Consider the following 72,089-nt stretch of genomic DNA (forward strand, 5'->3'; position numbering starts at 1 on the left):
ACGACATACAGCCTGATTTCCTCGAATTTGCCATCAAAAATTTTGTCAAAAGAAAACGAATGTGCCATCAAATTCATATTCTTGAAGGGACCCAAAATTCTCATATTCATCAAACGATTTAACTTCTTTCCTATGGAAGTGGACTTACTTGATATGATCTCTGACATCATTCAGAACTTCGTTGGATACCGTGTCGACTTTGTTGATAATGATCAAATCCGCCAGGGCTATTTGTCTGAAAGCAAAAAAGCCGGATTGAATTTGATTAGCAAGCAATTACATATATTAATTTGAACCCAGACAAGCAATAAAACCCAAAACTCTGGACAACAAAATTAAATACTAAATATAGGACCAGAGATGTGCGAACCGCAAAATGCAAAATGTAAAATGTACATTTACATTTTACATTTCAAATTGGTTTTGAAAAAGCATTTTGCAAGCCGGATTGAATTTGATTAGCAAGCAATTATATTAATTTGAACCCAGACAAGCAATAAAACCCAAAACTCTGGACAACAAAATCAAATCCTAAATATAGGACCATGGACCACTTTTCCCAATACCAAATGTTGGACACAGACCACTTTTCCTAAGGACCAAACGTTGGACACCCAATGCCTGATACCGAAACACGTGCTCATACTTATTGTCACTCTTGACATTAACATCTTTCACAGGTTGGTTGACATCACTGTCACTGACATTGTCAAGGTTAGTGTATTTGGTGGATCCATCTCCACATCCAAAGTTAACCGTGCTAACCACTAAACCATTGAGGAAAGCGTTACACACCTTACTGCAGAATTTATAAGTCCATCACCTTCATCCCTATCGCTGTCAGTATGGGATTCTTCTTTGGCTGAAATTTGCTGGAAACAGACAAGCAAAAGAAAATATGGATAAGTGGTATGTTAAACGGAAGAAACTATAAACCTGTAAAACGAGTCAATGAGCTAAATACGTAACACTTTGAATTTGAATGTTCAGCCAACCCCACTGGAGGTAGGTAGCTGCTTTCTTGGATTGGAGGAGGAAGATTGAAATGTCGATGTAAACAGTAACAATAGCAACAACAACACTATAGAACATTGGTATCAAACAAAAATATGTTACTTTGTATAAACCCAGATTTTGCAAAACATCCACTTCAAAATGATGCTCTTCAGCTCAATGACGTTCTTAGGACTCGAACCCCAGTACATCGGAATATAATTCCAAGTTTCCAACCAATCACCTCTGAGGTAGTGGGGCACTGGGTTGCTATGTAAATGAGGCATCCACTAAAACCAAAGATAAAGAAGGAAAGAAAATCCATACCTATACAGAAAGGTACTCATAAGCTCGAATATTACCATATACAATTACATACTAGGTAGTTATGTAAGTAGAGGCAAATTATGCAAAGTTGCTTCAGAATACCAATTGCTTCTGTTGAAGAATCTCAAGATGTCTTCTTTACTTGGCTGTCAATTTTCTCAAGTTGCTGACAAACATCTCCCCCTTTACCTATCATCCTTTATTCTGTTTCTAAAGTCGTCCTCCTTCCGTCTTTGTCCTTAATAAAACACCTCTCGTTGCTTCTGTTCTCAGAACACCCCTTCTTAATATACCCCCTCCCTCTTTGAATCTTGTCTCGTTTAATCTTCATTTGCATCAATTAAAATATTATGAAATTAGCATACAGGGTAACTCTCGAGGACATTAGTCTATTACAGGGTGGCATAAGAGACACATGTACATCCCCAATGAAGCGGAATAGATGTAGCTGTGATAGTGTTATTGGGGATGATTGTGGGGTAGCCCAAACGGTCACCATTTGAAAGATGCTTGCGCTCGTTGTTGCTCAACTTCATAGATACGGCGGGAACATCATAAGAAAGAAGCGAACATTGCGAAGAAAAGAGACTTGACACGGGACTTCGCTTATGATGGTCCAAACAAGTTCTTTACAAAGAGGAATCCATTCTGAATCTGTCTACCTTGCGGGACATTAGTTTGAAATCAGGGACAAAATTTTAAAGATACAAAGTACGAAACTCGGGCTGGGTTTGTGCGGCCGGCGAGAAGGTCGTCGCCGAACGGAGGATAAAAACCACCGTCACGAATGGCCGAATTGGCCGATCTTACCACTCGGAGTTAACACAGTGTCAAGGGTTTTCTTTGATGTCAAGCATTTGATTTACACAGGCCAGTATTTCTTGATTTCTGGATTAACTGAAAGCTCTCTGTCGTAAGATCGGGCATAAAGAATTTAGAGAGTTATACAGTGACGTTCAACCTCTATCAAATAAAACCCAGAACACCCTGTATGTATTGCTGACGATGAGGTTCCCTTTCCTGTAAACTTCCAGAAATACAGGGAGCAGCAGTTTTTATCCCTCCCTATCCTCTTACTTTTTATACATTCTGACACCCACTTGAACTTTCAAGTCTCTATTGTTCCGTGATGAGAATGAAAACGCGGCTCTCAATATGCTCAGTTGATTGAATACATGAAAGTTTATTACTGCCGGGTCTACAGGTTCATGGCGTAACTTTGGTCCGAAATAACGGCCGAACCGTACCTTCTGGAAACAGGGCCCACGGATACTTTCGATCTACATAATTTATTGAATCTCTGTGCCAAGTTCGCGCGAGTTTGGCTGAAATCTACAGGCGGTAGAAATTATTATTGTTAACTTCTAAACTTATAGTGATAGCGAGTAGAGATTGCCCCAGGCAATAATTTCGCTCCTTGTTTGTATTGCTTTTGTGTACACTGTACATTGAAGTACAACCAATCGTGCAAGCCTAGTTAGCTAGGAGGGTAGCGCGTCTGCCTTGCAAGCGTTAGGTTGGGGGTTCAATTCCGGCCCGAGGTGGATCTCATGGTTCTCATGGATCTTATTCTAAACAGATTAGGTTCGTTCTCTAAACTGCTGGCTTTCACCTATCCTATCTTCCTTCGACTTCGGGACGATAAGACCTCAGCAGTTAGGTACAGTTCCTTAATAAAGAGTCTAAATAAAAACCGTGTAAACATAATGGACTTCTTGGAGGTCAACGAAAGCGACACGGAAGTAAATGACACCATGAAGCAATCTGGCTATTCTTTGGCTGTCATTAGTCACAAACCATAAACTAATAAATAGTTTTGAAATATCATTATACCTAATTGGCGAGTGTTGCAATATCGGTGATTGTCATTTCTAATTGCATTCCCAATGACTTGCAAGATGCATCTTGCATAATGTGCTTAATGCATAATGCACGGTTATATTCAGCACTGCATAGAGTTCTAGAGCAGAAATCTTTGGCATAGTCCATTTCGGAACAATAACCTTGATAATAGATGCATAGAACATACAAAGACTTAAATACAAAGAAACTAGCTCGTTGAGGCGGTGCGGTACAATTTTATGGTGAAGTTCGCTGGATAAATTGTTGTTTTTATGGTACACTAGCTGAATTCCGTCGCTTCGCTCCGGAATCCCGCTAGTTCATCCCGAGGCATGGCCAAACTTGTGGAAAAGGCATGGCCGAACTTGTAGTTATCAAACTAAAAACATAAACGAAACTCAAATATTAGGCGAGCGAGGAAAAGTTTTCTATCCCGCAGTCTCTGCACTCTGTGTATTTCTTATGGAGATTTCAGCGATCAAAAATTGATCATATCTCAGGATCGGTGTAGATTTTCGCAAAATCCTTTCTTATTGCACACCTAGACCATAAAAAGAATATTCCTACCAAATTTCAGCTTTCTAGGTGGTGTGGTTCTCGAGATAGAGCGATCAGTGTGTGAAATGTGAAATGTGAACTGTGAATGAGTGAATGGATCTTGTTCTTATAATATAAGACTAGCTGAATTCCGTCGCTTCGCTCCGGAAGCCCGCTAGTTCATCCCGAGGCATGGCCAAACTTCTGGAAAAGGCATGGCCGAACTTGTATTTATCAAACTAAAAACATAAACGAAACTCAAAAAGTTGGTCGAGAGCGGAACATTTCTCTCCCGCAGTCTCTGCACTCTGTGTATTTCTTATGGAGATTTCAGCGATCAAAAATTGATCATATTTCATAAGCCTTTTTATTGTTTTTTAAATATTTTTTATAACCCCAGGAATTGATTTCTGCCACAAGCCTCGGAACAAATTGTGCCCCATTGGCTTGTCTTTGAAGCACTTTTATGTGTAACTTATAGGTAACAATGAAAATATGCAATTATCTGTGTATTTAGAAACTGATACAACGAAGGACTTGATCCTTAACACAACTCATCAACTTACAGCAAAGATCAACACCATTTTTGGGACCTGTGTCATGTGTACTGTGACCCACACTTTATTATCATTGGATGAAATATTTAACAGACAGACAAGACTAGACAAACACAGAAAATGACTGGTAAAAGAAGTACACATTGTGCTGATCTAATAGCTTTCACGGATCTAGCCCAGTTAGAAGCAATTAAGTCCAAACTTAATACAAAACAGCGAACTTAATAGACCGATGACTCACTATGACAATAAATGAGACCGAACAAAACCATTAATCAAGTTTAGACTACTTATGAATTTATAGTTCAAGATATCCATATGGACCGACCAAACCTTCAACATGATTGAACTTTCAAACAGATTGCATAACACAAAACAACACAATACTCTATTAAACAGTCTAATCACAAACCCAGTGATGATACTAACACCAATAGATATAAAATCAATGGAGTACTTACTACTAAAGTTTACGTTATGTGTCATAGAACTGATCTTATTATAGGCATATAAACAAGGACTGGGCTAATGGCTGGATTACAAGAAACTTGGAAGGTGTATCCACATATAGTCAACCGGCCGTCGATTGATGTCCACTGAACCGTCCACACTGCCTTGACAACATAAATTTATCTCGTCGATCGACTATGTGTGGACATAGCTGAAGAGACCAGTCGACAGCCCAGCTACTGGGCCTCATTCCACGAAAGTATTTAACGATCAAAGTTACAATAGACTCTTTCTTGGGTTTTCCAAAGTCTGGTCTCCATCCGGAGTTGAACCCACAGTCACTGACTCCCAAAAATCTACAAGTCGAACCTGGATAATAAGAGAATAGAATCGATGTGACCACTATTTTTTTCTCTTGTATCCAGATTTCCACTATATCCAGTTTCTCTTATAGCGTTCCCAGCCTTATACTTATAAACCTCGATAAATTTTATGACTTGACACATATCAGTAAAACTTCGGTTATCAAACTTATGAAGCATAATTTAGGCATGAACTACAACTGTTCTACGGTCCAAGTACATCAAGTATCAATATTCTAAATCTTCGAGAAGAGCTTCAAGGTAATCAACCCGAATTTTGAAGAGAGATTGTTTCTCCTTCGTCTACTGGTCTTCTCGAGGCCCAGACTTTAACCCGTGTGTGTCTCGAGGCCCTGATTGTAACGGCTAAGTACATGCTTGGAGTTTTCTTTTCTTCTCCTTTCTTTCTTCTTTGTTCTAAGCTAGCCAGAGCCAACGATTATAGTACTTGAATACACCAATTCCCAACAGAAAACTGAAGACAGGCAAAGTTGTTCGTGGTTGGTAGAGTTAGATATTTAGGCAGCTGGTTATTTCGGAGTACGCTTAGCCTCGGGAGGACAAGTGAGCTGGTTGGAATTCCAGCGAAACGGCAAAAGTGTACCTGTACAGAATCTAAAATATTTCAACATGACAAGAGAGCTCAAAGTGTAAGTCCAAAATAAATAATTATGAAGTTAATGAACGTCTAACAAAACCAACAATGCTGGTGTGAAACAACATAATTATTTAATTACACAAACACTTACCTATCCTAAATCAGCAAATCACCTAATAGCTCAAAACTCGTTCACAAGTCTCACACAGCGGGAGACTACGAAAGGTTAAAACCGAAATACAACACAGATTCTGTGTCCAAGTTATACTATCTAGCCTGACCTACACAGTCAGTTGAGATCGTGAGTTATTTGATAGTGGAAGGACCGAAATATTCGGAGATTCCAACAGCCCAAAACCGGACCGCGTGATATCGTAACTAGGTTGCATCATAAGGTTGAGTAACTTGCTGAAAATTCGGACTAGACTGTAGACTCTGTACAGATTTTTATTTGGACCGTGTTGGATAGGACCGAAATTTTGTGAAAGCTTTTTTTTTGGACAAGTGAGTTTTTTAATAATTAAAATAAATAAAAAAATCTGGTGTGAACATCACACGACTTTCCTTATCCTATTGAATGATGCTTATTTGGGTGTTCTGTTGTAACATTTACAATATTGTGTCTTGAGGTCCTAATTGTAACGGCTAAGTACATGCTTAGAGTTTTCTTTTCTTCTCCTTACTTTGTTCTAAGCTAGCCAGAGCCAACGATTATAGTACTTGAATAAACCAATTCCCAACAGAAAACGGAAGACATGCAAAGTTGTTCGTGGTTGGTAGAGTTAGATATTTACGCAGCTGGTTATTTCGGAGTACGCTTAGCATCGGGAGGACAAGAGAGCTGGTTGGAATTCCAGCGAAACGGCAAAATTGTACCTGTACAGAATCTAAAATATTTCAACATGACCAGAGAGCTCAAAGTGTAAGTCCAAAATAAATACGAAGTTAATGAACGTCTAACAAAAACAACAATGCTGGTGTGAAACAACATAATTATTTAATTACACAAACACTTACCTGTCCTAAATCAGCAAATCACCTAACAGCTCAAAACTCATTCACAAGTCTCACACAGCGGGAGACTACGAAAGGTTAAAACCGAAATACTGCAACAAAGATTCTGTGTCCAAGTTATACTATCTAGCCTGACCTACACAGTCAGTTGAGATCGTGAGTTAGTTGATAGTGGAAGGACCGAAATATTCGGAGATTCCAATTGCCCAAAACCGGACCGTGTGATATTGTAACCAGATTGCATCATTAAGGTTGAGTAACTTGCTGAAAATTCGGACTAGACTGTAGACTCTGTAGAGATCTTCATTTGGACCGTGTTGGATAGGACCGGAATTTTGTGATAGCTTTTTTTGGACAAGTGAGTTTTTTAAATATTAAAATAAATAAAAAATAAGGACCGTGAAAAATATTACACCTAATCGTAATTATTGGTGGTACTTAAATTTATTTGACTTCCAAGTCATACTTGAACGTAGGTGTCTTGTCACTTTTGACAAAGTCCCAAAATCGTTCCAATAATGAATAATAAACAAGCTGGGCCCGTCCCTCCGGGAATTTTTTAGCCCGTAGTTTATTCGATCGTGGTTAAAGAAAATCAGTACCTATGTACCTACCTAATTTGTTTAATATTCAGTTTATTTTTATTATTGATTTGATTTCTGATTTTACTTTCATGTAATGATTTAAAATCAAGACTAGAGCCCGTTCTCCCTTTATTCTTTGAAGTCACCCATTCATTTATTGGCCTTGCTCGGCGTAGCCTAACATAGGTGACGCTAAAATCGGTCTTAAATGATCGACTGAAGCGTTATCTAAAACTTTCTCGCTTTGAGTTCATAGGTCGTCGCGACAAATTTCAAGATCAGAGCTCATTTGTGTGAGAAAATGTGAAAAAAAAAATCCCACAATTACTCAATTAACTTTAAGTCACCCATCCATTTATTGGCCTTGCTCGGCGTAGCTTAACATAGGTGACGCTAAAACCGGTCTTAAATGGTTCTCTGGACAAAATTTGCTCCACAACTTTCGTGTTCCTGGTAAAAAGACCTTTAATTTGATATATAGGTCGACCAGGTTTGGATAAGATTCCATTTCATTAAATTCATTTCCTCCCTAGGGATCAAGCATGTTATCCAGACTAGTCAAATCGCATGAGGAGCATTTGCCCGCAGTGCTCGAAGAAATCGGTACCAATCCAGAGCAGCTGAAGAAAGATGTGGCATCACTACGTGAATGGTACAGCTACCAGACTCATCTGCCCCAGGATACTAGTGAGTATTTAGCAGCCGCTAGAGAAAATACTTATTTTTCCATACTTTTTCTTTAAAGGAATGTAGATGCGTTGACAAGTATCTAAGTACCTTTATTCCAAAAAAGAAGAATTTCCTTATCAGAAGCATTCCCAATCTGTTCAACACAGATTGCCCATCAGTGTCAAATGGGAACCTATAAATTTTCATACACCTACTTAAATCAATTCTGACTTGATCTTTTAGAGAAAGGTTATAGAGGAGAAGAATTCCATTGATATTCTAGATCTTTTAACCAAATTGTACAAGTACATCAACAATCTAAACATGGATTTCATGATTTTATCTGATTTTGAAAATTTTCAGAGGACTGTGTACTTGCTTCATTCTTAGTGGGTTGCAAGAACAGCATGGAGATTGCCAAGAGAAAGCTCGATATGTTTTACAGCGAGAGAAGACACTACCCTGATATCTATGGTAGCTGCGACCCTGCTAGTCATGAGCTGACCAAATCATACAAGACAATGTGAGTACTTTAACCACAGGGTTACTTCAGTTTGCGTGACGTCAATCTTGGGATATGGTCCTCTCCAAATCCTGTCTTGTCCCAATCCTATTCAAAGGTATCCAGTTCAAACGACAAATAATAATTTATTAGAGACGCCAGCCTTATTAGCTTTGAGGGTAGAGCGTCTGCCTTGTAAACACTAGGTCGCGGATTCGATTTACTTAAACCCGAGGCGGATTTTATCCTAAATAGATAAGAGTAGGGTTCGTTCTCGGAACGGCTAGCTTTCTCCTAGCCTGTCTTTCTTCTATCTTCACTTTTGGGACGATAAGACCTTAGCAAGTGAAGATTTTTACTTTCTATTACTACAGTTATTGCAAAGCTATACTAGTAATGAGGAAGTATTGCAATTCCTTTTACAATCCATTTTCTCAGTACTTGAGGACTGGATGCCAAGTTGATGTATGGGATCAAAATTTCTTTACCTTTGGAGCCTGTTCCATGAAGCAAATCCACATTTCGATTTTAACTGTTCGAAACTTTCTACTTTCAGATACACGATAACCATTCCCACCCTCACACCTGACGGCTCTACCGTGTCCATGTTAAAGCTGAAAAATCCCGACCCTGATCAGTACTCCCCTCTGGACCCTATCAAACGTCTCAACATGATGTACGACCTGATGCTAGATCAGACCACAATATCTTCGAAGAACTATCTCATCTATGATTATATCGACAGCACACCTGCTCATGTGGCCAAAGTCAATCCTCTTATTGTCAAAACCCACCTTGCGGGCAGGAATCAAACCCGCGGCCTAGCGCTTATGAGGCAGATGCACTACCAACTAAGCTAACTAGGCTAGCTCCCAATCAGACCTTTTTAGGGAACTTAGCAGCTCTTTTTCTGTGAGAATTCTTTAGTTCTCTGAAACACTGATTATTAGAGTGGTTATGGTTAGCATTAGACCAATACTCAGGGCCATATTTTAGGTTAAACTTGGATTACAAAGAGTAAGTCTCCAATCTCCATGTTAGTAGAGAGATACATTCGAAGATGGCAAGAGTATGCACAGAGTACAGATATTAGACGAGTATTCTATTCTTCAATTTCAACTTCTTCACTTCTCTGCTTTCAGTCATTTCTCCCAGTGCGCGTGAAAGGTCTCATCATCATCAACTGCCCGAAGTTTGCCGTCACTACGTACAATATAATGAGAAACTTCATGAGTGAAAAGCTGAGCAGTCGAGTACACGTCTATGCCGAAGGCGCTTCCGTCCTATCCAAACACATACCGCAGGAAATTCTACCCAAAGACTACGGTGGAAATGCGGATTATACGTTGGAGTCATTGAATGACTATTGGCACGATACTTTGATCGAGCATAGAGACTGGTTCTTGAACGAGTCCCTTCACAATTCGGATGAAAGTAAACGACCCGCGGACAGCAAATACAAAGTTGAAGATGCCTTGTTTTGACTTTTAAGTCAGTATCATCTTGTTGGCAAAATTCGGGTTTATAAGAAACTGGAAACGTAGGTATCGTAAATCAATAGTTCAATACTTTGTCTGACCTCCCTATAACAAAGAACGTATGCAATGTGCAACACATGTCTAAACTCGAAAATTCATTTGGTTAGTTAGACGTTTTATTTATGGGAAGTACGAAGACTGGGAAGCAAAAATCTTGCTAATGTTCCTGCAAATTGGTGGATTCAGGAACCCTAATTTCCCTTGTCGGAGGAAAAAAAAGCTAATTCCCTTTGTCGAAAATGTCACAGGAGGAGAGGAAATCCCTTAGAACCCCCAATTAAAATTCAATCTGTTTATTTTTTCAGAGTTGATTTGGACAAAATTCTAGACCTGAAGGCATACAGCGAATTGAAACAAAGGTAAGTAACAAAGTACTCGTCACCTAATGGGTTAATTATTTCTGATGACATGATACGATCGAATTTCACGTAATCCAATGGACAATATTTTGAAGAGCTATTCCTCTAAAAAACTAGAGTCTCATTTTATTAAGCGCCTCTGTGATGAATTAAAACAAAGGTAAGTAACAAAGTACTCGTCACCTAATGGGTCAATTATTTCTGATGACATGATACAATCGAATTTCACGTAATCCAATGGACAATATTTTGAAGAGCTATTCCTCTAAAAAACTAGAGTCTCATTTTATTAAGCGCCTCTGTGAAATATGATTTGGCAGCCAGGGTGTTGAAGTGTCTTCTTGGCGAAAGTACCACAGAGGTTGATGATAAAATACTACTTAGGCATCTCTATTTTGTCGTTAAAACAAAAGTAAATACCTAATATCGACCCTGTTTTCTAAGCAAGACAGGGGGGGAGGGGGGTTGAGTTTTCTGCTCGATTGAGCCTTTACTCCTCCCCCGTTTTTCGAGTATTTACCCGAGCTGCTTTCCATTCAGCTTTCCTAGCGGCTATTCTACCTCTTCACTTCATAACCCTTTCCCCTTCCTTAACTCCCTCCTCGATCTCTCCCTCAATACTCGATTGGGGGTATGCTTTGGCAGCCAGGGTGTTGAAGTATCTTCTTGGCGAAAGTACCACAGAGGTTGATGATAAAATACTACTTAGGCATCTCTATTTTGTCGTGAAAACAAAAGTAAATACCTAATATCGACCCTGTTTTCTAAGCAAGACAGGGGGGAGGGGGGTTGAGTTTTTTGCTCGATTGAGCATTCACTCCTCCCCCGTTTTTCGAGTATTTACCCGAGCTGCTTTCCATTCAGCTTTCCTAGTCACATTAATTATGCGGCTATTCTACCTCTTCACTTCATAACCCTTTCCCCTTCCTTAACTCCCTCCTCGATCTCTCCCTCAATACTCGATTGGGGGTATGATTTATTGTTTCAATATAAAGGTAGGAACATGATCTGCATGATTTAAGGGAAATTTTGCAATTGGAAGGGAAAGAAGGTTTGCATTTTTGAAATTTTAAAACATACCAAGGAGTATACATTTTTAAGGGAAAATTTGCAATTGGAAGAGCCGGTTTGCATTTGGGGAATTTTAAACATTCCAATGAGTATAAATTTTTGAGGTGACAACCAGTGAATACCTATTTTTCGAAAGAGGTGCCTCTTCAGGAAATTTATGCACCGGTGTGGTGGTGATGTACTGAGAATACGTAATCAGGGCGATTTTAATACAGCTTCAGTGTGGAGAAACTTGCTATTTGTTAGGGAAGATACAAGTCAAAATGTTAAGGTTGAGGAAGACTTGAGAAAGAAGGAATAAAAAAGGAAGGAGGCGTTAGATAGAATAATTTTGGAAGAGTAGGAAGAGTTGGAAAAAGGTGCAGTAAAACAAGATGATAGAAGATGATGATAGAACCCAAAAATTGCCAGCCAAAATCTTATATTATAAGAACAAGATCCATTCACTCATTCACATTTCACAGTTCACATTTCACACACTGATCGCTCTATCTCGAGAACAGAAAATTTGCAATTGGAAGGGAAAGAAGGTTTGCATTTTTGGAATTTTAAAACATACCAAGGAGTAAACATTTTTAAGGGAAAATTTGCAATTGGAAGAGCCGGTTTGCATTTGGGGAATTTTAAACATTCCAATGAGTATACATTTTTGAGGTGACAAGCAGTGAATACCTATTTTTCGAAAGAGGTGCCTCTTCAGGAAATTTATGCACCGGTGTGGTGGTGATGTACTGAGAATACGTAATCAGGATTAACCTCTCCTGGCAAGGCCTAGGGTTCTTTATTTTTCAGGTGTGGGCATTATAATTTTAGTTCCTTCCATTTTGGAGATCATTTTCTCAATCATGTAACTCTTGGTATCATTATGATAATCAATCAAATCATGCATCATTTAAAATTGAGAACTCATTAGGACAAAGGAGGTAAAATATAGAACATCCGATTTCCTGTAGAACTTGGAATCTGCACCAGGCCAAATGTTAGGATATTCTTTGCAATTCTTGTATTCTTACTCTCTGTGTTCCTCATGACGGACAATAATGTCGTCCGTGACGAAAAAGTTCGGTAGACACATCATTCTGTATATCAATGAATTTTCGAACGATTGTTTGCAAAAGCAACATTTCGTCCCTGCTGCTGTGAAGGGCTAAAAAGACAGAGGAGGTAAAATATAGAACATCCGATTTTCTGTAGAACTTGGAATCTGCACCAGGCCAAATGTTAGGATTTTCTTTGCAATTCTTGTATTCTTACTCTCTGTGTTCCTCATGACGGACAATAATGTCGTCCGTGACGAAAAAGTTCAGTAGACACATCATTCTGTATATCAATGAATTTTCGAACGATTGTTTGCAAAAGCAACATTTCGTCCCTGCTGCTGTGAAGGGCTAAAAGATAATCCCGCTATTGTTAAATAATATTAAATAAAATCTACAATAGAAGTACACGATGCTCGTAACCCCACTCCCAACTGGGGTTTCAAAGGTTTTTTTCATACAAGGAATCTACAATAGAAGTACACGATGCTCGTAACCCCACTCCCAACTGGGGTTTCAAAGGTTTTTTTCATACAAGGTAAGATAGGGATTTAAATAATTTCTTTATTTTTCACGGTCTATTTTACAAATTGGGCAAAACATAGGGGTTCACATACAAGGTAAGATAGGGATTTAAATAATTTCTTTATTTTTCACGGTCTATTTTACAAATTGGGCAAAACATAGGGGTTCATAAAAACGGAAATTGAGTATGGACTTGGTTAGGCGTGATGATTTTAGATTGATTGGATTGTGGACCAATAGGAAATTGGCGACAGGACTGAGCGTTAGGTGACCTCAAAATTTCCATTTCCTATCAAATGTTTTTTGGGATAACTATCGTCAAATTATCTCATTGTTGACCATTTATTAAAAAAAAGTGTCCATTTGTTCAAAAAAGATTCTTTGGAACTATTTTTCCTTGATTTTTTTCAAAGGTTTTAGTGGGTGTTTCTTGTTGGTGACCGAAATTTCTAGTGAGATCCAATTTCCATCATTTGAACTAGTTGATCTTCTTTCAGTCTTGGAAAATTCTGAATAGCTAATCCATACAAAATTGCTATTTTAAATAGCCCAAAAAAGTGTCCATTTGTTCATAAAAGATTCTTTGGAACTATTTTTCCTTGATTTTTTTCAAAGGTTTTGGTGGGTGTTTCTTGTTGGTGACCGAAATTTCTAGTGAGATCCCATTTCCATCATTTGAACTAGTTGATCTTCTTTCAGTCTTGGAAAATTCTGAATAGCTAATCCATACAAAATTGCTATTTTAAATAGCCCATCTTTTGTATTATTTACCATCAAAGCCACACTGAGAGAGTGTAAATTCATTTTTTGAGAACCATTCAAGTTGCGTCAGTCATTGTTCAGTTGAAGGGGTTTCCTAGCTGAAGATATATCGGGGTAGTTAGTTTATTATGACATCAGCCCTCATAATATAGCCCCATGATTTTAACCCTTTGAGTTCTTTCATATTTTCATTCAGTGTTTATAATCTTTATCAAGCTACTGTCTTTATTATTTAATTGAAATTTTTTCGTTAAACAGATGAGGAAATACTTCGGGTCTCCACAAGCATCAAAAATTCCCTAATAGTTTCTTCTTAAAATGTCAAACTGAAATTGGTTTGCCTTATAAACAAGTTGCTTTTCAAATACCTAATATACATTTCGAAGACTAGCAGGGTTGATTTTGATCTCAAATGATATAAACTGTTGCTTTTGTGTTTTCATCATCCCCTCTTCTCTCCATCCATGTTAGATTTAATAACCATTCAGTGGTGTAGGAATAGTTGTAGGTTTATCTTTGTTAACAATAGTGTCATTAAAATCCGCAATAACTCACAGGAAACATCTAGATCTTGGTTATCCTTTTGTCTTAGAAGTAGCAAAATGAAGAATATAGGTTCCTGGAAAGAGTATCTAAACTAAAGAATAATAATAAAAGAAGGACGGGCTAAAAACGTAAAAAGTATCTTAACACCCTCTTTCCCTTCGACACTAAAGCTGATGGTTCTTTTCTACCTTCCATGTTAGCAATAATATTTATTTTTATTGTGTGCCTTTCGGAAGTATGCCATGTTGTTTGCCTTTCTCATTATCATTGCCGTTACTAATTTGAATTCTGTTTCAACCCACATTGTTTTCAATTGGTGGACTTCCAAACCAGTTTTCTTTTATGTTCGTTTTGAATTGTTGACCAAATATGAACTTTTTCATTGTACTTAAGGGTGACCCTCTTCAGTATTTTTAATAATTTTGTCTCATGTAAATTAATTAATGTAAATACATGAGTATCATTAGATATTTATGCAGGAAAAAGATTTGTTAAATTAATTAAGTCAGTCTTTGGTTAAGTGTAATTTCTTGTGGTTTCCCACCGAAGAAAATATTCCAAGGACACTAAGTACTTATTATTATTTAATTTGATTAAGAACATCTAAAGCACAAAAATTTTAAAAATAGTCAAAAGGAAAAAAAAAAAAAAAAAAAAAAATTTCGAAACCCCAAAGGTTGGGCCTTAAAAAAGACAACTTCTAGTGTCTGTGCAAGAAGGAAAGAAAAGACAACAAAAGGAAAGGAAAATTTGTCACAAGAGAAAAGGTGTTTGCCAAAAAAATGATGTAGGGGTTTTACTTCAAGTCGCGTCGCTGTTTAGGTAACTACTTTGGTTTTTATTGACGGGGTTTTTCCTCGATTTGGCGACAAACAAGTCGACTCCTCACATTAACCTCACCCAGCCTGATTAGGACCTTGATGTAAGCAGCACATGATTGCCCAGACGGTCACCAACACCACCACCATGAGAAACCCCAATTTCCCATCAATTGAAATTAGTTTCCGCCGATATTGATTTAAATTAATTGCTACATTGATTTTTCTACCTGATTATTACCTAATGCATATGAGCCAAAAGAGACCGTACTTCAAATTTTGAAGTTAATGTTCTTTTACCACAGAAACTTTTAAATCATGTTAATTCTATGCAAAAACATCCCATTTCCTGTAACCACTTTTAAATTATGTATTTTTATTAGCATAAATACACCTACCTTCCGATTATTTTCACCTTTTTTTCAAGTGGTTATATATGACGGAGTCTAAATTATTCAAAGGTGCTACCTCCTAACCTCCTTCGTTGAGAGGTCTGATCTAAATCTATTGCGGACATAAACACTTGAGACTTGGTGGTAAAATGTGGAGTAGTTTTCAATGTGTAATTTTTCCATATGAGTAACATTGTAATAACAGAATTTCTAATGCCACTTGACCTTCTAAACCTCCTTTTTGGGTTGCATGGTGTGGTGTGTGATTTTTATGTACTTGTGATTTTGATTTTATAAGAGTGATTTTCCTTCGATTTGATGAATTGGTGCTCTTTTTTTATGCACGATTAGGTAACATCAGAATGTTCTCAATAGGTCCCATATTTAAACCATTATTTAACGGTTCTTTGGTTGTTCCTTCTATCAATTTGATAGAAAACATCTCTTACATAATTTGTAGATCTATTTTGTTCCTACATAAATAAATTAATTTTGAACTGATGTCATAATGAACTACCTAGAATCTAGATAATTCAATTAATAGTAATTAATAGTAAATTTAAGATTTAAGTCTATGCAACGTGAGTTTTCTGCAATACTGAATTCTCTTTCATTTCTTTGTAATTTGAGGCATATGCCTCGACAATATTTGATAAATTTTATTTCAAAAACACTTGGGAAAATAAAGTTATAGATTAGGTGTCATATTTTTAAACAATTTTTATGACATTTTTATTTCACATAAATATCTTATTATTTACTATTTATTTGAGTTGTTCTTTATGGTGTGTTATCCAGAGTAATGAAATTGAACTTACCACAGTAATAACAGGACAATGTACTGTTATTTAGAGCACTATTAAAGTTTTGTCTTGTTCTTATTTATTAGATCTGTGAATGCACTTGGTAATGTTGACATCCATCATTTCCTTTTAATGGAAAACCATTTGGAAAAGAGTTGGATAAACATGACAGCATAAAAATAAGAAGAAAATGTTTTGAAGGATTTGAAGATATAATAAAGACATTAGTAGGACGTGAGAGGAAATTTTTATTGCGGTCAAGAAAAAGCACATTCATGAATGGGGAAGTCAAGATTAAAGAAAAAGTTAAAGATGGTATCTTTAGAAATTTTCGTTCTTTACTTTTTGCCAATTTGTCCTATTTTAGGAAATGTATGTTCCTACTTTTTATGAGTTTCAAGTTGTTAAAAATGTGTTCTATGGTAATTTTAATAGCTCTATCTGGAAGATTTAGGATTCTACTGATTTCAATGCAAATTACAATTACCTACCTTTCTTATAATTTTACAAGTACAAATGCAAAGGTAAATAAACATTCCATCAAAAATCAGATCGCTGACCTGTGTCCTATTGACGAGGCACTTTCTACACCAAACTGTCACATCACCCCCGACCTCCCAATGCTATCTATCTATACCGCCTTCTCAAAAATTGTCTCTTGTTTAATATTATGAAATGATGATCAAAAATTTCCCCTCAAAGAGAAAGAAGGGACGGGGTGGGTTTGCCAAAAGTTTTAGGAAGTGTAAAACGTACACACGCACACCGACGTGTCATTGGAATGTTTAATATCGACTTCGGAAGGCTGATGCTGCTATGAAGGGGAGAAACCTCCCCCACCCTCTCGTACATCTCCGTTATCAGAGCTTTTTAACGGTTTTGTAATCAAAAATGAAAGTATTCGTTATTTTCTCTGGTTGAAGAAACACCTAACAGTGTTTGAAAAATTTGTATTGTGTGAAAAATTGTATTGGTGAAGTGTGGGAGGCGATAGAGGATTGCACAGCGGTTGCTCGGAGTGCTTATTTTGGGATTTTCGAGTGATTGGGAAATGGGAGAAGTGACAAATAATATATGATTAATAAATTTTGTAATAGATAATATCATAATTTATTTTACTAAGTTGCTTCTTCGATATAAAGACAATTATTAGACAATCTAAGAAAATTTGTGTTGGGATTCATTCCATAACGTTTTGATAGATCCAGATGAATTTCGAGGTGGATGGATATTTTTGAAACCCTGGATATAGTTTTGTAGTAGAATTACCCTGGTATCTTAAGGTATCATCAACAATACTTCTCATTCATTTTGGTTTCCATCCATCTTCTGAGAGAATTCCAGTTATTTCTTCTGATGTATGTTTTGGCTCCCTGTTTGTTTTTCCCTAACGAAATATCTAATATCGGCACAAAGATAAATATTTTTCTTGATTAATTCCAAACAAAATGAAATATTATTTGTATATCAGGCAGACCTAATATTTGTTATGAATTCTATTACATTTATATTATTATGTTTGCTTACAGACAAGAGAAAATTTTATTACTAAGTTATTTGTTTTGAGTTAGTCGCTTATTCATATGACACTACTTACAGGTTCTATTTGAGGAATATGAAAGTCAAGGATGTACTGGAGAAAAGTTTGAGTAAATAGCCGGATAGTAATGTAATATGTAAAGTGGATGAAAAACTTTCAAAGTAAATATCTGTCTAACTCTCAAAAGAACTTGATGTGAAATTTCGTTTTCAGGACCATAATATGTTTTATATGGACAAGGAAAGGTCCTTCAGGAAGAAAACGAGTGGTCCATTAATAACATAGAAAGAGTGTTCAAGATATTCTTACCGTTTTTGGTGACTTCGGCACAAAGATAAATATTTTTCTTGATTAATTCCAAACAAAATGAAATATTATTTGTATATCAGGCAGACCCATCGTATTGTTTTGTTGAAGAATAATATTTTATCTGTTCTACAATGGTTTACAAAGGTTTCAGTGAAGCGTTCAATATGTTATCAAATCAAACACAAAATAAATGTCAAATTGAATTAATCTTCACATTGTGCTTGCTTCCAGTCAAAATCTAACATCTAGATAATATTAGAAATCTAGATTTTCTCTTTGGATTTTCAAAAAAAGTCTTGCTCAATTGAGGAGCAGAATGGAAAAAGGGCCCTTGGGACAAATCGTTGTTTTGAGATATAGGGCTTTAAAGTTTTTGAACCGAAATAACATGGCGGTATATTAAGAAGGGGTGTTCTGAGAACAGAAGCAACGAGAGGTGTTTTATTAAGGACAAAGACGGAAGGAGGAGGACTTTAGAAACAGAATAAAGGATGATAGGTAAAGGGGGAGATGTTTGTCAGCAACTTGAGAAAATTGACAGCTAAGTAAAGAAGACATCTTGAGATTCTTCAACAGAAGCAATTGGTATTCTGAAGCAACTTTGCATAATTTGCCTCTACTTACATAGGTAACTACCTAGTTGTAATTGTATATGGTAATATTCGAGCTTATGAGTACCTTTCTGTATAGGTATGGATTTTCCTCCCTTCTTTATCTTTGGTTTTAGTGGATGCCTCATTTACATAGCAACCCAGTGCCCCACTACCTCAGAGGTGATTGGTTGGAAACTTGGAATTATATTCCGATGTACTGGGGTTCGAGTCCTGAGAACGTCATTGAGCTGAAGAGCATCATTTCGAAGTGGATGTTTTGCAAAATCTGGGTTTATACAAAGTAACAAATTTTTGTTTGATACCAATGTTCTATCGTTGTTGTTGGTATTGTTACTGTTTATGTCGACATTTCAATCTTCCTCCTCCAATCCAAGAAAGCAGCTACCTCCAGGGGATTTGTCCCGGGATCCAATGTAGTGGAGTTGACTGAACATTCAAATTCAAAGTGTTACGTGTTTAGCTCATTGACTCGTTTTATAGGTTTTTAGTTTCTTCCGTTTAACACAACACTTATCCATGTTTTCTTTTGCTTGTCTGTTTCCAGCAAATTTCAGCCAAAGAAGAAGCCCATACTGACAGCGATAGGGATGAAGGTGATGGACTTATAAATTCTGCAGTAAGGTGTGTAATGCTATCCTCAATGATTTAGTGGTTAGCACGGTTAACTTTGGATGGGGAGATGGATTGTTTGAGGCCATGTCAAGTCATAAAATTTATCGAGGTTTATAAGTATAAGGCTGGGAACGCTATAAGAGAAACTGGATATAGTGGAAATCTGGATACAAAGAAAAAAATAGTGGTCACATCGATTCCGTTCTCTTATTATCCAGGTTCGACTATTTGTGACGAGAATTTAAGTATGTTTCACACAATTAAATTACTCGGAGACTATGCCCGAACCTTCTCCGAGCGTTCTCAGAAATTGACACACTTCAACGTGAACCTGCGGACTGGAACCTTGAGGCCTGTTCCCACTTGTCGTGAGTTTCATCCGATTTTTTTCCGGATGTCCTGTAGACAAAGTAATTTAAATGAGAGTGTTCCCACTACACACGACACGATTTTTTTCCGAACGACAAAAAATGTCCTTGAAGGTAATGTAATGTAATTTAAAAAATGAGAGTGTTCCCACTACACACGACACGATTTTTTTCCGAACGACAAAAAATGTCCTTCAAGGTAATGTAATGTAATTTAAAAATGAAAGTGTTCCCACTACACACGACACGATTTTTTTTTTTTCTGAACGACAAGTGGGAACAGGCTTTCAGTTCACCTTCCTTTTTTAACGCCTTTTTTTCCTAAGGAAAATCTCGTTTCCCCCGCTCCTATCAAATGTCCGTACATTTTTTAAAGCGTTCTTCGTAGAATTTACTTTGACTGGCGAACTGGAAATGCAGAATGTTTTTATCCATTGTCCGACCAGTTCATTGCAATATTATTAACTTTATTTGCACCCAGGGACCTGATGAAGTGTCCACTCTTACTTAATGTGACAAATTTTGCTTACGGTTTACGAGTATTTATACCTACTAGTCGAATAGGACCAAACAGTACCTTTACCCCAGCAGTAGACCAGTACTAAGATTGTTTTCAATTTCTCTTCTAATGGTGAAGACAAAATTCCATTCCTTGGCTGGGATTGAACTCACGTCCTCCTCTGTTAACCAGGCGAGCATCTTGACCACTCCATCACCGAGGCAGCTTCGAAGACTTATTCAAAAGCCCCTGGCCATTTCCATAGTCTGCTTTTCATATGAAATTCTAGTGTTTGATCTATTGTGTCGAGCTCAATTATTCACATTGAATAATGCGTTCGGAAACTTTTTCCTCGAATGTGTCCAAGTCCAATAAGTGCAAATATTTCCTCGAACTATGGCAACAATTTCTAATAAACGAGCTAAACATTTTCCTGTGAAACTCGTACATTTGGACAATGTACACGTGTGACCATAGCCATTGTATGTCCTGTTTCGCTATTCATACTCCAATATGTGCGAAGCTGCGAAGGAGTTGCTTTTCAAAGTTGAGAGGTGAGAAGAATTCGCTAGGAGTTTTATTTGTTAAATTTGTTTAGCTCATGGATATCGTTCTATCCTTGGCTTCATTGGCTTTCTTAAAATTCTTATCGATGCGCGATGGACGGCTTCTTGGCTTCATCAGATTGGGATTTTTTTTCGATAGACAGACCTTATTGTGCATAATTAAACATCTTAATGTTAAAAACTTACTGTACAGTTTCAGTATTGCAGTTCAATGAGTCACTATCGTAAGTAAGAAGATCTTGAAACCTAAAACTTCATATATTATGTGATGTTTATGTACCTATAGGTAGTCACTTGTTACTCAATAGATAATACAGAGAGAAAACTTTTCCTCGCTCGCCTAATATTTGAGTTTCGTTTATGTTTTTAGTTTGATAACTACATCCTGTGAAACTTGTACATTTGGACAATGTACACGTGTGACCATAGCCATTGTATGTCCTGTTTCGCTATTCACACTCTACCATGTGCGAAGGAGTTGCTTTTCAAAGTTGAGAGGTGAGAAGAATTGGCTAGGAGTTTTATTTGTTAAATTTGTTTAACTCATGGATATCGTTCTATCCCTGGCTTCATTGGCTTTCTTCAAATTCTTATCGATGCGCGACGGACGGCCTCTTGGCTTCATTAGATTGGGATTTTTTTTTCGATAGACAGACCTTATTGTGCATAGTTAAACATCTTAATGTTAAAAACTTAAAATTGTACAGTTTCAGTATTGCAGTTCAATGAGTCATTATCGTTAGTAAGAAGATCTTGAAACCTAAAACTTCATATATTATGTGATGTTTATGTACCTATAGGTAGTCACTTGTTACTCAATAGATAATACACCAGTGCCGTATTTGAAGATCCCCCCCTTCGAAATTTCGAATTTTCTCTTCGTCTTTTACCGTAGAAACTAGAAACGTATTGTATATGTAGTAAAATTAAAGCAAAAAGTTTTTTCTTCGTGAGTTAAAAATACTGTTAAAAAAATAATAAAAAAAAAACTTATACATGTCACTTGTTACTGCTCAAACAAGTGACAAGTGAATTCCCCTGTCAGTTGAAAAGAAAAGACTGATTTTCCTCATAGATAATACATTAGATATTTATCATACTTAGCTAGTAAATCAGTAGCTAGGAAATTACTTGTCATCTGTTCCTACTCAATCAGTAATTCAGGACCGAAACCATAGATACTGGGCATAGATAACATAAATTATAATATTTATAATAGTACTTCATAATATTATGGTTCTCGAATAGGACTGATAATTTGACTAGTCCCTTTACTCCTGATATTAACAAATAATATTGACAAAATTTCATACTTCGGCTGGGATTGAACCCACGCCCTCCTGTTTGGGACCGAAACCATAGATACTGGGTATAGATAACATAGATCATAATAATTATAATAGTACTTCATAATATGGTTCTCGAATAGGACTGATAACTTGACTAGTCCCTTTACTCCTGATATTAACAAATAATATTGACAAAATTTCATACTTCGGCTGGGATTGAACCCACGCCCTCCTGTTTACCAGGGACCAGGGAGTCTCTCGACTCTATCGACTTCAAAAAGACCTTTCTTTCTTTCCTTATTCTGTGCCTGATGTTTCTTTGCGTTGACACCTTCCATAGTTAATATTTACATAGATTTAGTCATGAGTTCATGAATTTTCCTCATATGTTTTTCAATATGTTTGTACATTCGTCACTGGAATCATATTAAGAGAACTGAAGGGTGAGGGGAATTTGAGCAGAGGCTTATGAATATATTTATTTTTATTGCCCCCAAATTATGTCTTGTGTTTTTCGTCTCCCCTCCTCTTGTACTTTATCAATCCAAGTCGCATCAGTGGAAAGTTTTAGGCAGTATAGTTGAACGTTGCAAGGTACCTATATAACGAATTGAAAATTGACAAGTGATTCTTGGATATTTGGGCTAAGACTTATTTATTACCGAAGATCGACATGTAGGGACAAAATTGGGCAAAGGGTTGAAAGTTCAAATCATTTATTTATGGCCACCATTTTTTTTTCTTTAGAATTAAGAGACCTACCTACTTACAAAGAAAAGAGCCCTTAATACTGGTCTGGGATTACTTGGTGTCCTACCACTTAATTCCAGACTTACAAAAGTGCTTTCGAAATATCTAGGTGTCATTGAATAATAGTGACATCCTACTATACGTACATATAACCTACCAGAAATACAAAAGTGCTGTCGAAATCTGTTGTCATTGAAAAAAAGCCATGACGGTGGTCGTCAGGATATATTTACGATTTGTTTACCACAAAATTACTGCGATCATTTTTATTGCCTACTTGATCTCTCCCCTCTCATCTTTCGCTTTGCTGGCGCTAATAAAGAGGGCTATATCTTCCTAACTTACTAATAAAGAGGGATGTATCTTCCCACTTACTAATAAAAAGGGCTACTTTCTAATACATATTGAAGGCTGTTCAATATTTGCTTTCATTACCCAACACATTAAACATGTGTGTAACGTGTGTACATATTTCTGTTTTTATGTCGTTTGTGAAAAATATAGGAAAACATGAAATATGTACAACTACAAATTTAATCGGAATAATCATTGTTTTCTTCCCAGATTTATGATAATGTCATTATGTCAAGAATTGTGGGCCATAATTGATAACAGTTGTAACTTTTGAAAATTTTACTCTTTGCTTTATAACATTTGTGGCAATTTTATTCTTTCTTTTATAACATTTGGCAATTTTAATATCCTTGTCCCAGAAACTGATGGACGGCAAGACTCAATTATTGTTGCATCGGTGCTGGATACCGGATGTTGTATTGGCTATCCACCTATCCAGCCGCTACTGGAAAGCCAAAAGAAGCCGAATCGAACTACCCAAACGGATTCCGTCTTTCTTGCTTTCCATCGCAGCGGCAAGACTCATTATTTTTGACCAATTTGTGTCATAAACTTGTTTTTCTATTTTCAGGAGCGCTCATCACTTTGATTCACCTAATCATCCTCACTTAGACAAGGTAAAAAAATGTGATAGCTGATACTTTTAGGAAATTTATTAGTACATAGTCCACTCCGGGGTTCTAAATGAGCTCCAAGTACAAACTTTCTGGCGGGCTGAAACCTGAGCCAGTGCTACTCGGTAGAACGAAAGGGGTTCGGCTGGCAGGAACGTTGTCCCCCGCTGCGGGAACTGTCCTCGCAGCATGGTCTGAATTTTTCTTTTACATCATACAACATCCATACTCGATAGGTTAGGTACTAAATTTTACTACCCCAATTCATAAGTTCATATGCACGTAATTTATGTAGCATTGTACACATTTAAGAGTAATCGTTGTAAGAAAGACAGTTGGACGCAATGCAAAATCAAATTTCTTTTGTTTGATCAGTAAATCCTTTTTCTTTCAGACAATTGGAACAGTGACGTTAGAGTTCAATGATGTCGTGACCAAATCCTGCCTGGACAAATTTCTGCAGAAGATCCTGTGGGAAAAACTGACCGACAGCTCTGGGAACACTGTAGACATTATTCGAATGAAGGTATATATTTAACCGAACGTTGTGAGGTCTATGTTTTAACTCGACCGCTTTGCATTTGGTTTAGATGTTTGTTTGATTGTTCCGATATAACTCCCGATTGCCTGGTCTGCTTTTGATGAAATTTGGTACATGAGTTCCTTGAATCAAGGCACGTCGATCTTCTATGCAAAAACATCCCATTTCCTGTAACCACTTTTAAATTATGTATTTTTATTAGCATAAATACACCTACCTTCCGATTATTTTCACCTTTTTTTCAAGTGGTTACATATGACGGAGTCTAAATTATTCAAAGGTGCTACCTCCTAACCTCCTTCGTTGAGAGGTCTGATCTAAATCTATTGCGGACATAAACACTTGAGACTTGGTGGTAAAATGTGGAGTAGTTTTCAATGTGTAATTTTTCCATATGAGTAACATTGTAATAACAGAATTTCTAATGCCACTTGACCTTCTAAACCTCCTTTTTGGGTTGCATGGTGTGATGTGTACTTGAGACTTGGTGGTAAAATGTGGAGTAGTTTTCAATGTGTAATTTTCCATATGAGTAACATTGTAATAACAGAATTTCTAATGCCACTTGACCTTCTAAACCTCCTTTTTGGGTTGCATGGTGTGGTGTGTGTGATTTTTATGTACTTGTGATTTTGATTTTATAAGAGTGATTTTCCTTCGATTTGATGAATTGGTGCTCTTTTTTTATGCACGATTAGGTAACATCAGAATGTTCTCAATAGGTCCCATATTTAAACCATTATTTAACGGTTCTTTGGTTGTTCCTTCTATCTATTTGATAGAAAACATCTCTTACATAATTTCTAGATCTATTTTGTTCCTACATAAATAAATTAATTTTGAACTGATGTCATAATGAACTACCTAGAATCTAGATATTCTAGATAATTCAATTAATAGTAAATTTAAGATTTAAGTCTATGCAAAGTGAGTTTTCTTCAATACTGAATTCTCTTTCATTTCTTTGTAATTTGAGGCATATGCCTCGACGATATTTGATAAATTTTATTTCAAAAACACTTGGGAAAATAAAGTTATAGATTAGGTGTCATATTTTTAAACAATTTTTATGGCATTTTTATTTCACATAAATATCTTATTATTTACTATTTATTTGAGTTGTTCTTTATGGTGTGTTATCCAGAGTAATAAAATTGAACTTACCACAGTAATAACAGGACAATGTACTGTTATTTAGAGCACTATTGAAGTTTTGTCTTGTTCTTATTTATTAGATCTGTGAATGCACTTGGTAATGTTGACATCCATCTTTTATTTTTAATGGAAAACCATTTGGAAAAGAGTTGGATAAACATGACAGCATAAAAATAAGAGGAAAATGTTTTGAAGGATTTGAAGATATAATAAAGACATTAGTAGGACGTGAGAGGAAATTTTTATTGCGGTCAAGAAAAAGCACATTCACGTCGATCCTTGTATAGTGTCTGAACCACTGATCTTTCTTCTCTTACTTCTTATGAGTACCTATTTATTTGTACTTGTTTGCTGACAATCAGGTCCTCCTCAGTCACTTTTGGCTGATGTTTCAAGACCAACTTTAATCTCAGATTGTGGTCCCGAGCATATTATACCGAAGCTATCCATTTGGTACATAACCAATGAGGACTATTACAATATATTACTAGAGTTTCCAATGTAATTAGGTACTCAATAAAAGGATAGCCTTCACACGCCTGGTCTGCTTTAGATGAAATTTGGTACATGAGTTCCTTGAATCAAGACACGTCGATCCTTATATAGTGTCTGAACCACTGATTTTTCTTCTCTTCTTACTTCTTATGAGTGTTTATTTGTACTTGTCTGCTGACAATAAGGTCCTTCTCAGTCACTTATGGCTGATGTTTCAAGACCAACTTTAATCTCAGATTGTGGTCCCGAGCATATTATACCGAAGCTATCGATTTGGTACATAACCAATGAGGACTATTACAATATATTACTAGAGTTTCCAATGTAATTAGGTACTCAATAAAAGGATAGCCTTCACAAATAATAACTGGAATGCTAAAGAGAGAATCAATAAAATATATTGACGGATTGCTCAAAGTTTTGGTTGCCAAAACGACACAGCATACCACTCAGAAAACATTGTTAAATTTAAAATGAGGTAGAAATACCTAGATAGTAATTATGTGAATTTTGAAATCGTCAATCTTGTCGTTATCGCAATGCTTTCACTAATGGTTACCTTCGGAAGCAAAAGATATTAACCACAATAACTGGAACGCTAAAGAGAGAATCAATAAAATATATTGACGGACTTTGGGTTGCCAAAACTACACAGCATACCACTCAGAAAACATTGTTAAATTTAAAATGAGGTAGAAACACCTAGATAATAATTATGTGAATTTTGAAATCGTCAATCTTGTCGTTATCGCAATGCTTTCACTAATGGTTACCTTCGGAAGCAAAAGATATTAACCAGTGACAAACAAGATCACGGGGTTGACAAATTCCGTTCTTCTGGTTTTGCCCCCTATGAAAGAAACTCACGAAAGAGATTCCTGTCAAACGAATTAAAAAAAGAAACACAAAATAAATATTATAGGAGATTTGTTTGATTTGTTGTGACTGATGATGATGCCAATCAAAGCAAAAACCGGGCCATTGACAAAAAGAGTATGAGGTTCCAGGGGCGTTCTCAGGAATGAAGAGGCTTTATATATGAGGAATTTATTTTGAGTTTTAGACGGGTTTTAGGTGTTCCCTAAATACGTTTATTTAGGGAATTTTCGCGTGCTTTTGGCCTTTCAAAATGGGTTAGTTGTGAACGGTTTTTATCACTAAAAAAAAAATACAGGATCATTGCAAGAATTAAATGCCCAGAAGAATTGTAATTCAAATTCCTGGCGTGCCAAAAGATCTTGATAGTACCAAATTTTTACATAGGTACCAACATAAAAATGATTCTTGAAGTGCTACGTAATATTTCAGAGTCAATGACTCACTGACTCGAAAAGAGTAGTTCCTCACTCACTCTTACCTCTGTTTATCACTTGGAACACCTACGGGCGGGCCTGGTCCCGGGTGATTTTCGCTCATCTGAGAAAAACACCTGGATGGAAGGCTAAGGGAGGGATTGGAGGGGTATTAGAGCTCATAATGGGGATGTTTAGAAACACAAAATAAATATTATAGGAGATTTGTTTGATTTGTTGTGACTGATGATGATGATGCCAATCAAAGCAAAAACCGGGCCATTGACAAAAAGAGTATGAGGTTCCAGGGGCGTTCTCAGGAGTGAGGAGGTTTTAAATATGAGGAATTTATTTCGAGTTTTAGACGGGTTTTAGGTGTTCCCTAAATATGTTTATTTAGGGAATTTTCGCGTGCTTTTGGCCTTTCAAAATGGGTTAATTGTGAACGGTTTTTATTATACCTATATATAAAAAAAATCCAGGATCATTCCAAGAATTAAATGCCCAGAAGAATTGTAATTCAAATTCCTGGCGTGCCAAAAGATCTTGATAGTACCAAATTTTCACATAGGTACCAACATAAAAATGATTCTTCAAGTGCCACGTAATATTTCAGAGTCAATGACTCACTGACTCAGTAATCAACCGAAAAGAGTAGTTCCTCACTCACTCTTACCTCTGTTTATCACTTGGAACACCTACGGGCGGGCCTGGTCCCGAGTGATTTTCGCTCATCTGAGAAAAACACCTGGATGGAAGGCTAAGGGAGGGATTGGAGGGGTATTAGAGCTCATAATGGGGATGTTTAAAATAATTATTATTGAGTCTTGGGGCATTGTTATTCATGACCTGGGTGATACCATTCATTGCCCTAGCGTTCTGGCCTTTGCTACAACAACTCGCTTTAATAAGGAACATCTCAATGATTAACCTCTTCTGGCAAGGCCTAGGGTTCTTCATTTTTCAGGTGTGGGCATTATAATTTTAGTTCCTTCCATTTTGGAGATCATTTTCTCAATCATGTAACTCTTGGTATCATTATGATAGAGAAGGAATAAAGAAGGAAGGAGGCGTTAGATAGAATAATTTGGAAGAGTAGGAAGAGTTGGAAAAAGGTGCAGTAAAACAAGATGATAAAAGATGATGATAGAACCCAAAAATTGCCAGCCAAAATGAAATTATAAGAATAATAAATTATTTAACAAAATGTCCTGATGGGCATCTCCTGACATTTTAGTTTTCTCAAATTAAAATTACTCTTTTTAATTTAACATGTTTGTCTGAATGGGAGGATTAAGCATGAACAAAATATTATTTTAAAAAAAATTATTAGAAGTAAAATAACTCTTATTAATTCAATATGTATTAGCTTTTACCACAATACAAAAGGATGTTCACTAGGTTTTTATTGCTTTCATATTTATTAGTATACGCGTTACCATTTTAATCCTTTGTCAATAACAACAGAGTTATGATCTATTTGTATTCAATGGGGATGAGTGATAGTGAAAGTATTATGTTGGCTATTAAATTAATTAATGCGTGTGTGGTCACATTCGTGTTAAGCTCTCTTCTGAAACACTTTTCCATGGGATGGTGGCGAGGGAAATTTATTGAATTGACACCAGTGCCGTATTTGAAGATTCCCCCCTTCGAAATTTCGAATTTTCTCTTCGTCTTTTACCGTAGAAACTAGAAACGTATTGTATATGTAGTAAAATTAAAGCAAAAAAGTTTTTTCTTCGTGAGTTAAAAATACTGTTAAAAAAAAAAATAAATAAAAATAAAAATAAAAACTTATACATGTCACTTGTTACTGCTCAAACAAGTGACAAGTGAATTCCCCTGTCAGTTGAAAAGAAAAGACTGATTTTCCTCACAAATAGCCCATCTTTTGTATTATTTACCATCAAAGCGTAAATTCATTTTTGAGAACCATTCAAGTTGCGTCAGTCATTGTTCAGTTGAAGGGGTTTCCTAGCTGAAGATATATCGGGGTAGTTAGTTTATTATGACATCAGCCCTCATAATATAGCCCCATGATTTTCCCTTTGAGTTCTTTCATATTTTCATTCAGTCTTTATAATCTTTATTAAGCTACTGTCTTTATTATTTAATTGAAATTTTTTCGTTAAATAGATGAGGAAATACTTCGGGTCTCCACAAGCATCAAAAAATTCCCTAATAGTTTCTTCTTAATATGTCAAACTAAAATTGGTTTGCCTTATAAACAAGTTGCTTTTCAAATACCTAATATACATTTCGAAGACTAGCAGGGTTAATTTTGATCTCAAATGATATAAACTATTATAAACTGTTGCTTTTGTGTTTTGATCATCCCCTCTTCTCTCCATCCATGTTAGATTTAATAACCATTCAGTGGTGTAGGAACAGTTGTAGGTTTATCTTTGTTAACAATAGTGTCATTAAAATATTAAAATCCGCAATAACTCACAGGAAACATCTAGATCTTGGTTATCCTGTTTGTGTTTGTCTTAGAAGTAGCAAAATGAAGAATATAGGTTCCTGGAAAGAGTATCTAAAGAATAATAATAAAGGAAGGACGGGCTAAAAACGTAAAAAGTATCTTATCATTATCACCCCTCTTTCCCTTCGACACTACCTTTCTTTTGTTGGTTAATTTCCAAAGCTGATGGTTCTTTTCTACCTTCCATGTTAGCAATAATATTTATTTTTATTGTGTACCTTTCAGAAGTATGCCATGTTGTTTGCCTTTCTCATTATCATTGCCGTTACTAATTTGAATTCTGGTTCAACCCACATTGTTTTCAATTGGTGGACTTCCAAATCCAAACCAGTTTCTTTGTTCGTTTTGAATTGTTGACCAAATATGAAGTTTTTCATGGTACTTAAGGGTGACCCTCTTCAGTATTTTTAATAATCTTGTCTCCTGTAAATTAATTAATGTAAATACATGTATCATTAGATATTTATACAGGAAAAAGATTTGTTAAATTAATTAAGTCAGTCTTTGGTTAAGTGTAATTTCTTGTGGTTTCCCACCAAAGAAAATATTCCAAGGACCAAATGAAGCTTCTGTACCTACCTGGTGAAGTTTTGTTTCCAGGTGCACCTTAACTGCGCACGAGTGAGTTTACTGTTAGTATTGTTTATAGGGGTTTACTCGTACAGCCAGGCCCACAATCTGAGCTGAAACTTGGTTTCTCATACGGTTTAAGTAAATGTCATAAAATTAAGCAATCTCATTAATTAATTTTAAGATTTGTATTATAAAATTGCAAACATACTGTTCAGGCTTTTGCCATCATTGAACTCGGGAACTCTTCCACTTTCTAAATTTTGTTCAATACTGATATCAGTGATATCTAAGGAATTTTCCCATTAGCTGTTCGGATGATTTGTTATTCATATTTATTCCATATTGTTTGCTCTGCCACTTTACCTCCATATGAATTGTAATGGCTTTCTAATGTGGGGATGAACAATAGGTGGGGATATTTAGGGAATGCTTAAAATATTCATTGTTTATGAAAGGAATGAGTTTCTCACATTCCTTGAAAAAATATCGGGATCTTCTATTTGAAATAAATAATGGTAAAACTAGCAAAAACTGTTCCCAAGTCCCAAGACTCCCACGGCTTGTAAACCTGCTCAAAAATGTTGGATCCAGAGATTCCAGCGACACTTGTTCCCAGCAAAATCACGAGAGCTTTTGACATCTGAAAGTTTCCTGCCGAAAAGCGGCTCTCAAGATTCAAACACTTGCAATGTGTGTGTATTCTTTGATCTTTTAATTAAATACACTTCCCCACTCCAGACTTGTTCATGTCTCACTGTGGGAGGGTTATTGCGAACCTCTTTCAACCCTCTTCGTACTCCAACTACTCCATAGTTTATGCAGGAGAAACTTTAACAATACGTTCCAAGTCCCAAGACTCCCAAGGCTTGGAAAAAACTTCTCAAAAATGTTGGATCCAGATATTTCAGAGGCACTTGTTCCCAGCAAAATCACGAGAGCTTTTGACATCTGAAAGTTCCCTGCCGAAAAGCGGCTCTCAAGATTCAAACACTTGCAATGTGTGTGTATTCTTTGATCTTTTAATTAAATACACTTTCCCACTCCAGACTTGTCCATGTCTCACACTGTGGGAGGGTTATTGCGAACCTCTTTCAACCCTCTTCGTACTCCAACTACTCCATAGTTTATGCAGGAGAAACTTTAACAATACCCATCACAATACAACAAATGATATACAAGGGTAGCTTTCGGGAACTTTATTCAAAATTTTTTTCCCTAAAAACTGAAGAGGTCTTTCCTGAATCGCTATTTAAACATTGTATTAGCGTGAGCATCTCTTTTGCCATTGCATGTCATGCAATATTGCCAACAAATGATATACAAGGGTAGCTTTCGGGAACTTTGTTCAAAAGTTTTTTCCCAAAAAACTGAAGAGGTCTTTCCTGAATCGCTATTTAAACATTGTATTAGCGTGAGCATCTCTTTTGCCATTGCATGTCATGCAATATTGACATTTCTCTTTCACACTTGAGTCTAATTTCTTCCTTTTTATTTTCATTCCAGTGTTAATCACATTTTGATAACATAATCCTCATTATTATTTTGTTTATTGAACCTGTTTCGTCTTCTTTTTATCCTCTTTTTTTTTTCATTTAAATCTCCATGTTTGTTCTCTGTGTTTTAATATTAAATTTGATTTAAATCTCGCTCTGTGGCCTTTTGTTGACTTGAATCCTTGATTGGCATAGTGTGTAATCGTTATAGCTTTGTTTGTTATTGGGCTTTTGATATTGTTCTTTCAATGACTATGGGGCAACCGGGATATTACAATATTGAAAGTTTGGATTTAGATCTTAGATTGCAGGCAGGTTCCTTCCACTTTTTTTGCAGCTTGAAACATTCTCTCTGTTTGCCTCAGTTTTTAGAATGAGAAAATTATTCAGAAATCTCCTTTGCCCAAAGTTCCTGCTTAAAGGACCTAGGCAGCACTGAGCAAAAATTGCCTTCCTTTGCAGCTTGAAACATTCTCTCTGTTTGCCTCAGTTTTGAGAATGAGAAAATTATTCAGAAATCTCCTTTGCCCAAAGTTCCTGCTTAAAGGACCTAGGCAGCACTGAGCAAAATTCCCTTCCTTTCTGAAGACCATAGTGACCATGATATTTTTGGCTGTTCCCAGGGCATAGTGAGAGTCAGTGATGAAGAGTCCCCGGTTCTAATCCAGGCAGTATATGATACGTACGATATAGAACATGTGCAGCAGGATTTAGACGTGTCCACCCTTGTGTTCATAGGTAAGTCTAACTGTAAAGGATTGAGTACTTGTTCAGAAGTCACGTCATTGGAAAATTGCCGCAGAAAGGAGCTGTCACTAATGAGCACTTGAGCATTGACCAGGGTTGTTAATGGGTTCATTTAAAACCAACAAGGATCTTTCACAATTTGAGCAGTGACCAATGTTAAAGCACATTCCTGAAAGTTTGATATGGTGTTCACCTCAAATAGTGGACAGTTAGCGAACTGAATTCCTTATAAGATTTCCTCTAATATTGGCAACACATTTTTGAGAACTATGCACCGTTGCACCTATTTTATACGCTGTCTGCATTTTAAAAGAAAATATACGTGTAGACCACAAGTGGTCCTGAAAAGTACTTTCGTGGGAAACTGAACACTTCTTTCAATGCCAAATTTTGCCATCTTAGCCATAGGTCTTTGTACAGTAACATCTGGTTACGTCAGGTTTAGAAAGTCCCTGTGATCCTACATTAGGGACACTAGACATAAACTAGGTTAAGCTACACAGCTATGCAAATCATTTTTTCACTCCTTTTTCCTTCCATTCTTCTTCTTTTTTTTTGTGCTCTATTTTTTATAATTTCTTTTATCTTCGCTAAGCTTTATTATGAGAACTTTTATCATCTCTCTCTTTATTTTTTTATTTATATCTACATTATTGTACTCTCCTCTTTCTGCTCCTCTTTTATTTTTTTCTCAGTATAAATATTTGTGTTGAACTTTTGCAGCGTCAGTAGTAGAATTTTTCTGTTATTTTCCCAATGGTTTTTAATGTTTGAAGTCTTCTCTCTTTTGCCTTTAATTTTTTCCATCATCGTTTTATCCCTCCCATTTATCCCCCTCCTTCCTCTTTTCTTTTGTTTTCTTCATGACTCTTAGGTTTTTTGAAACGCACGTAAGTATTTTGGATTTATCTACCTATATATTTTCTTATTTACTAGATATTCGATATCGTTTCAATATCAGAAGCTTCAAAATAAATGTCTTTTGATGACCTATGGCATGTTGGTCCTAGTGAAAACTACGATGCTGTCGGTATTTTTTACTGGACTAACCACGGCAGTTTCTTCAAATAATCAATCGAGCATAGCCTAGTAAATTCATGACATACCCAGTTTCGAAGTCTTCTTTCCTTCTTTAAGCACCAATAAACAAAAGAGAAATCATAAAAGAAAGGATAATTATCTTGCTAAATTTGACACCTCTACTTTCAAAGATACAAAGAGGAACTCTCGTGTTGAATGCACAATAATAAAATTCACGGGTATCATGAAACACTTTTCAAAGCGTGTTGTCGTTCCCTCTGTATTTAGTATGATACGTACGATATAGAACATGTGCAGCAGGATTTAGACGTGTCTACCCTTGTGTTCATAGGTAAGTCGAACTGTAAAGGATTGAGTACTTGTTCAGAAGTCACGTCATTGGAAAATTGCCGCAGAAAGGAGCTGTCACAAATGAGCACTTGAGCATTGACCAGGGTTGTTAATGGGTTCATTTAAAACCAACAAGGATCTTTCACAATTTGAGCAGTGACCAATGTTGGTTAATGGGTTCGGTTAAACCCAACAAGGATCTTTCACAATTTGAGCAGTGACCAATGTTATGGGGTTAGGTTAAACACCAAAAGCAAATTTCTTTTTTTCATTGTCGTGGCTTCTGAATAATTACCCCGGATTGATTCTAGAAGATCTTTCAACGTTTTGTTTGATAGAAGTTTAACGTCACTGGTGCTAATGCTAAGATCTTGCTAAGATGGCGGGGATTTTATCCTCCATTCGGCGACAAAGTTCCGCTGACATTTGCTGACCAATGTTATGGGGTTAGGTTAAACACCAAAAGGAGATTTCTTTTTTTCATTGTCGTGGCTTCTGAATAATTACCTCGGATTGATTAGAAGATCTTTCAACGTTTTGTGTGATAGAAGTTTAACGTCACTGGTGCTAATGCTAAGATCTTGCTAAGATGGCGGGGATTTTATCCTCCGTTCGGCGACAAAGTTCCGCTGACATTTGCTTCACTCAAAGTGAGTACGGCCGGGAAAGCCAGCAGCAGTGGTCAGGAACTGGCGCAGTTAACGTGCTATCGTCACTACCGCTGCCGCTAATTAGGCTTTAGACGGAAACGTGTCATCATTTCTCGAGATTTCAATTCTTACGCCATTGATAACCCAACACTTTCTGATTCTTTCTTCGTATTTCCACAGGTCGGTGTTTGGATAAAACTCAACTGTATGATACCCTCAAAGAAAAGCCAGCGGCAGTGGTCGCGAACTGGTGCAGTTAACGTGCTATCGTCACTACTGCTGCCGCTAATTAGGCTTTAGACGGAAACGTGTCATCATTTCTCGAGATTTCAATTCTTGCGCTATTGATAACCCAACACTTTCTGATTCTTTCTTCGTATTTCCACAGGTCGGTGTTTGGATAAAACTCAACTGTATGATACCCTCAAAGATTGTATACCCAGTTCCAAAAGCTAAATGAAGATCTCTTCCCTCCTACTGTGCCTTGTGCGATCGACGCCCTAGATTTGAGAACTGGTGAAAACGTGAGCTTTGTGCACGTAAGTATTTTGGATTTATCTACCTACATATTTTCTTATTTACTAGATATTCGATATCGTTTCAATATCAGAAGCTTCAAATATCTTTTGATGACCTGTGGCATGTTGGTCCTAGTGAAAACTACGATGCTGTCGGTATTTTTTACTGGACCACGGCAGTTTCTTCAAATAATCAATCGAGCATAGCCTAGTAAATTCATGACATACCCAGTTTCGAAAAAAAAGTCTTCTTTTCTTCTTTAAGCACCAATAAACAAAAGAGAAATCATAAAATAAAGGATAATTATCTTGCTAAATTTGACACCTCTACTTTCAAAGATACAAAAAGGAACTCTCGTGTTAAATGCACAATAATAAAATTCACGGGTATCATGAAACACTTTTCAAAGCGTGTTGTCGTTCCCTCTGTATTTAGCATAACAAACATGTCCATTGAAATCCAAAGTATTATACGAGGCCCCCCCGTGGAGCGAAGTTTATTAAATTTGTAATAATTTGTTTCTAGTCCTCTTTTTCGGAGAGAAAAATGTCCCGAACCTTTTCTTACTTTTTTTCTCGAGATGAATCCTTGACTGATGGAGTTGTATTCTAAGTCGGTGGTGTCCGAAAAATGAGACTTCCCTTGTTGAGATAATGCACTTCTCTGGACAAGGAAATTTCAGTTGTTAGGGAGGCCTTGAATAGAAGACCCCTTTTATGTAACGTTTGTGACACTTGGTGGTATCGAAATGTTCAATCAGTATTGACTTTTGAAATTAGACTACGAAGCTCGTATTTATTGGGATTCCTCGCATGGTACCTAAATTTTGTTGCGAGTTAAGCCAGAATATTACTGAACACGATTTTTCATGTTTTACCAGAGTTGAGCCCAAAAATTTGGCCAAATAATCTTCAATATCACCAAACCAGTGGCTACCCCTATTTCTTTTCGTGATACACCACTGTTTTCTACCCATTCCCCTTCAATAAACCCAGTTGTATCTAGCAATGTACATTTTTACTTTAAATAAAATAAATCGTTTTTATTGCCCCCTGTACTCGGTGTACAAATTGAATACGGCAAAGTACTGCTCGTAACTCGTAATGTATCGATAAAGACGGGGTGGTTCATCAAACAGTGCCGTCGTGAATCAAACGGTTTCGTAGCGTCATATGGGGGACGGTGTATTGGCCAGCCTAGACAATAATTTAAAAATCTTCCGATTTTCCGATTTTTTTTCTTTTTTTTTTTACTAAAGCAGTCATGATCAGTTGATCAGGCAGGTGAATTTCAATCTCATCCTGGCTGTAATAGCCTTACTTAAAGGCAAATTTAAGAATATTCTATGAAATTTTTAAGTTGATACATCATATTTCTGTTGAAAGAAAAACATAGGTAAAAGTCGTTTGAAAGTTACCTAAAAATTGTGTTTTAGAAGTCAAAGTTTTCAAGCAAAATCCTACTGAAATCCAATTTACTGAGATTTATAGGATCAAAGTGACATCTGTTCAACCCTGTATAACTTGAGATGTAAGTGAGATAAGCATTGAAGATGGGACTGATTACATAGAGACAAGAGAGAGATGCTCCATTGAAATCCAAAGTATTATACGAGGCCCCCCCGTGGAGTGAAGTTTATTAAATTTGTAATAATTTGTTTCTAGTCCTCTTTTTCGGAGAGAAAAATGTCCCGAACCTTTTCTTACTTTTTTTCTCGAAGGGGCTACTCTTTTTATTCGCAGCTCTGTGGTGATTTCGTCCAAACATCCGGTTTGACAAAGGGGTAAAAGAGCGGTCTCGGACTTATAAATTTTCGGGCGGAATACTATCGATTCCCACCCTATCAAATGCACAGGTGCAAACCGTGTTTATGTGTTTACATCTTTTGTCGGTGAAAATTTGTGTCCTTTTGGGGAGAAATATGCGATCTGCTCTGAAGATTTTGTATGTGAATCAATGGAGGAATCATTAATAATTTTCGGTTCTGATCAATCCTTTGTTTTTGTGTTCCTGTCTTTCATATCAATCATATCTGACGTCCGGTGTGTCCGAGGGTTTACATCCTTTCTGGTTGCAGAACTTCCTGAAAAGACGGACATGGGTTGCTAGTAGTGGCCTTTTCTGTAATTTGTAGGGTTTTGTGGTTCTTTTCATCATCCCATTATACCAGATGCTTTTGTCTCTGTGTTGCCAGATTGCTCAATCTTCGCCTTCCGGTTTCAAGAACTCAAAGAAGAGGACGTTGCCATTGTTGCAAACAATTCACCTATGAATAAATTGGAATTATAAGTATTTGTTTTATTCTTGTAATATCTGTAAACGTAATTGAGCTTTTATTTGCAAACTAGTATATTTTTATCCGATTGGTACGTTTATTATTATACAATATTTCTTCGTTGTAAGTATTCAGGTTTGGAAAGTTTCAAAAGCTTTCCTGGAAATTGGAGTAAGAACTTTTACCCTTTTGTCAGCCATCGATCTCCTCATGCATTCTTTGGAAATCCATTGTTAAACTCTTTCAACTTCATATATCTTAAAGATGAATACCCCATACGCAAAATTTGTTAAAGGGAAAAGGCCAAGTACAGCTTTTATTTCACAAAATTGAACTCCGAGTAAGTTTTCGACGCACCCTAAACAAGTTCTGTCTCAAAGCCAAGAGTCTCTGCATGATGTGTTAATACCCCATACGCAAAATTTGTTAAAGGGAAAAGGCCAAGTACAGCATTTATTTCACAAAATTGAACTCCGAGTAAGTTTTCGACGCACCCTAAACAAGTTCTGTCTCAAAGCCAAGAGTCTCTGCATGATGTGTACACAGAGATGTTTTATAATATTTGTTATTAATTCTATTTATTACATTTATATTATTATGTTTGCTTACAGACAAGAGAAAATTTTATTACTAAGTTATTTGTTTTGAGTTAGTCGCTTATTCATATGACACTACTTACAGGTTCTATTTGAGGAATATGAAAGTCAAGGATGTACTGGAGAAAAGTTTGAGTAAATAGCCGGATAGTAATGTAATATGTAAAGTGGATGAAAAACTTTCAAAGTAAATATCTGTCTAACTCTCAAAAGAACTTGATGTGAAATTTCGTTTTCAGGACCATAATATGTTTTATATGGACAATCCACAAGGAAAGGTCCTTCAGGAAGAAAACGAGTGGTCCATTAATAACATAGAAAGAGTGTTCAAGATATTCTTACCGTTTTTGGTGACTTCTGATGGGCAAGACAACCTTTTTAAGCTCTATCAGACTTTATGCCATAACATGAAATTTTCGCTATTGAATTTCAAATTTTCAACCACAACTGTCTTCACAAGGCTTTAGTGCACCTCGAAATATGTTCTTCAAAATCCTTTCCGATCCAGGAACTCCTAGAACTGGAGGTGAAATCCTTCTTGTAGCTTTCCTGTGACCTTGTCGAATCCTGTATCACATGCTAAAGCTTGATCCAGATTTCAGCGTAATAACAAACTCTTGTCTTTTCTCTTCTCAACTTTATAAATCTCATTAGATGTTGAGGAATAACACTATGTGGCCATTTGAAGCAAAGATTCCACAGCCTTTACCTTTAGTGAACGCCATTATTGAAACCCTAGCCTTAGTATTGCTGTTAGATGAACTATTTTCCTGACATTTTCCACTGTCGCTCCTGGATTCGCCTCTGAAGTCATATGCATGTTGTTCTGTTCTTCAACATATCTCTCTGTTTTTCCCTAATGAAAATGTCTTTGTAAACATTGTGACAAGTCCCAACTTGTTTCGTAAATGTTTTTCATTTATCTTTCAGGAGATGCTTCTTGCAGAAATAATTTCAAATATTAAAATTTCATCTTGCTTTGTTTCTTCCAAGCAAGTTCGTGTTTTCAAGTTTTTTCGCCATGAGTAACTTCGAACTGAATGTTGAATTCCGAGAATTTCTTCGAGGGAGACTTTTAGTTATAAAATTGCAATTTAGTTACATCCGGTGAGGTGTTCAAATTTTGAAAGGCAAAATTTGAATCACCATCCATTTTCAGTTCGAAAGAACTAAATCCCCATTTTCATTTACTTCGAGGGAGACTTTTAGTTATAAAATTGCAATTTCATCCGGTGAGGTGTTCAAATTTTGAAAGGCAAAATTTGAATCACCATCCATTTTCAGTTCGAAAGAACTAAATCCCCATTTTCATTTCTTGTTCTGCACTAGGGTTGCCAACCGTACGTTATTTCCCGGAACAATCCGTATTTTTGTCAAAAATCAAATGTTCCGCCGGAACACACCTTTGTTTACCCCCCGTGAAATCCATTTCAAAATGAAGAAATCATCCGAAAACTTGAAACGGGTCATGATTTCTCGAATTGCATTGAGAAAAATTCCGTACACTTGCTAAAAAGTTTGAGTAAATGTTTTGACCCTCATATCTTTCAATCTTACCAAATGACTGTACAATGTTTAGGGTAAAAAAGTAAATATGGTGTTAATAAAAGAAAGAAAGAAAGAAAGAAAGAAAAAGCTTTTTCTTAAATTTCTTTTTGTTCACTTGTTCGTATCAATTCCATCATCTCCACCTTTTTTCCAACAACAGCAGTTTCATTTACTTCTTCATACGTGCTGTCTATTCCTTCTCTTCTTCCCTTGCCTTTACCTCGCCCTTCCACAACATCCGTCCCTTTTCCTTCCATTCCTTCTCCTCCTCCTTCTGTACCGATATTAGATTTTGTATCATCCCAGTTTCGCTCAATTTATCACACCCAATCAAACTCTCCCTTTTTCCCTGTCCCTCTCTTTTCCTTGTTCCTCTCTCATTACATTTTGTAGCCCCTAAATTTCGAAATTAAGTTACCCCTTCCCTTGTCTTATCCTTGTTCAATCTTCTTCTTTTGGTCTTCTTTCTTTTCTTTCCCTCATCTTATGTATCTAAGGTTTAGCGGATTATCTGCTGTGTTCTCTTCTAGAACAGTGGTGGATATGAATCCTTGACTGATGATGGAGTTGTATTCTAATTCGGTGGTGTCCGAAAAATGAGACTTCCCTTGTTGAGATAATGCGCTTCTCTGGACAAGGAAATTTGTGTTGTTAGGGAGGCCTTGAATAGAAGACCCCTTTTATGTACCTAAAGTTTGTGACACTTAGTGGTATTGTTTTGCTTGCAGAAGAAAAAGTTCAATCAGTATTGACTTTTGAAATTAGACTACGAAGCTCGTATTTATTGGGTTATCTCGCATGGTGCCTTAATTTTGTTGCGAGTTAAGCCAGAATATTACTGAACATGATTTTCATGTTTTACCAGAGTTGAGCCAAGAAGTTGGCCAAATAATCTTTAATATCACCAAACGAGTGGCTACCCCTATTTCATTTCGTGATACACCACTGTTTTCTACCCATTCCCCTCCAATAAACCCAGTCGTATCTAGCAATGTACATTTTTACTTTAAATAAAATAAATCGTTTTTATTGCCCCTGTACTCGGTGTACAAATTGAATACGGCAAAGTACTGCTCGTAACTCGTAATGTATCGATAAAGACAGGGTGGTTCATCAAACAGTGCCGTCGTGAATCAAACGGTTTCGTAGCGTCATATGGGGGACGCTGTATTGGCCAGCCTCGACAATAATTTAAAAATCTTCCGATTTTCCGATTTTTTTACTAAAGCAGTCATGATCAGTTGATCAGGCAGGTGAATTTTAATCTCATCCTGGCTGTAATAGCCATACTTAATGGCAAATTTAAGAATATTCTATCAATTTTTAAGTTGGTACATCATATTTCTGTTTAAAGAAAAACATAGGTAATAAAAGTCTTTTGAAAGTTACCTAAAAATTATGTTTTAAAAGTCAAAGTTTTCAAGCAAAATCCAATTGAAATCCAATTTACTGAGATTTGTAGGATTAAAATGACATCTGTTCAACCCTGTATAACTTGAGATGTAAGTGAGATAAGCATTGAAGATGGGACTGATTACATAGAGACAAGAGAGAGATGGGTTACATTGACTGCAAAACTATCTTCTATGCTATCTTCAAGTGTGTTGAGAGAGCTTTCTCCAAATGGGGTGGCTGAGGGCCGAGAAAATCATTTGACTTGGACAACGGAGTTCTGAAACTTTTATGATTTTTTACACGGTTTTTTCTCGATATATCACCACAACTCCTATGAATTATCAGTTGACGTCTGAGCATTCTAAATTTTATGTTCCCATTTTACCTTTCTGTATCATGAATCTCCAATGAGCTCAATTGCTACGTAAATTGATTTTTTTTAAGTGAGAAGGTGTTGGATTGTAACCCTGAGGAGACCTTTCCAAGTTGACATATTTAGCTCCAAAGATGTCCACCACTCTATCTATCTTGATGAATTTTTGACCATTTTTCAAGTGATATTGATCATCAATAATTTGCAGTCCATTTTCGCTTTGAGTTTTCCAATTTCCCACACAATATCAAAAGCTTTCCGTACATCCATGTCACCTTAAATATCACCATCCATTTCACCACAGCCACCACAAGGACAACCCTGGTTTTCCGTACCTCTCTCTTAGCTTTTGCCACGGCATGTGGTGTAATTCGATTAGACACGAGACAGAATACATTGGAGGGGGGGATGGGCTTTATTGGTGGAGGGAGAGAAGTAGGTGGGGGGATTGGAGGAGAGAGGGGAAATTTTCAAGGTATTAGATTTAACATTCGGCTGCTCACTAATCACAGAGCCTAATTCAATCAACGTTACCTCTCATATTGGTGGAGATGACAAAATTACTTCCGAATTATTGATGAAGATGGCAAAATTACTTCCGAATTTTATTGGTGGAGATGGCAAAATTACTTCCGAATTATTGGTGGAGATGACAAACTCACTTCTCGAATTGGTGGAGATGACAAAATCACTTCTCAAATTGGTGGAGATGACAAAATTACCTTTTAAATTTTTGGAGATGACAAACTCATTTCCCAATTATTGGTGCAAATCTGCAAATCAAGTTAGGATGAGTTAGATTAGTAAATTCGTCAGTAAGCAAAGTTCATTGTTAAACGACATCTCTTTATCCAAAGTTCTTTCTGACTATCTTCTCACAAATGTTAACAATCAAGCAGACTCGAATGATCTTGAAAACATCTCTTTATTTATCTGTGTCTTTTCCCCAATGAGGTTTCTCGATTTAACTCAACATTTTCACAATTTATTTCAATAATAAAGTAAAGACTTGAAATTAAATCGCATTTTAATAAACTGCTCGGAGGGCTGTAATTGTTTTTCGACTACGCGGAGCTTCAAGTAGGGTAGGGACTTTAGGGAGATATTGATAGAGGGGGACAAAGGCGGATTGAGCTTGAAAAGTTTCAAGTGGGTGTACAAAACAAATTATAGCGGTGTAATGAGTGGTAAATGGGACGACATGTGGACAAGTGTGCCCCCGACTAAACGTTCCATCCATAGTGGTAGGTATTTTATGCTTGGCTTTTTTCGGGATAGCGGGGAAGCCTTTTCAAACCATGTGATCTTTTTTTTTCTTACAGCAGGTACCTGCCTAGTAATACCTACTGCAGAGAGAATCAATCAAAATATGTTCAACCAACTGCTCCGAGATAGAGTATAGTTTCCAAACAACTTTCGGTGTAATCTCGGCCATACAATTAATCTTTCTACGGGCTTAGCTGGTTCTTCTCATGTCAACATCCAAGAGTTAGAGAGCTTGAATTGGCAGATTTTTGGTTTGAGCTTATTTTTCAAAATTCCTTTTCATACATCCGACTGATTTATGCAATGAGGTGCTTAGGAAAAAAGTAGGTAGGTAAGTGGGTACAACTTCAAATGGGTACAATTTCAAATAAAACTCCAACAAAAAATAACCTCGGTTGCAGCGGGGTAACGAAAGTGCAACCCCCGGACTGACAAACACACGAAAAACACAACTGTTTATTATTGAACAGAAGAAAAACTTGGAAAAATATAAAGGGGAAACTGGGTGGGCACTATGGCCAATCCAGGATATCACTCCTCCATAATATGTAGGTACCTACGTATGCTGGGTTTGCCGCTCGTTCATTTCTTTCTTCAGTCATTTCTCCATCGATTATGATTAAACTACATGCTTTTAACTTTTGATTAGTATTTTGTTTTATGGTTTATACCTGCCTCTTTGAATTTTGGCCAATTGTCCGATTCCAAATCTTGAGTTAATAAAGATTCCTTCATGAGGCTAATTGCACCCCGAAATGCTTCGTTGCAAAATCCTCTTCTCATTATTGTTCAAATCTCATTAGGCCAGTCTAGTTAGCTTAGTTGGTAGTGTGTCTGCCTTGTAAGCGCTAGGCCGCGGGTTCGATTCCCGCCCGGGGCGGATTTTATCCTTACAATATCCTTGTGAACTATCCAAATGTAAGGGCCGAAATCTGTGTCGAAGAGATTGAGACACTCCCACGTTCCCTAATAAAGTTGAATGAACGAGTCCATCCTATTTGTTTGAAACAACCGTGAATTTTGACCTGAGAAATGTATGAAATTCTTGGGATTACTCATAAGAGATGCCGGAATAATTGAATAGAATCTATCATATCTGGGGGGGAAAAAAGTAGTACGGCAGTATATAGTTGAATGTATCGCTTTTATGAATGAGTTAGGAAGTAAACATTGAAAAATACTCCGAAGATTAAAACATGAAATCTATTCCGAGCCAAAAATCCTACCCAAAATCCTCCCAGAATCAATGAGATAAATCACATTCCAGAGGGATAAATTTCCAGAGGTAATCTGATCTGTTCAATCAGTCTTCATAAAATCTCGTTTTAGTGCAACCACACATAAAACAAGCCCTAAACCTTTCTGCTGCCATTCGGTCTAGTAAATTCCTCCAAACAAGGAGCTATCACTGTCTGAAATCCCTGTCTCAAATCCTCTGATTCCTCTGTAATAAAAATATTTACAATGTTGCACGGGAAAAAGGAGAGGGAATAGAGGAACCTAATAAAATATTTTTATATGCCCATAAAAATAACGCACCCGAAAGCACAAAAGGGAAGCCGCGCTAACGACTCTATCACCCAATTACACAATGTTGAGGATTTGGGACCCCTAGCATCTACCGAAAACTGGTGATGGCATTAACAAAGCAAACAATTTGCACATGTTTTCACTTCTCTTCTTTTTTTCTTGATTGTGTCATTCCGGGATTGGGGATTGTCTTAACTGTTCCCGGCTCGTGAGTGTTTCACCCGAGAAAGCATCCGTTGAATGGATTAGTTTGTGCTTTTTGTAGCTGGATTTTATTTCCTATCTTCATAGATGTAGATCTCATTCCATGTTCGAATTTTCCTCTATCATTTATTAATTGGCTATCCAAAATATTCCGGAAGGATTAAACTGATTCGTCTGTCTGTAGCGGTCTCCAACATCAAAACAATACTTTGGTGTAGGGACTAGGAAACTCCTTTTTCTTCGTCATGTTCGTGGTATTCCCTAAAAAATCTATTATGTTTTGGTTGGTTTAGCAGGCTTTGTCTCATTCTAGTAGACATGTTGGGAGCTTCTTTCCATCCATAACCACAATCTGAATTCACTCAAAAGGCAACACCCACCCTGAGCCTCCTTTACATCCCATTCATTCCCGGTTCTCTCCAGACTGCTTGTCTCTAACTTTCTCAATCTATTTCACGCCTCTTCTCTTCCTGTTTCTCCAGGATTTATTTTTGTTTTCGCACCGTTTCTCGAAGACTAATGTGAACCACTTGGTGTTGTTCTTACCCAGGAATCTGGGATCACAGATGAGGTATTGTTTGATTTGGGCCCAATAATAACACAGAAACGTTAGGGGTATGGATTACAGAACGTGTTTTTGGTGCATGACGTTTTTGGGGTGTTTGTTTTGCTTTTCGAAATGTTCCTTAGATATTTCCTGTTTTTAGGAGATAAAAAGTCTGAGATTGAAATTTGTTGAGTTTTCAAAACATGTCGTGTTTAGTTCTCCTAACACTCGTGTTGGTGGAGATGACAAAATTACCTCTCATATTGGTGGAGATTATAATATTACCTTTCATGTTGGTGGAGATGAAAAATCATTGATGGAGATAGCAAATCACTTCCCAATTATGGGTGGAAATCAAGTTAGGATGAGTTAGATCGGTAAATGTTTTTGGTCAGTAAGCAAACTCGACTAAAATGCTTCTTTTTATCAAAAGTTCTTTCTGACTGATTCTCTCACAAATGTTAACAGGCAAGCTGACTCCAATGATCTTGTCTTATCCCGTGAGGTTTCTCGATTTAACTCAACAATTTCACAATTTCAATAATAAAGTGAAGACTTGAAATTAAATCGCATTTTAATAAACTGTTCGGAGGGCTGTAATTGTTTTTCGACTACGCGGAGCTTCAAGTAGGGTAAGGACTGTAGGGAGATATTGATAGAGGGGGACAAGGGCGGATTGGGCTTGAAAAGTTTCAAGTGGGTGTACAAAACAAATTATAGCGGTGTAATGAGTGGTAAGTGGGACGACATGTGGACAAGTGTGCCCCCTCTCATACCTAACACTTCAAAGCACTCTCATTATTTTTTCCTTGTCAAAGCTCATTTAGGTTTTATTGTTATTACTTCTGGATCTAAAACACTGCACACAACTTTTGCCTAAACTGAATTTGTACCCCCAGCTCTGGCTTTTTAGCTAAATCCCTTCTATTGTTGAGCTATTTTCTCTTTTTCCCTCGAGTTCTTTATTGATTGATACTCAATATTATACCTATAGACTATAGATAATAGCCATGGCCATGTCACTATACATCATCTAATATGTTGTTCCCTCAGAACTTTCAGACTCGGACACTCTCGTGTCCAATTCTCCAGGACATGACGAACATTCCGATTCAGACAGCGCCCCTCTCTCTCAGACACGCTACACGCCCCTCTCTCTCGCTCCCTCTCCTCTTCCACTCTGACCTCATTCCATTCCGTGCATTCACATGTGTCGCGAGCCACGACCCGCTCGATGCGATCCCAACACTCGTGGCGATCAGACGAGTCGCACAATGCATCGGACCGGTCGACAGCTTCCTTTCGCTCGGCTGTGGGCTGCAAACATCATCATAGGTGAGTTAGACCCTTTTACCTGTTTATCTAAACAGGTGAAGGCCGTGTGTTTTGATACCACAAAGGGCGGATCAAAAGTACCTGCTCAAACCTAGTTAGCTTCAAAGGTAGCGCGGTTCCGAATAGGTATTTAGAATTCGGTAAAACTATCAAATTTTTGTCGAATCTACGAGACCAATTGCTGACCGACTAGGGATATATTGCTCAAGATTCAAGCCCAGGGCCTCTACAGGAGGCCTTAATTGCATTTATAAAGGTCAGTTATATTCATAGAAGCCATATGAAAAAAAACCTCTATCCAGTATTTTTTTTTCTTTTTTTATTTTTATTCGACATTGATGTTTTCAAAATCACCCTAATATACAGGGTGTATCACAAAGGCTTGACGACATAGCTTTGTGATACACCCTATACATTTGAATTCAAATCTCTGTGACCTCGACTCTAAAGCTCAGTTGAAAATTTCAAATGCAAGACAGTTTGGATTAGGGTACAAAAGACGGTGGAATTAAGTGCTCTCTAAAAGTTTCGATCGTTCTTTCAAAAGTTTTGAGAGCGGTTATTGAAGTTTTCAAAGGTTATTTCAAGTTTTTGGACGTTATTCTTTTCTTCTTTCTTTTAGCATACTACTCCCACTGGATTTTTTTTTTTTTTTTTACTCGCCCGCGGTGCTTTTTACTTTCCTTATTATAACAGTTCATATACACTGTACCGTAATTCTTACTTGTGAATTAAAATAAAGAAAGGGTGAGAAAGAAAAAAGAGGACCTTAAGTCCTTAAGTGGGACAAAAAATGAGAGAAAACTTTGTCTTTTTTTTTACTTTGTGTCATGAAAGTCGCATGTCACACAGCACGGAAATTAATTTCAACTGTAACATCTTAACTCCTGCTTCTCTTGGCTTAAGAAATGTTGAGACAGCTTGTCCCATTTTTTTCTTTTGATACATGATCTTGTTCTATGCATCAGGCAAATATTCATTTTCTAGAGATATTCTCTGCAGTCACAGTTGACATGGTTGGAATATTTCCTTCTTAGATTTCATTAAGGATGAAATACAAAATGAAATACGTTTTATTTATAATAGGTAGAAAAAAAAACAAAACAAAAACAAACAACTTTGAAAAGGGTACCCCTACCTACCCGTACCTGTTTTTTTTTTTTTTTTTTTTTTTTTTTTTTTTTTTTTTTTTTTTTTTTTTTTGCCCTCTCTCTCCCCCTTTCCCTTTTTCCTCCTCCTTTTGCTCCTGTTTTCAAGGAACTTTGGTGAATGAAAATCTAGATGGCTATAACTGTGATATTTCGATCGAATCTATTCTTACAACAGGTGAGGGAGTGAGAGGGAAAATTAGGAGGAGTGTGATGGAGTGAGAAAGAAATGAAATTATCTCCCATCATCTGAATAAATGTCTTGTCTCTTTATTTCAAGACCAACGGGAAAACACCTATTTTTCCTCTATCCCTATTTTTCCTCTCTACATAGGTATTATGTATTTGCAATATTTGCAAAACATAGTGAATCCCACCTTTAAGTTAAAATTGTAATCCGTTCGTCACAGATTTTTATACCTTAGACATGAACGCTAGAAGCAAGGTAAACTTTTTTTCTCTCTACATAGTCAATCCCACCTTTAAGTTAAAATTGTAATCCGTTCGTCACAGATTTTTATACCTTAGACATGAACGCTAGAAGCAAGGTAAACTTTTTTTATGTAATGTTACACCTACCTACCAGTATATTATTCCAGGAAAAAAGTATAAATATTGTATTAAGTTAGGATAACGAGAGAGATTTTGCTGTAAAAAAGGAGAAGAATTTTTTCAGAGAAAAGCTGAACATAATTTCATTATCTACCCACAGAGAAGGGATCTGAAAATCTTGTAAACTCACTTCTCCATATTGTAATTTCATTTAAAAATATTATCGATGGAGGAAGGATTTTCTAATTTGTAAATCTCCAGGCGAAATAGCAAGGGAGAAAGTTGAGGACTTTGTTGATAGGGGAAGTCAGCAAACTTTCCCTGCTTTCTTTGTCTGACTCGGAGTTGACTTTTGAAAGTTTGCAATCCTCTCCATAGTCGTACTGAGAATATTATTTCACTGTTAACAATATCCTTGTGAACTATCCAAATGTAAGGGCCGAAATCAGTGTCGAAGAGATTGAGACACTCCCACGTTCCCTAATAAAGTTGAAACTTAATTGAGTCTCACACAAGATCCTGCTATTCAAACTATGAACCTTTAAGCTGTGTCCAAACATGGTCGACCGGCCGTCGATCGACGAGGTGAATCTATGTTGTCGAGATAGTGTGGACGGTTCAGTCGACGTCGATCGATGGCCGATGGACTATGTGTGGACTCACCTTTAGATTTAGACGTGTTTCACGAAACCTGTACATAAGGTTAACACAGAGCAGTGCACACTGGTGAAACCGAGTTTCATGAAACTTACTGTGCATTGACAGATTAAATGCGTTTCATTAAACGCGTTTCTCCAGGATGCACAAAATTTCCGCCCCAACCGGGATTTGAATCCTGGACCTCCGGGTTGAAAGTCAGTGATTTTAACCGCCCGGCCACAGAGGTGGGCCATATCTGAAGGTACGTTTCTACCAAAATAATTTACTATCAGATTAACAATCCACCCTTAATAAACTTTGAACGTTTTGAAGAAAACTTTTTTATTATTCGCAATGAAGATTGTGAACCCCTTCTTCCCGTCTAATACTGCAATTACTAAACATTTATCTTATTGGAATGTGAGGTTAGGTTAGGCTTCTGTCTTCAAGTTTACATGAACAGGAGAAGGAAATTCTTGAAGTAAAAAATGCCGGCAGCTTTTCTGAGTTCTGTTCCTTTTTCATCAAGGCTATTGAAGGAAAAAATCAAAGGTAAATATGGGTAAATCAAATGGAAATGGAGTAGGTAGGTCTAACTAACTCTAACGGACACCCAAATTAGATTAGATCTGAAGCCATTTATGTAAATCACCAAATCCAAATAATGGTTACCATAAACGGATGGCAATTCAGCATTTCGGAGTTCAGCGCAAAAAAAGTTATAGTGCTTTATTGCATTAAGAAGTCGAGCACAAAGAAGTTACAGTGCTTTATTTGACTGTCAAAAGAGACATAATTATAGTCCCATCATAATATTATCAGTACATTATTACATTTTGTTATAGCACATAATTCTGATAACAACTAAAAGCGAAATCTAATAGTGATTAACCTCAATACAAATTTTATTCCTTGTCTACGAGTAGTCTAGAGTAGAGCGATGATCGATTACTTACCATATTAAAGTACTTGTATCTAGTGCTTTATTTAAATTGTCAGCTTAGAACAAGTAGGTGCTTACCCGAGGTATGTCTAATATGCATACTTCTACTTATGATTCATGATTATGATTAGTTATTCATAAATATTTTAAGTTTTAAACGCTCTTCTTCAGCGCGCTTCAAAGAAAATGCTTAAATGCTAATGAACATCAGACTTTTTTTTTTCAAGTTGATTATTAAAATTTATCATCTTTTTTTTTCCATTAATTTGTACTGAATATTTTATCCTGTGGGGAAATTCAAGACTCAGCGAATTGAAGGGCTCTTGAATTTGAATTTGTTTTAATATTCAGGTCTCATCAGCCATCACAAATGCAGTGAGTGCCATTTAAACATCGCACTCCTTCTTGTTCTTGTATAATTTCTTATATTATACCTACCTAGGCATAGAATTTCAAAATTATTCTTCATCAAAAGGTTTGCCACAGAGCCATTGGTCGCTAGTCGCTACGTATGTTCAAGTACTAAGCAGCTGAGCTAGCCCCTCACAAAATGTTACTTCTTCTATAGGTAGGTACTTATTCTAAGTAAAATTAAGTATGCATGCTTTATGTCTATCCATATTTGTAGTACCTACATACTAATGTTATTGTATAAATAATAGGCATACATAAAATTCATTATTGTTGTCCTAAGATGCTTAAATATCCGCACAAGTCCGCAGTCCGCAAGATCAAAAGAGCCAAACAATCAAACAATGCCTCACATCAAAAGAAACGAAATTTGCGGAAGCAAGCAGCTTATTTGTCTAGAACTCCTGTCAATTCAAGATGCGGAAAACAATAAGGGGGGTATCTCACAAGATGTTTTGCGGTAGCATCCAGCAGTGAATATGTTGAACAATGGAATTAGGGCCCATGTTAGACAAAGCGGCGTGCATTTTATCTTCACAAGACAAACTGACCATGAAATCTTCACCCTATAGATCCCGACCAGGGACACCAGGGTTGGTAGAATTGAGAATTGGAAGAAGTAAAAAATTAAAAATCCGGGAAATACTGTATTAATTTTCAATAACTTTACTCATTTGCTGAAAACGCATCCAAGGATTGGTACCTATGTCCTATGTATGTAAATTAAAATGTAAATATTTGGTAGTTACCTATTATAACAATAACATGAACACCTACCTTCAACTTATTTTCAGTAAGGCATAAGATTGGAGATTGTATGACATTGCTATTTCCATCCTTTCGAATGAAAATTTTACCTCCTCTACTCCACAGCACAGAAACTGAAATTAGTTAGGTACTTGTAGGTATTACAATCAAAATATGTACTAAAATATTAGTATTACATAAATAAACCTTCACTTGAAACCTCACAGTATTCTCGTCCCATCCCTGCTGGATATTGTTGACCAATTACCTTGGCAGGTTATAATGGTAATATGGACCACATGAAAGATATCTCAATAATTCTTCAAGTACCAAATTAGCCAAGGGGAGATTCACAAACACACAAAGGCCTAATAGATATGATTAATCTCGCTTGAACAATTATTTTGAATATATTAGCTCCATAGGGTCTCTTCAGGTCTCAAAAGGCCAATGTGTGGTCGTCAAAGGTCTTCATTTTCCACCCGGGTTGCGTTCTCTTTTTGCTTGAAATATTTCGTCCATTGTTGGTTTTTATTATTCTTGTAAAATATATATTTTCGTATTTTCATCTAATTCGAATGGATAAGTAGGTATAAATAGAGAACAATATTTTCATAAATACTTAGAGGTGGTATGACACATTGAGAACCAGTATTCATAAGCAAAGCCTATGCTTAAGTAGGTAATACCCAACAAAAATGTTTATTTCAATAAAACTGTATTTGGTGAAATATTTAACTGGTTTACTAATGTAGAATTACCTGTGGTCTTTCAGGATGAAGAATTTGGAGTTTAACTTGTTCTTCTCATGTCCAGATTCAAGATCCAAAAGTTCTCGAATTGGCAGATTGTCAGATTTCTGAACTTTTTTTTCTAAAAATTATGTTAGGTAATGAGGTGCTCAAAGAAGAGGAAAAAAGTTGGCAGATAGGTAGCTAAATCGGAATAAATTCAAATCTTCAAATGGGTACAAAGTAGATAATAATGTAGGTAAATCGATAAAATTTCAACTAAAACTACATCGAAAAATAACCCCGTTACACAACGGGGTAACGAAAGTGCAACCCCCGGACTGACAAACACACGAAAAACACAACTGTTTATTATTGAACAGAAGAAAAACTTGGAAAAATCCGGTGCACCTGCTATCTCTGTATTATCTGGCCTTTAGTTTTCATCAAGTGCGTACTTATATCGTTTTAACATTGGAAAAAAAAATCGCCTGATTATTTAATAGAGTGGAGGAGGGAGAATAAATTCAGTGGTGTAGTCTTCAGGGAAGCACCGCTTCTCATCCGCTCTAAAGGCCCGTTTCCACTAGTGAGTTTCATCCGATTTTTTTCCGGATGTCCTGTAGGCGATGCAATTTAAATAGGAATGTTCTCACTACGCACGACACGATTTTTTTCTGACAACTGAGATCGGGCCTTTATATCTATGTGGGTTTATAGCTCTATAGTAGTCTATAGCTCCCCCTTTTGAAAATCTCACTACCCGCAACTGGAAAAATCGTAGGACGAAAATGGGGGTCGGAAAATTTTCGGGATATTGTGTGTGTATTTGGAGATTACAAGTACTTCTATGAGTATATTCACGTCTAACATTTTGACAAGGAGTGTCAAAAAGATTTTCCTAAGCAGGTTGCAGAGACTATGAATAATATTGAGTACAAACTTTAAGCTTCCTATGGACTGAGGGGGCTTAACCAGTTTATTAATAACGAAGGATGAAATAAGCAGATGAAATCGCGAGCAATTTTATGAGGATTATGAAATAGAAATATTAATAATACCCACTTGTATAAGTTGTATTTTATTTTGGAGATGTTAGCAAATAAAAATGGATTTGGATCATTCTGTACTCAAAATATTTCTAATTGATGAAAGTAGTGGATTTCGGTGTGATTCTAAATGGTAACTTTTACCTCATATGACTTTGGCCAATCTCTTAGTCGATTCCTGCAATGTGTTGCAGTAATCGACACTCCCTTGTAAAAATTTAGAAAAGAGCACTCGAGAAAATTGATCAATCGTGTTAAATACGTAGCTCAAAAACCCCTTTTACAGTACAAGTTGTATTATAGCTGTCTGCTCAAACCCTTTTACAGTACAAGTTGTATGTCTGCTCAAACTGCAAACAAAAAGGAATGAAAATATTTTTACAAAGTGGAAAGGCAACAAAGCAATGAATGTAGTGGAAGAGGAAGAAGAGGAAAGTGACTAAATAACAAAAATATCCAGAATAGAAGAAAATGGAAAATAAAGTAAACACAATGACAAATTGAATGCTCTCGCTTCTCTTTATCTAATGAACACCTCAGGGGGGGAAGGGGGGGTGCAGGTAAATATTAGCATAGGCTCCATTCAGTTGGAATCCCGCCCCTAGCACGCCCCCTAGGAGGCGGTCCCTCGTGACGCCAGACATCCGAGTAAGATTCTCATTTCACCCTCAGTCCTCAGTGTAACGTTTACTTTATCTCGTGTCGTATCAAATGTGTGTTGCTATGGCTCAAAATATTTCTAATTGATGAAAGTAGTGGATTTCGGTGTGATTCTAAATGGTGACTTTTACCTCATATGACTTTGGCCAATCTCTCAGTCGAGAACTGCAATGTGTTGCAGTAATTGACACTCCTTGTAAAAATTTAGAAAAAAGCACTCAAGAAAATTGATCAATCGTGTTAAAGAGCTCAAAAACCCCTTTTACAGTACAAGTTGTATTATAGCTGTCTGCTCAAACCCTTTTACAGTACAAGTTGTATGTCTGCTCAAACTATGTCATTCCGGGATTGGGGATTGTCTTTACTGTTCCCGGCTCGTGAGTGTTTAACTGGAGAAAGTATAAAAAATCCATTTTATTGGATCAGGGTATTGTAATGGTTTTTGTGGCTGAATCTTACTTTTTTTCTGGTTAGATGTGTTTGTGTAGTTTTCTGTACTTGAATAAATGACCATCCAAAATATTCCGAAGGGCATTTGAACTGATTCCTCTGTCTTTAAGTGGTCTCTAACATCAAAACAATACTTTAGTGTAGGTACTCCTTTTGTTTGTCATGTTTGTGGTATTCCCTAAAAAATCTATATATATTTTTTGGTTGATTTAGCAGGCTTTGTTTCTAGTAGACATGTTGGGAGCTTCTTTCCATCCATAACCACAATCTAAATTCACTCAAAAGGCAACACCCACCCTGAGCCACCTTTCTATCCCATTCATTCCCGGTTCTCTCCAGACAGCTTGTCTCTAACTTTCTCAATCTATTTCACGCCTCTTCTCTTCCTGTTTCTCTAGGATTTATTTTTGTGTTCGCACCGTTTCTCGAAGTGTGGGGAAATTCAAGACTCAGCGAATTGAAGGGCTCTTGAATTTGTTTTAATATTCAGGTCTCATCAGCCATCACAAATGCAATGAGTGCCATTTAAACATCACACTCCTTCTTGTTCTTGTATAATTTCTTATATTATACCTACCTAGGCATAGAATTTCAAAATTATTCTTCATCAAAAGATTTGCCACAGAGCCATTGGTCGCTAGTCACTACGTATGTTCAAGTACTAAGTAGCTGAGCTAGCCCCTCACAAAATGTTACTTCTTCTATAGGTAGGTACTTATTCTAAGTAAAATTATGTATGCATGCTTTATGTCTATCCATATTTGTAGTACCTACATACTAATGTTATTGTATAAATAATAGGCATACATAAAATTCATTATTGTGTGCCCCCGACTAAACGTTGTTCTATCCATAGTGGTAGGTATTTTATGCTTGGCTTTTTTTCCGGATAGAGGGGAAGCCTTTTCAAACCACGTGAGCCTTTTTGGCTTTTGAGCACGAGCAGGTATCTACCTAAAATAAACTATAGGACATTCATGGAATTATTGCTCGAACTCGGGATATAATTATTCCATCCAACCTTCCTGCAAGCATAGGTTTATTACAGTTTACATATGGCAGGCAGACTGCCTGCCATATGTAACCAATCGCCCTTTGAAAACCCTTTGAAAATTTGGAGCATCCACCCCCCCCTTAGAAATGCTTAAATATCCGCACAAGTCCGCAGTCCACAAGATCAAAAGAGCCAAACAATCAAACAATGCCTCACATCAAAAGAAACGAAATTTACGGAAGCAAGCAGCTTATTTGTCTACGAACTCCAAAGCATCAATTCAAGATGCGGAAAACAATAAGGGGGGTATCTCACAAGATGTTTTGCGGTAGCAGTGAATATGTTGAACAATGGAATTAGAGCCCATGTTAGACAAAGCGGCGTGCATTTCATCTTCACAAGACAAACTGACCATGAAATCTTCACCTTATAGATCCCGACCAGGGACATCAGGGTTGGTAGAATTGAGAACTGGAAGAAGCTAGTAAAAAATTAAAAATCCGGGAAATACTGTACCTATTAATTTTCAATAACTTTACTCATTTGCTGAAAACACATCCAAGGATCGGTACCTATGTCCTATATGTATGTAAATTAAAATGTAAATATTAGGTAGTTACCTATTATAACAATAACATGAACACCTACCTTCAACTTCATTTCAGTAAGGCATAAGATTGGAGATTGTATGACATTGCTACTTCCATCCTTTGGAATAAAAATTTTACCTCCTCTACTCCACAGACACTCAAATTAGTTAGGTACTTGTAGGTATTACAATCAAAATATGTACTAAAATATTACTGTTACATAAATAAACCTTCACTTGAAACCTCACAGTATTCTCATCCCATCCCTGCTGGATATTGTTGACCAATTACCTTGGCAGGTTATGATGGTAATATGGACCACATGAAAGATATCTCAATAATTCTTCAAGTACCAAATTAGCCAAGGGGGATTCACAAACTAACACACAAAGGCCTAATAGATATGATTAATCTCGCTTGAACAATTATTTTGAATATATTAGCTCCATAGGGTCTCTTCAGGTCTCAAAAGGCCAATGTGTGGTCGTCAAAGGTCTTCATTTTCCACCCGGGTTGCGTTCTCTTTTTGCTTGAAATATTTCGTCCATTGTTGGTTTTTATTATTCTTGTAAAATATATATTTTCGTATTTTCATCTAATTCGAATGGATAAGTAGGTATAAATAGAGAACAATATTTTCATAAATACTTAGAGGTGGTATGACACATTGAGAACCAGTATTCATAAACAAAGCCTATGCTTAAAAGTAGGTAATACCCAACAAAAATGTTTATTTCAATAAAACTGTATTTGGTGAAATATTTAACTGGTTTACTAATGTATTATTTACCTGCGAAAGAGTTCTGGTTATCCTTCAGAAGAAAGAAGAAAATGAGATTGATTGAAAGATTTAGCCAAGAAAATACTATTAGATTGGCGTGAGAAGATTTATGTAGAAATGTAGAAAGAACTTTGATGAACCAACATAGAGGTTCTTAAAAACAGACGAAAGACTGTTGCCACCATAAACACAACGAAGAAAATTAACCCGTGTAAAAGAACATAATAGTCTGCCGCATAATAATATACTATTTTCGAAACGTGTACCTTGGGTCAATACGGGAAATCCGACATCTCCACCAATTCAATTCACAAAGTAGTGGAGATGTCACAACTCCCGATTTCAACATTCAAAGACCAATTTCAATTTTAACATTCACATGTTGAACTTGTTTAATTAACCGAGCCATTTATCAACTGAAGCACAGCAACAATCATTTCTCATCAGGCAGTTATGTCCGTAATACAAACCTTTATTTACTTACTTGAATTAATCCTACATAATTTATTGTTTACTCACTTTGAACAATATGAAAAATTAAGAACAATTCAAAATAAATACGCGCAAGTGTGTTGTAATAAATTATCATTAGATAACTCAGTGGATGTTATTACACTTATTAATGTAGTGTGCTACGACTGCTACGTGCAATTGCATAATAATTTTACACATAATTGGACTCTCTAATGCAGAAAAGTAGCCTAGAATCTAGATCCGAAGACCAAGATCTTTAGGGAAAATTTTTGTTACAATTGATGCTAGTGTTATGGAATACAATATGAATTATGGGTAGTGGATGTGCCTTTACTCCCAGACTTGTGTAGCCTCTACAATAGAATAGGTAGGTATTGTATCATTCATTGTGCGGGCTGCAGAAACGTCAACAACGAATGGAATTTTGAATGCTACTATTCGGAATGAAAATATTGATTTAGACAAGTTATCATAAAAAATATATATATAAACGCCAGAGCTGGAAAATTTTCTTTTCACAACAATTTGAAAAAAAAAAAAAAAAAAAAAATTTCAAAATCTCGTACTTACAATAACGAAAAAAATCATTTCAGTGGAAAAATTATTATTATTATTTTGCAAACAAAAAGGAATGAAAATATTTTTACAAAGTGGAAGGCAAACAAAGCCAATGAATGTATAGTGGAAGAGGAAGAAGAGGAAAGTGACTAAATAAACAAAAATATCCAGAATAGAGAAATGGAAAATAAAGTAAAAACAATTGACAAATTGAATGCTCTCGCTTCTCTTTATCTAATGAACAGCTCAGGGGGGGGAAGGGGGGTGCAGGTAAATATTAGCATAGGCTCCATTCAGTTGAAATCCCGCCCCTAGCACGCCCCTAGGAGGCGGTCCCTCGTGACGCGAGACATCCGAGTAAGATTCTCATTTCACCCTCAGTCCTCAGTGTAACGTTTACTTTATCTCGTGTCGTATCAAATGTGTGTTGCTATGGCTTATATCGTTTTAACGTTGGAAAAAAATCGCCTGATTATTTAATAGAGTGGAGGAGGGAGAATAAATTCAGTGGTGTAGTCTTCAGGGAAGCACCGCTTCTCATCCGCTCTAACGGCCCGTTCCCACTTATGAGTTTCATCCATTTTTTTTTTTTTTTTTTTCAAATTTCCTGTAGGCAATGCAATTTAAGTGAGAGTGTTATCACTACACATGGCACGATTTTCTTCTGAAGGCCACAAAATGTCCTTTAGGCAATGTAATTCAAATGAGAGTGTTCCACTGTTCCCACTACGCACGACATGATTTTTTTCATGGACCTATACTGTTTCCTGTATCGGCATAACCTGAATTATAATTCATTCTCCATTCTGTAGTTGAGTTGATACATAGTTTCCCCTTTTGAAAATATCACGCCACGCCTCTGGAAAAATCATAGGGCGAGAATGGGGGACGGAAAATTTTCGGGATATTGTGTGTGTATTTGGAGATTACAAGTACTTCTATGAGTATATTCACGTCTAACATTTTGACAAGGAGTGTGTTGCTATGGAAGATAGTGGTCGCCTCTACCTAGGCTTCCATCACTCGCCTCATCTCTTACCTCAACCTCATCACACAGGACCAAGGACATCATTTGATTCTCCTCTAGATCTACGTGGTGCACCTCATCCTGGCGATATGTGTAACTTATCCTCTCCCTCTCTACAGGACCAAGGACATCATTTGATTCTCCTCTAGATCTACGTGGTGCACCTCATCCTGGCGATATGTGTAACTTATCCTCTCCCTCTCCGGACATCATTTGATTCTCCTCTAGATCTACGTGGTGCACCTCATCCTGGCGATATGTGTAACTTATCCTCCCCCTCTCCTAGTAGTGAAGACGATTCAGATGCTGACATCAATGTAGAATCAGATGATGGCGATGAACAAGGAATGAGTAATGTCCGCAGAAATATCGCAGAATTTCATAAACATTTTTCGAATTGTGAAAGTGACGTGAACGGTTGTCTCTCCCTCTCCTAGTAGTGAAGACGATTCAGATGCTGATATTAATGTAGAATCAGATGATGGGGATGAACAAGGAATGAGTAATGTCCGCAGAAATATCGCAGAATTTCATAAACATTTTTCGAATTGTGAAAGTGACGTGAACGGTTGTCCAACAGACGGCAGCATTAGTCCTGGACCTGAAGGTGATTCTGATAAACAGGATGGTAAGAATTCTATTGTGAAACCTCCTTACTCTTATATCGCTCTCATTACAATGGCCATCCTACAATCGCCTCACAAGAAGTTAACACTGAGTGGTATTTGTGAATTCATCATGTCACGGTTTCCATATTACCGAGAGAAATTCCCGGCCTGGCAAAACTCCATCCGACATAACTTATCACTCAATGACTGTTTCGTGAAGATTCCTCGGGAGCCAGGCAACCCAGGCAAAGGGAACTACTGGACGCTAGACCCCATGGCTGAAGATATGTTTGACAATGGAAGCTTTCTGAGGAGGAGAAAAAGATACAAGCGAACACCTCCGGATTTCTTGCTGAGGGATCCTCATGCTGCTGCTATGGCGTCATTCCTAGGATCAGATCCTTATCATCATGGTCTGCTACCTCATTCCTTACAACACGGTGGCTTCTCCTTCATGTCACCATTACCACCAGCTGTACCACTTCTACCTCCGTCTGAGTTAGCCAGGATTCAACTTGGATTGAATCTCCTCTCCAATCAGTCCTTGCCGTGCAAACCTGTTCCCCTTACATCTTCTTCCTCTCGGAACACACATATACAGAAGGACAAGTGTAGTGCTGTGTTTAGTATAGACTCTCTAATCGGTAAGAATGAGTTTGAGAAAAGTGCTGAGAAGTTGGACTCGGATAGTGAGCATAGTATTTCAGTAAATAGAAGTCCAGACTCTGCATCACATCTTCTTCCTCTCGGAACACACATATACAGAAGGACAAGTGTAGTGCTGTGTTTAGTATAGACTCTCTAATTGGTAAGAATGAGTTTGAGAAAAGTGCTGAGAAGTTGGACTCGGATAGTGAGCATAGTATTTCAGTAAATAGAAGTCCAGACTCTGCATCTTATAGCACATAATTCTGATAACAACTTTTTTTAGCGAAATCTAATAGTGAGTGACCTCAATACAAATTTTATTCCTTGTCTATGAGTAGTCTAGAGTCGAGCAATGATCGATTACTTACCATATTAAAGTACTTGTATCTAGTGCTTTATTTAAATTGTCAGCTCAGAACAAGTAGGTACTTACCAGAGGTATGTCTAATATGCATACTTCTACTTATGATTCATGCTTATGATTAGTTATTCATAAATATTTTAAGTTTTAAACGCTCTTCTTCAGCGCGCTTCAAAGAAAATGCTTAAATGCTAATGAACATCAGACTTTTTTTTTTCAAGTTGATTATTAAAATTTATCATCTTTTTTTTTCCATTAATTTGTACTGAATATTTTATCCTGTGGGGAAATTCAAGACTCAGCGAATTGAAGGGCTCTTGAATTTGAATTTGTTTTAATATTCAGGTCTCATCAGCCATCACAAATGCAGTGAGTGCCATTTAAACATCGCACTCCTTCTTGTTCTTGTATAATTTCTTATATTATACCTACCTAGGCATAGAATTTCAAAATTATTCTTCATCAAAAGGTTTGCCACGACTCTGCATTCACACCTCTCAACAACTGGGCCAGGTGAACTCCAATGCTTGTAGGATTAATACGTAACTTTTCTAGTCGTCCAGTACCAGTAAATATTTTGTAAATACCAGTGTAATGTTTTGTACATACCTAACAATAGAGTTCTAGATTTTGTTTTCATTTGTGTGTACCGTAAAAAGTACATGTTAAAATTTCGCCAATAAAAGAGATAAGAGACAGACCTCACCTTGCGTTGGTACCAACTTTTTTAATGTCTGATCAACCTGAAAATAAATCGAGTTGTCCAAAATTTAAAGTCCTCCTTCTTCGCACCTATATTCGAGTTGATAATACATATAAAGTTATTTTTCCGAAAAATCTTTAACTTTCTCAACGTTATTTACTGTAACTTTAATGTCGGTTTTGAAGGGGGAATCTTGACTTTGATCTGTGGCGCTCACAACAACACTCAACACTAAAATAAAATCTTACATAGAAACCCAGGTTCAGATCTTTGGTCGTACGCTTGCCAATAGTTATTTTCAAGTAGGCTAGTTTGTTTATTAATAGTATCTAGAATAGGGTACATGAGCAATTGAATCAAAAGTATCAGTCTTCTTTAGGTTCTAGAAAAGGTTTTGTTTATTTATTTTATAAAGAGACAACTTTAATGTTTCAAATTAAACTAATAGAGTTCTAGATTTTGTTTTCATTTGTGTAAGTAGGTATACCGTAAAAAGTACATGTTAAAATTTCGCCAATAAAAGAGATAAGAGACAGACCTCACCTTGCGTTGGTACCAACTTTTTTAAAGTCTGATCAACCTGAAAATAAATCGAGTTGTCCAAAATTTAAAGTCCTCCTTCTTCGCACCTATATTTAAGTTGATAATATAAAGTTATTTTTCCGAAAAATCTTTAACTTTCTTAACGGTATTTACTTTAACTTTAATGTCGGTTTTGAAGGGGGAATTTCTTGACTTTGATCTTTGGTCGTACGCTTACCAATAGTTATTTTCAAGTAGGCTAGTTTGTTTATTAATTAGTAGGTATCTAGAATAGGGTACATGAGCAAGTAAATCAAAAGTATCAGTCTTCTTTAGGTTCTAGAAAAGGTTTTGTTTATTTATTTTATAAAGAGACAACTTTAATGTTTCAAATTAAACATTGCTAGTTGCTAGAGCTATGTGGTAACATTGGTAAAAGAGACACATCCACCAATTTTTCCCGCGAATTAGTGGATGTGCTTAAATTACCAGAGTTAAAATATGACAAATAAAATAACAATGTGTCATATAGATTTTTCTCTCTAAACTTTAAACAATTACCTATCTACCTACTTGTTTTTGCTTCTATTTTTATTTGTTACATTCAGTCATATTTATGTAGCTCTTGGTTTTTTTTTATTATTATTATTATTTTTTTTTTTTTTAAATTGAAATCTACGCTTCTTACCTATAATTTCCTTAAAACCATTTTCTTATCGGCTTCGTACGTATATTTCCTCAAAAATTAAAAAAAAAAGTCATCTAGATTCTTAGGTACCTATTTAGGTAAATAATTATGAAGAAAAATCTAAAATTCCCATTTTTTTTACTTTCCTTATCCTATAATAAGGAAAGTAATGTTCAAGTAAATAATTTATTGGAAAGGCTTAATTCCCTTAATAGCATTAACCGCAGTTGAAATTTGTTTTATTATTCATTAATTATAATTTAATTACAATGCAGCCTTGTATATTTTTCAGCCCTTGTATTTCAACATCTCCTTGGTACAAATTACATTTATCTCATTTAAATCCACTCTTGTCTCTATTTTCTTCTTCTAAAATTCAAAAAATTTCCCCCAACATTATTATAATTATCACAATATTAGAAGTCCGTGTTGATTAGAGCTCGTGTGTTGTAAATATAAATGTAAATAAGTAATATAAATGTTTTATTACCTGTATTAGACATCTCCTTGGTACAAATTACATTTACGTCATGTAAATCCACTCTTATCTGTATTATCTTCTTTTAAAGTTCAAAATGTTTTCCCCCAACATTATTATAATTATTACAATATTAGAAGTCCGTGTTGATTAGAGCTCGTGTGTTGTAAATATAAATGTAAATAAGTAATATAAATGTTTTATTACCTGTATTATAAATATGTGTACAATTACAGTCATCATGTATATCATTTAGGCGTAAGGACTTAATTTATCTGACGTGAAAATAGGGTGGTCCAAAAGTCATACTGATAAGTGTATAGATACGTAAATATTATGAGTACCTACAGCTATTTATCAGAGCACAATACATTGTTTGTTCTAAAATCTACCTTATCTAATATTCAGATTTTTGTAGCACCCTATTTTTAGCTTATTAAAAAATTATCTTGTTCTTTATTGTGATACTATTTAGTAAATACATATAAAAATAAATTAAAATAAACAAATAAACTTACTGATAATTATCATAAATACTGTCTTTTATTATTTGTTTGCTGATGATACAGCAGGAGGCAACCATTAACGTAGTCTGCACTTAGACACCTGAATGCAGTGATGAGGGTTCGATTCCCAAACACGATATTTCTACGAAAAGTACGGTAGTTTTAGGAGGTAACCTGTGGTTAGGCGTTCGCCTTGTAATCAGGAGGTCACGGGTTCAAATCCTATAGCTAAGGCACGAAATCAAACATTGGTTCTTAAAGTTTACTTCCTGGGACTTTTATGGGATGGGCATGCTACGACTCAGAACACATACAAAAAGTCGACCGTCTTCACCAATTGTTTAATTGCTCCGGAATACAAGCGGCGAAGAATTTTAAGAAGGATCTAAAAGCACGTCCCCTTTAAGGAATTTTACAAAATTCATATAATATGTAAGAGGGTACGATTTTTTTTTTTTTTTTTTTTTCCGAAATAAAGAGCTTTAACTTTTTAATCCCGTGTCGCTCACACTGGATTTTTTTTATTATTCCGAAATAAAGAGCTTTAACTCTTTAATACCGTGTCGCTCACACTGGAAGTGGGTAAGTAAAATACGTACAATAGTTACAGAATTACGAAAACATCGTTCATTAATTCATCCAGTATAGTTCATTTATTTGGTCCACTTAAACATAATAAAATTATCTACATATTTATGTACATAGTACATACCTGATGTAATATTTAGATGCCTATTTAAATAAATATTAAGCTCTGCACTTAGACACCTGAATGCAGTGATGAGGGTTCGATTCCCAAACACGATATTTCTACGAAAAGTACGGTAGTTTTAGGAGGTTACTTAATTTATCTGACGTGAAAATAGGGTGGTCCAAAAGTCACAATGATAAGTGTAGATACGTAAATATTATGAGTACCTACAGCTATTTATCAGAGCACAATACATTGTTTGTTCTAAAATCTACCTTATCTAATATTCAGTTATTTAATATCGGAGTTTTGGCGTCTCCACCAATAGGTTCTTGATTAATCCTTCTTATTGAGACCTAAATTTGGAAACTTCTATATGAATATGATTCACATTTCATATATCAAAGTAGATAAAGCCAATAGAATAAGCCAATATGTTCGTAGTTTCGTACGTGCCAATATAACCTATCTCTATTACATTGACTGAGTTATGCCCACAAATAAACAAATTATAAACAAAAACTATTTGTTATCTGAGAATAATACCTAAATTATAATGCGTGCTCGTAAATCAAAAAATGTAAACCAGATAAACAATTACATCATGATATGATTAGTTTTTGATTCTGAAAAATTGTTATGCTTAGGAAAGATTAATTTTTTCGCTTTGTTTTGATTCAAGAATGCCAAGCCCCCAGTGTTTATAAAACGAGCATAATAAATTTATTTCGGGACGATTCGCTGTATTTGGAACTCATGAAAACTTATGACAAGCAGAAATAGTTCGGTAATTTTAGCGGAAAAAAGGTGGTTCTTTCAGACAAATTAGTAACAAAGGTTTCTCTTCACCAAAAGCTTCTTTATGTGACCCTGAATCATGACTCAGAAGTTCTCAAAAATCCCCTGTACGCACGAAAGCTTTTTCCGCCAAAAAGCACCACCAAACGGTCAAGCCAAAATTGACTTCCCTCTTGTTTCTAATTTAGGGGATTTTAAGGGACATTTGAGCCATGATTCAGGTCACACAACGAAGTTTTTGGGTAAAAGAAACCTGTGTTACTAATTTCTCCGAAGTAAAAGTCCCATTTTCCTGGACTAAATGGTTCCTATGTGTCTAGCAGGGTGGGCCATGGGAGAATGGGATGGGACATGGGATTTCCAAGCTTCTTGAAGCTTTTACAAATGCCCACCTCAAAATAACGCTACTATAATTTCATGTTGCTGCTGAGACTCTAACCATTGCCCCGCGGGTTACGAGTTAATCCAGAGTGACCAGAGTCCAACGTTCTACCTTACTGGGGCTGTTCTCTAAAGCTGTGTCCACACATCGATGTCGATCGACAGCGACTATCTGTGGACACAGCTTTATGTGGACACAGCTTTGAAAATAAATAAGGATTTCTCTTCTTCTGCCTTATTTATTTCATAGACAATGAAATATCGCGCATCAAGTGTAAATTTTTCACACCTCATTTCAGGTAAGTTAAGCAACGTTCAGTGTGGTGCTTTTCTGGTGGATAGCACAGAAGACGTCGACTATATGTGGACCCAGCTTTAAAAATAAATAAGGATTTCTCTTCTTCTGCCTCATTTATTTCATAGACAATGAAATATCGCGCATCAAGTGTAAATTTTTCACACCTCATTTCAGGTAAGTTGAGCAACGTTCAGTGTGGTGCTTTTCTGGTGGATAGCACAGAAGAGGACAAGAAAACGATATGTATATTTTGCGTTAACTTCATTCTTGTGTAGGGTTTCCTTAAGTTTTAGTTTACCTTCTTAATGTAAACTTAGAACGCCGTAAGCATTTGTTGGGGTTCTAAAACCCTCTTTGTATAATAGGTATGTTACCTATCACCTATCGTACCTATGTGATTTCGCGATTATGTTCGCGGATTTCGCGATTATGTCGCTACTAAAATTTGATGTTGCTGCTAAGACCCTAACCAGAGCCCCGCGGATTACGAGTTAGTCCAGAATCCAACGTTCTACCTTACTGGGGCTGGACATTAAAACTGTGTCCACACATGGATGGCGATCGACGGGCGTCGACTATGTGTGGGCACAGCCTTTGAAATAAGTAAATAAGGATTTCTCTACCTTATTTATTACATAGCCATTAAATATCGCGCATCAAGTGTAAATTTTTCACACCTCATTTCAGGTAAGTTAAGCAACGTTCAGTGTGGTGCTTTTCTGTTGGATAGCACAGAAGAGGACAAGAAAACGATATGTATATTTTGCGTTAACTTCATTCTTATGTAGGGTTTCCTTAAGTTTTAGTTTACCTTCTTAATGTAAACTTAGAACGCCGTAAGCATTTGTTGGGGTTCTAAAACCCTCTTTGTATATTGTTATACCTCAGATCGCACTTTACATAGATGTATTCGAGGTAGGCATATCCGTAGATATGTTCGATAGGTATAGTTACTTTGGTGTTATTTCGGAACAACTTATCGAATTAGTCCAATTCGATGGGTTATTCTGTTGTCATACAGATATGTACTTGTACCTACATAGATATCTAGCATAGATGTATTCGAGGTAGGCATATCCGTAGATATGTTCGATAGGTATAGTTACTTTGGTGATATTTCGGAACAACTTATCGAATTAGTCCAATTCGATGGGTTATTCTGTTGTCATACAGATATGTACTTGTACCTACATAGATATCTACATATAACGGTCCCCTGTTTCCCTGATGTAATATTTTACAAGTGTGTGTTTAAGCAATAAGGTTTAACTTAAAAGCTTTTTTTTAAGAGGTTTGACAGAGGGAACTGTAACTGCTATGTCTTATCGTCCCAAAATCGAAGAGAGAAGGAAGACAGGATAGGAGAAAGCCAGTCGTTCCGAGAACGAACATTATCCCATCAGGATACAAACTAGAACCCTTCATGTGAGTATACACACCTTTACTCGTATATTAGGTAGAGAAATTGGCGAAAATTTATACAAGGGTAATATCTTGTATAAATCTCTCCGAAGGATGACTTAAAATCAAATCATGAATTATTTATTTGTGGTGGAGCTGAAAGCTTCTTCACTATTTTTAGTGCACCTCACAGCATCGCTAAGTGCCTCCTGCCTCCTTTACACTCAGTCCCCATTTATCATCAACCTTTTCAAACTAGTAATGTCGCCACTGGTCGCTACACGATTAACCCATGAGAGCCGAGGCCTACATTAAAGTCACACCAAACTTGACAAAACCCTTCTCTCTTTTTCGCTAATGTCTCGGTCGCTCCACATCATATTGCATCGGGGATCCGTCTATCAGTTAGAAAACAAAATTTCCTACCATTTTCACTATTATTTGACATATTTAGTCAGTTCCGGTCCGGGATCCGTCTATCAGTTAGAAAACAAAATTTCCTACCATTTTCACTATTATTTGACATATTTAGTCAGTTCCGGTCCGGAGTTAGAAGCGGTTAAATTTTAGCAATATCCAATGGAGAGAAAAAAAAAAAGGCCAATTCGGCCCTTATGGGTTAAGAAGGATCTAAGAGCACGTCCCCTTTAGGGAAAGTTTAACTTCATCAATTTGACAAAATTCGTATATGTAAGAGGGTACGATTTTTTTATTCCAAAATAAAGAGCTTTAACTCTTTAATACCGTGTCGCTCACACTGGAAGTGGGTAAGTAAAATACGTACAATAGTTACAGAATTACGAAAACATCGTTCATTGATTCATCCATTATTTACCTGCGAAAGAGTTCTGGTTATCCTTCAGAAGAAAGAAGGAAATGAGATTGATTGAAAAAGTTAGCCAAGAAAATACTCTTAGATTGGCGTGAGAAGATTAATGTAGAAAGAACTTTGATGAACCAACATAGAGGTTCTTAAAAACAGACGAAAGACTGTTGCCACCATAAATCATAAACACAACGAAGAAAATTAACCCGTGTAAAAGAACATAATAGTCTGCGGTAACATTAAGAGCATAATAATATGCTGTTTTCGAAACATGTACCTTGGGTCAATACGGGAAATCCGACATCTCCACCAATTTCATTCACAAAGTAGTGGAGATGCCTCAACTCCCGATTTCAACATTCAAAGACCAATTTCAATTTTAACATTCACATGTTGAACTTGTTTAATTAACCGAGCCATTTATCAACTGAATTACCTGCCAATGGTTATCCTTCAGAAGAAAGAAGAAAATGAGATTGATTGAAAGATTTAGCCAAGAAAATACTATTAGATTGGCGTGAGAAGATTTATGTAGAAATGTAGAAAGAACTTTGATGAACCAACATAGAGGTTCTTAAAAACAGACGAAAGACTGTTGCCACCATAAACACAACGAAGAAAATTAACCCGTGTAAAAGAACATAATAGTCTGCCGCATAATAATATACTATTTTCGAAACGTGTACCTTGGGTCAATACGGGAAATCCGACATCTCCACCAATTCAATTCACAAAGTAGTGGAGATGTCACAACTCCCGATTTCAACATTCAAAGACCAATTTCAATTTTAACATTCACATGTTGAACTTGTTTAATTAACCGAGCCATTTATCAACTGAAGCACAGCAACAATCATTTCTCATCAGGCAGTTATGTCCGTAATACAAACCTTTATTTACTTGAATTAATCCTACATAATTTATTGTTTACTCACTTTGAACAAGATGAAAAATTAAGAACAATTCAAAATAAATACGCGCAAGTGTGTTGTAATAAATTATCATTAGATAACTCAGTGGATGTTATTACACTAATATTAAGCGTTTGTTGCCTGTCGCGTACGCAAACAAAATATTTCGATAACAAAACCCCCTGATACCGTATTCAGTGTCCGTGGTATTAAATTTTATCTTGGAGGATTTGGTGCAGTAAACAGCCTCCGTATAGCTTAGATAACAGGCGACATGCATACAAATGAAAGACGTATAAGTTTATTGTATGTAGATTCATCCAGTATAATTCATTTATTTTGGTCCTACTTGTTTATTAAGTCCTTCTTAAACATAATAAAATTATCTACATATTTATGTACATAGTACATACCTGATGTAATATTTAGATGCCTATTTAAATAAATATTAAGCGTTTGTTGCCTGTCGCGTACGCAAACAAAATATTTCGATAACAAAACCCCCTGATACCGTATTCAGTGTCCGTGGTATTAAATTTTATCTTGAAGGATTTGGTGCAGTAAACAGCCTCCGTATAGCTGAGATAACAGGCTACATGCATACAAATGAAAGACGTATAAGTTTATTGTATGTATTTAGACTACTCTTATGTATTTACTTACTAGATTGCTAACACCTCACACTGTTACGCTCAGACCACTCAACTTGTGTGGCGGAAAAACTAGGCATAGGCATACCAGTGTCCACTCTTCAGATATTCTTGCCATATACCAGTGAAACCTCCTCAAATATCCTTGTCATCTCTGTACAGTGAAACCTCCCTTAAGAGACAACTTCGAAAAGCGAATACTGTTTGGGAAACTAGAACTTTTTTATCAGTTTCTTATGGGAAAAACTCCGAATAACGGACACTCCCAAAAGCAGACACTTTTTGGGAAAGAGGGATATTTTCATCAGGAGATAACAGGCTACATGCATACAAATGAAAGACGTATAAGTTTATTGTATGTATTTAGACTACTCTTATGTATTTACTTACTAGATTTCTAACACCTCTCACTGTTACGCTCAGACCACTCAACTTGTGTGGCGGAAAAACTAGGCGTAGGCATACCAGTGTCCACTCTTCAGATATCATTGCCATATACCATCGAAACCTCCTCAAATATCCTGGTCATCTCTGTACAGTGCAATCTCCCTTAACGGACACCTCCCAACAACAAACACTTTTTGGGGGACGGGAACATTTTTATCAGTTTCTTATGGGAAAAACTCCGAATAACGGACACTCCCAAAAGCAGACACTTTTTGGGAAAGAGGGATATTTTCATCAGTTTTTTTTTTTTATGGGAAAAGCTCCGAATAACGGACATTCCCAATAGCGGACAAAATCTCGTAAACCGAAGGTGTCCTCTATCCGGAGGTTTCAATGTATACCTACCTACATAGATAGCTGTGTGAAAACACTGAAAACTTGACACTCTCCGCTCCCCTCCCTGCTCCTCAAGAGGTTAAGGAGGGGAAATGGTCCCAGATAATTAAATTACTCCTGGGAAAGGTGAAAAAGGAGGAAGGATACACTGAGACTTGTGAGGAAAACAGATTTATTTTTCTTACACATAGGTAATACAGCGTGTTTAACTTCTCGCGTGTAGTGTTTCCACCTTGTAGACTCTTGCGTCCCGGAAACCTGGCCCGAGCTGACAAAGCTTCCCTGTTTTCCTCTTGAGACTTTGAGACTGATGGTGGATTTCACCAATGACTTAATGAAAGTTTTCACTAATGAGAGAATTTTCAATGATCCAAGGGGCTTCTAAAGCTCTAATCAGGAGTCTTTAAAAACTCCTCCTTTTTGGGTCACTAAAAAATCCTTTTTGGCTTATTACAAATTCTCCAAAGTGTAAGATAAAGGGCTAGAAAAAAATCATCGTATTTCTGAAAGACTCTGTTAAAGCAACTACCTACAAATTTTTAAAGGAGATATAACTTTTTGGTCTATCTATAACTTTTTGGTCAGGCCAAAACAAAAATGGACGAATAAAGTAGCGTCCACAAGTCCACACTGTGCCCAATATGGTAGATCGACATCGCCCGAAACATGTCCACACCATGAACTTTTTCCCCACGAAAATCTTTTGATTGATGTCGATCATCTTCAGTCGACTTTAGATCGACTTCAGTCTGACCTTAGCCTTAGACGAACTCTATGAGGGCAACTCAAGATCAGTCCTCTATTTCCACCCCATAGAAAATCTGCACGGTACATAAATAACAAGGATTATTTGCTGTCAAAATGTTTAGCATGTAATAATCAAAAGGCAATGTGGTTAGCATCTTGAGCCTCATTTAACATGTCGCGAATTTTTCGAACGCATAATATCGCGAAATTTATTAAACGGTTTCCATTATTTTCCAAGTACGCCAGAGCGTCGTTTATAATTATTTTTATTATTTCTGTCTGAGGCGCTGCATTTGGTAACATGATAATTATGAAATAAATTAATATTTATATTGAGTATTATTAGCTTTCTGGAAATTCCCTTCCGTTGTTTATTGAGGACAGACATATCAACCTCAGACATCAACAAAACAAGTGAGATCTATTCCAGTAAAGCATTAGAAATAATAATGAAAAGACTAGTAATAGAAATTAATGTAGAACTAACTAGAAATTGATTAGGTACCCATTTTAAATTTCGCAAATTTGCGATCGAACTTTTTTACTTTCTATTACTACAGTATAGCGGAGCTATACTAGTAATGAAAGTATTGCAATCGGTCCAAAATTTCAAAATCGGGAAATGGTTGGAAATATCCGTTTTGGGATCCCCTGATGTCAAAAAAGTGATTTTTAGCCCATGGTCTGTACTGAGCAATTCTGTTTCTCAATACCTCTAGGTACGAGTTAGTACATCCATAATACTTACGATAATTATTTTTAGGTACCTATCTAGGTACCAAGCTGTTAGATATCTACTGACATTTCTTACTATAAGTATTAATCATAACAAAAGTAACTACCCAAGACCTAAGGGAATAGGTAGTCACCTGTTGAAAAATGTAGGTAGGTATCTATTTTATTTTCTTCTTCGGATAAAAAAAGAATAAGATATTTTGCATAAATATTATATGATTTTAATAGACTTCAATCAGGGATGACAATTTTAACCCATTGATGCCAATAAGATAAATTAGTATTCGTGCCCTAGTCATTACATTTTAGAGGGATTCAAAATTCAAAACCTCTGATGGCTTTAAAACCTGAAGTAGCCCCAAATAAAATGATACTTTATCCTTTATCTTGTCAGCAAATACTGACATAGACTACAACTGTTTTGTTGGTCTTCCATAGAAAACCGAAAAGGTCAAATAACTGGTGGGTCGGCCGTCTTATCGGTGCCTCGTTTATAGCGTTTTCTACCCAGGCCAACCTGACCAACATCTCCAACCCAATTTCAAAGCTCTAAACTCTTTTTCAGATTTCAACATGTCTCTCAATAATCCTCAGAATCCAGACAGTTAGACAAAATAGCCTCAAGAAACAAGCCGGATGAAAGGAAAAGGGGTAAATGCAATATGGGAACTGAAAATATCTAAATATATTTTTATATCTTCAAAACATCCCCTCCCTCACATCTGAAAATATTAAAATTTCGTCTTATTGAAATAAAGATTGTGTCAATAGGATATTATTTAATTTTAATTTTAGCATTTTTTTCACTTTTGTGCCCTCGAGCTGTTTTGAAGACAAAATATCAAATGGATCATTTGTGAAGGAGTATTTTTTTAGATGGTTCTTTCAAGAATCTTTATTATGAAATTATTATTCAATAATAAATGTAGATAAACCTAATGTACCTATACTTGTATGTTAGCGATATACGGATACATGAATAATTATGCTGTCAAATATGATCAAAACTTTTGAACTGTTTGGAAAAGGTAGATATAGATGAATAAATCTGTTTGGAAAAGGTAGATATAGATGAATAAATGTCTTCGATATATGGCCCAAAAGGATTGAAGAAATGCTTTCAAAGGGTAAAAGAAACCTGTGTTACTAATTTCTCCGAAGTAAAAGTCCCATTTTCCTGGACTAAATGGTTCCTATGTGTCTAGCAGGGTGGGCCATGGGAGAATGGGATGGGACATGGGATTTCCAAGCTTCTTGAGTAGGGATTGAGAAGATCCGAGAATAATCACACAGTGTCAACGTTATTCTAATCATTATATTTTATGACAAATTAACCATATGTGTGAGAGAAATAAATACGGCTTGAAAGTGACTAATTTCGTTGACTTATGAAACGTTTTGGGGCG

General features: G+C 36.4%; 2 protein-coding genes and 2 long non-coding RNA genes across 4 annotated transcripts; 2 read left to right on the plus strand and 2 right to left on the minus strand.

The window, feature by feature from the left end:
* Nucleotides 1-179: 179 nt before the first annotated feature.
* LOC113470338 lies at nucleotides 180-874 on the minus strand. Its single transcript, XR_003393425.1, has 2 exons — nucleotides 796-874; nucleotides 180-235 (listed from the first exon to the last, which is right to left on the minus strand). It is a non-coding gene; the product is annotated as an uncharacterized LOC113470338 (long non-coding RNA).
* A 6,132-nt stretch (nucleotides 875-7,006) lies between these two features.
* Nucleotides 7,007-37,779, plus strand: LOC103516258 (alpha-tocopherol transfer protein-like). Its single transcript, XM_026828710.1, has 11 exons — nucleotides 7,007-7,038; nucleotides 7,798-7,951; nucleotides 8,297-8,456; nucleotides 8,992-9,236; nucleotides 9,480-9,912; nucleotides 10,279-10,332; nucleotides 23,759-23,804; nucleotides 24,196-24,327; nucleotides 32,462-32,576; nucleotides 34,995-35,145; nucleotides 37,320-37,779. The coding sequence occupies exons 2-10, from the start codon at nucleotides 7,807-7,809 to the stop codon at nucleotides 35,060-35,062; spliced, it is 1,398 nt and encodes a 465-aa protein (XP_026684511.1). The 5' UTR covers nucleotides 7,007-7,038; nucleotides 7,798-7,806; the 3' UTR covers nucleotides 35,063-35,145; nucleotides 37,320-37,779.
* Nucleotides 37,780-57,901: 20,122 nt separating this feature from the next.
* Nucleotides 57,902-59,352, plus strand: LOC103516259 (forkhead box protein D3-like). Its single transcript, XM_008481220.3, has 2 exons — nucleotides 57,902-58,057; nucleotides 58,377-59,352. Exons 1-2 carry the CDS (start codon nucleotides 57,906-57,908, stop codon nucleotides 59,350-59,352), a joined length of 1,128 nt encoding a protein of 375 aa, XP_008479442.2. The 5' UTR covers nucleotides 57,902-57,905.
* A 2,067-nt stretch (nucleotides 59,353-61,419) lies between these two features.
* Nucleotides 61,420-62,484, minus strand: LOC113470339. Its single transcript, XR_003393426.1, has 2 exons — nucleotides 62,164-62,484; nucleotides 61,420-61,968 (listed from the first exon to the last, which is right to left on the minus strand). It is a non-coding gene; the product is annotated as an uncharacterized LOC113470339 (long non-coding RNA).
* Between the last annotated feature and the right edge of the window lie 9,605 nt (nucleotides 62,485-72,089).

Source organism: Diaphorina citri, unplaced genomic scaffold, assembly GCF_000475195.1.
Source record: "Diaphorina citri unplaced genomic scaffold, Diaci psyllid genome assembly version 1.1 scaffold1527, whole genome shotgun sequence".
NCBI lineage: Eukaryota > Metazoa > Arthropoda > Insecta > Hemiptera > Psyllidae > Diaphorina > Diaphorina citri.

Coding starts and splice junctions, on each gene's coding strand:
- LOC103516259 (XM_008481220.3), top strand. CDS start 57,906: ATGGAAGATAGTGGTCGCCTCTACCTAGGCTTCCATCACTCGCCTCAT. Junction 58,058..58,376: donor ATGTGTAACTTATCCTCTCC/CTCTCTACAGGA, acceptor GGTTGTCTCTCC/CTCTCCTAGTAGTGAAGACG.
- LOC103516258 (XM_026828710.1), top strand. CDS start 7,807: ATGTTATCCAGACTAGTCAAATCGCATGAGGAGCATTTGCCCGCAGTG. Junction 9,237..9,479: donor TGTCAAAACCCACCTTGCGG/GCAGGAATCAAA, acceptor CCATGTTAGTAG/AGAGATACATTCGAAGATGG. Junction 10,333..23,758: donor TACAGCGAATTGAAACAAAG/GTAAGTAACAAA, acceptor TTCTATTTTCAG/GAGCGCTCATCACTTTGATT.